At 35.8% G+C, this 72,089-nt stretch overlaps 5 protein-coding genes, 1 long non-coding RNA gene and 3 pseudogenes across 8 annotated transcripts; 6 read left to right on the top strand and 3 right to left on the bottom strand.

The window, feature by feature from the left end:
• Positions 1-1,077: 1,077 nt before the first annotated feature.
• On the top strand, positions 1,078-3,652 carry LOC142534572 (exocyst complex component EXO70I-like). The gene is made up of 2 exons (XM_075641436.1): positions 1,078-2,005; positions 2,198-3,652. Exons 1-2 carry the CDS (start codon positions 1,223-1,225, stop codon positions 3,488-3,490), a joined length of 2,076 nt encoding a protein of 691 aa, XP_075497551.1. The 5' UTR covers positions 1,078-1,222; the 3' UTR covers positions 3,491-3,652.
• A 582-nt stretch (positions 3,653-4,234) lies between these two features.
• On the bottom strand, positions 4,235-5,870 carry LOC142534565 (uncharacterized). Of its 3 annotated transcripts, none has more exons than XR_012817093.1 (4): positions 5,698-5,870; positions 5,280-5,490; positions 5,131-5,181; positions 4,235-4,422 (listed from the first exon to the last, which is right to left on the bottom strand). It is a non-coding gene; the product is annotated as an uncharacterized LOC142534565 (long non-coding RNA). The 3 variants fall into 3 exon arrangements; XR_012817094.1 differs by having other exon boundaries at positions 5,280-5,479; XR_012817092.1 differs by having other exon boundaries at positions 5,280-5,870.
• A 1,106-nt stretch (positions 5,871-6,976) lies between these two features.
• On the top strand, positions 6,977-10,625 carry LOC142534570 (uncharacterized). Its single transcript, XM_075641435.1, has 4 exons — positions 6,977-7,134; positions 8,900-9,005; positions 9,277-9,326; positions 10,366-10,625. Exons 1-3 carry the CDS (start codon positions 7,025-7,027, stop codon positions 9,289-9,291), a joined length of 231 nt encoding a protein of 76 aa, XP_075497550.1. The 5' UTR covers positions 6,977-7,024; the 3' UTR covers positions 9,292-9,326; positions 10,366-10,625.
• A 914-nt stretch (positions 10,626-11,539) lies between these two features.
• LOC142534568 (polyadenylation and cleavage factor homolog 4-like) lies at positions 11,540-17,832 on the top strand (annotated as a pseudogene).
• A 6,607-nt stretch (positions 17,833-24,439) lies between these two features.
• On the top strand, positions 24,440-27,077 carry LOC142534574 (uncharacterized). The gene is made up of 2 exons (XM_075641438.1): positions 24,440-25,558; positions 26,751-27,077. Exons 1-2 carry the CDS (start codon positions 24,584-24,586, stop codon positions 26,817-26,819), a joined length of 1,044 nt encoding a protein of 347 aa, XP_075497553.1. The 5' UTR covers positions 24,440-24,583; the 3' UTR covers positions 26,820-27,077.
• A 348-nt stretch (positions 27,078-27,425) lies between these two features.
• LOC142534573 (flavonoid 3'-monooxygenase-like) lies at positions 27,426-29,979 on the bottom strand. Its single transcript, XM_075641437.1, is given in 4 exon segments — positions 27,426-28,155; positions 28,157-28,231; positions 28,434-28,886; positions 29,473-29,979. Coding segments are annotated over 4 exon segments (1,557 nt in total). The 5' UTR covers positions 29,929-29,979; the 3' UTR covers positions 27,426-27,582.
• An 8,460-nt stretch (positions 29,980-38,439) lies between these two features.
• Positions 38,440-43,571, top strand: LOC142534567 (calcium-transporting ATPase 1-like; annotated as a pseudogene).
• A 4,063-nt stretch (positions 43,572-47,634) lies between these two features.
• Positions 47,635-49,463, top strand: LOC142534569 (NAC domain-containing protein 78-like). The gene is given in 4 exon segments (XM_075641434.1): positions 47,635-47,923; positions 48,522-48,614; positions 48,617-48,798; positions 49,081-49,463. Coding segments are annotated over 4 exon segments (720 nt in total). The 5' UTR covers positions 47,635-47,745; the 3' UTR covers positions 49,348-49,463.
• Positions 49,464-52,648: 3,185 nt separating this feature from the next.
• On the bottom strand, positions 52,649-54,776 carry LOC142534566 (polyadenylate-binding protein 6-like; annotated as a pseudogene).
• Between the last annotated feature and the right edge of the window lie 17,313 nt (positions 54,777-72,089).

Below are 72,089 nucleotides of genomic sequence, written 5' to 3'. Positions count from 1 at the left end.
AAATCAACGTTAGTTTACGAAATAATATTTTTACATTACAGAAACTGATAGATTTAATACAATTTAAATTATTTATTTTCCAACACATACACACGCGTGACACACGTAAATATTTTATCACTCATTTATAAATTACGATATGATATAATCCAATTTCTTGTTTGATTATATTGAATGTAATTCGTTTGGTATATGATGGGATAAATCAATGGGTTTTTTTTTTTTTTTATTTGATTTAAGCTGTAGAAGCTTTAATATATTTTACAAACACATGTATTGAAATACACAGTAGATAGATATCACTGTCGATTAATTTACTGCGTGTTTGTTTAAAAAAATAATCATCCAAAAGTATTGAATATACAAAGTAATCTAATGTCTATTTTTTTTTTTAAAAAAAAAAACAATCATCCCAAATTAATGAAATATACAAATATCTTTATTTTTTTTGACAAAAACACGCACAATAAGGTCTTTTTTTAAAAATAAAAAATACATCATTTTCGAAATCGTTTTCCTTGTTAAATAATAATGACCATGAATATAATTAATATTTGATAGAAACTTCGATAAATTTATTAATGTTAATAATGTATTGTTCCCCGTCAATCTCTATGCATTGGACTAATTCGAAACATATCCAGCCGTCGCATTTGGATTCTTCGAATTCCTTAAATATCCTTTTTAATTCACACAATAATATGCCATATGCTCTTAATTTATATCGAAACCGGAGAATCATAGGAAACATCCTTTCGTCCTCTTCCGATATTCTAAAATCTCCTAATTAGAGTTTGAGGTTAATAGATAATACACTAAATTTATATGAAAACTTGAAGTATTAGATATATATATACACACACACACACACACACACTCTCGTCGCTTATGCCATTACGCTACATATTCTATGTTGATCTTTTATCTTCTTGTTATACGCTGTTCAACACAGTAAATCATTCTCTCTAAAAATTTGCAAATTTGGACGGCAAGTGCAAGTATTTGGTCACATTTCACAAACTTTTTTAAAAATGACTATGTAAAAAATTAAAAAATAGAGTCGATGTAGGCTTTTTCTATGGACTGCATGACTTGCAACCTATTTGTTCAGGGGAAAAAAAACCTATAACTAAGGGTCAAAGACTATAATTTAGCCAAAACTTATATGCCTTCCCTTCCATAAAACCAAATTTTCACACGCATAAACTTGCCCTTCCCATTAATGGATCAAAGAAGCGAAGATGACCCAATTTTAATCAAGCTCCAGACAGCTTGTTCTGATCTTAAAACCCTCCTCAAATCCTCTGCAAATATGGATTCAACTTACCAAAAAATGGATGAAAATTTTGAGTCAATTCTAGAAGACCTAAACATGGCCTCAAGAAGAGTAGCTCCACTCCAATCCCTCTCCATTGCCACCAAAGCACTCAACACCCGCATAAACCGAGCCATTTCTCCAGCCCTGTCGCTCCTAGAGAGCTTCAAACTATTCGAATGCCTCCAACAGAAACTTCTAGAAATAGCCTCTAAACTAATCGCAGAGAAAGAATCCACTGAACGACTAGAGAGACTGATCGAGTATGTGGACTGTGTCAATAAGTTAAACGAATCAATCCACTCCATCAGTCAAGAAAGTGAGTCTGCCATTCAAAAACTTCAAGAAGTTGTTGAATTCTTGAGTAGGACCAAGGCCACGGATCATTACAGGACAATACGGTTAAGGGAGACATTGAACACCCTTAAGGCGCTATATGAAACCGAGGTGGATTCAATGAAGTTCGATGGTTTGCTAGATGAGGCATTGTTGAATTTGCAGGATGAGTGTGAGAGTTTGCTGCAGAAACTTAGGCATCAGAATCTTGGTGAAGGAAATGGCAATGATAAAAGCGAAATAGAGGTGAAGAATACATTGGGGAGTGATTTGGAGATTGCGGTGCTCAGAAAAATTTCTGAGAGTTTGGCTGCAAATGATTGCTTGGATATATGCATCGATATATTTGTAAAGGTTAGAGTAACTTTCTTTCTAGTTCATTTCCTTAATGCTCACTAGGTTGAGGTGAAAGTTGAAGTTTACATAAAAAAATGTCCTCTTAAATCCTGTTATAGATGATAAATGTACTGTTGCGTTTGATTATTATCCAAAATTTTATCATAAAAATCCATTCTAAAACAGCTCTTTTTCCTTGATGTTGCACAGGTAAGATACAGAAGGGCGGCCAAGGCATTAATGAGACTTAGCCCAGATTACCTAAGAACCTACACACCAGAAGAAATTGATCAGATGGAATGGGAGAGTTTAGAAACAGCAATTGCTCTTTGGATCCAACACTTTGAGCTTGCGGTCAAGGTAGTTTTCGTATCTGAGAAGAACCTCTGCAAACGTGTCTTAGGAAACATCATGGGGGGAATGGTGTGGCCAGAATGCTTCATAAAGATTGCAGACAAAATCATGGCAGTCTTCTTCCGATTTGGAGAAGGTGTTGCAAGAAGTAACAAAGAACCCCAGAAGCTGTTTAAGCTATTAGACATGTTTGATTCATTAGAAAAGCTCAAACCTGAATTCTCAGAGATTTTTGAATGTGAATCTGGAGCGGATATATGCTCACGATTTAGAGAACTCGAAAAACTATTAGTTCATGCTTCAACAAGAGTTTTTTGGGAATTTGGGCTTCAGATTGAAGGGAATAGTGATGGTTTACCTCCACCAAAAGATGGATCAGTTCCTAAACTTGTTAGGTATGCCATCAACTACCTCAAGAATCTTGCAACGGATAGTTACAGTGCGCCAATGGCTAAAGCACTCAAGACTGAGCAGTTATGGAAAGTGGGCATACTATCAAATCTAGAAAACGATCAAGATTTGCTCAAAGATGCCATTTCTAATGTCATGGAGGCCATCAAACGAAACATCGAGTCCAAGAAATGCCGTTACAAGGACAAAGTACTTGCTCAGATATTTGCTATGAACACCTATTGGTATATCTACATGAGGACTCGAAATGTGGAGCTTGGGAAGCTATTAGGAGAGCCGTATATGAAGAAAAGATACCGACAAGTTGCTGAAGAATCGGCTTATTTGTATCAAAAGCAAGCATGGGGTTCTTTGATCAAATTTCTGGACATAGAAGAGATGAAGAAAATGAATAACAAAGATGGAATTGGAGCTCTAGTGAGGGATAAAATGGAAGCTTTCCTGGTGGGATTTGAGGAAATGTGTCAAAGGCACAAGAATACTTACAATATCGTTTCTGATGCTGATTTAAGGGATCAGATGAGGCAGGCTTCTGTTAGGTTAATAGTGCCTGCATACAGTGAGTTTTTCGACACTTACTCATCACTTCTGCTGCAGGTCAAGTCTCATCTTTCCCCCGATACGATAGAAGGATTGCTGGTGCAAATTTTTGAAGATGATGATCAAGGAACAGATGGAAAGTCTGAGCTAGCACGTCTGCAATCGAGCAGGTCTGAGCGAAGATTCCCAACTTCCTGAGCTTGATAACAGTTATTTATAAACAGAGTTATTTAAGTATATTATAGCAACCAGCTCTTGAGATATTGTATGTAATCACGATCTCACAACGAGAGACATTTAGATAAGCAATGACGAATATGTACTATGTAATTCGAATGAGGCATAAGGACATGCTTTTGAGTTAATGACTATAAAAATAATAATAATAATAATAATAATAATAGTAATAATAATAAATTTTGTTTGAATCTACTTTTTTTCAGTTGGTATTTTTGAAATAAAGCCATATTTGTAAATAGTTTCTGACAAAATTCTGTTATCTAATTAACTACAACTAGGAAGATTGGAGCCCACGTTGGTGATGTGGTGCCTAGATTATAAATTTTACAAGTGATCAGAAAAGATGACAGAAACTAATTATTTTGTAATTACATCACAGAGTATTATTAATATTTAATTTTATTTAAAAAATAAATACAGAATTAAATTTAAGTTTATCAACTCAATTCTCATACTATGTTTTATTTTTAGAAGCCGAAAACCAAACATAAATCTTTAGTCATCAATTCCACTTCTTAAGCAAAAACCAAGAAACAGTTCCGATTTTAGTTTTCGAGTTGTAATTCTACTTCCGATTCACGGTTCAAGAAAACTGTAGTCGAGTCTAAACAACACAGTTTACCATAATTATCATCTTCTCATGAGCATGTGTGAACCGGAAATTATGAAAAAAAGTATCAATTTCTTTTTTCAAGTTGAACGAAGGAGGTGGAAAATCACATACAAGTTAGAGAGCCAAATGGCTCTTGACTGTAGTGCTGTTTATACCAATATATCATATAATATAATTCAATATCTGAGAATCGATAAGTTATCGAAATTTATGAGTTCTGTCTTCGTTGAGATGATATAAATCTTCTTCGACCAATAGCTAGCCACCACCATTTCCCCTGCTTCATTAAGAAGTCCCCCATACACCTCACCAACATACATTACACATATACCGTTGCCCCTCAATTTGATTCAATCCATTCATAAAACGAAGTAAAAGGAAGAAAAAACATTAATACAAACTAAACCAAGAAAACAGAATCAATTAGCATCCTTTTTCAGATTTTTTTGGATTGGAAGCTTTAGCCATGGTCAAGAAGAAAATGAAAGCTAAGCCAATTCGGTGTTCCACTCCAAAGTGATTAAAAAAAAACGAACACGATCACTTCCAAAAACAGCACAAAAAAGCCGTGTAGATAGAAGTTCATACGAATTTCACGTTCTTTTAGCTTAGTTACGAAACAGAAAACAAGAAATCACTTTTGATTCTTGAATATGATTTGTTGCTAAGTTTTGCATCATTTAGGAATTTTTAGCTTCTATTTACCTGAATAAGACTTGTTAGCTAAATTTTTTAAGTCGATTGTAATTTATTATCACTATCAAGAAACTCTTACCACACAGAAAATAAGGAATGTTAGGTCACAATCAAGCAACTTTTGCACCCAGTGGTGCCTAAAGAAAGTAACTACTCATATGAAATAAATCGTCATATCTATCGAGTGGTTTTAATTGCTATAAAGTAAGTTTTATCCTTAAAAAAAGTAAGCCAATATTCAAAGTTTCCAAGTCCGCCGCTGCATATAAAAACTGTGAGAGTTACTGACCTTTTAGCTTAACCAGGAAAGATTCTGTGACATTTAAATTACTCTTCTTTCCTGCAATCAGAAAGAAGCATGGTGAATTCTTCGCTTGAGTTCAAATACAAAATTTAAGTGTCTCGATTCGAATTGAACAATCATTCTTGACTACCAACCTTGAAGCGTTTTCTCCGCAAATCATCAGAGATAAACCGAGAGGCTTGCGACCCATATCTATATGCTTGATTTCTGTTATTTATTGATCCTGTCACCGGCATCCATCTTTTATCTTCTACTTGGCTTCTTGAATTTTGAAAGAAGCTATTCTTGTCCCAAGTTACTTCGTAATCAACCCTCAAGCGTGATTCTTGCTGCGCTAATGACTAACTTCATATCACAAATAACTTATTTAAATGTCATTAAGTCAGTGTATCTTAATCCTCTAATTGTTTAGATGAGTATATTGCCATATTATACCATTAAACATGCCACCCAAATATCTGGTCTGATTGGAGTTCAGGAAAGGGGAATGACATCAAATAAGTACACCAGAGGTTGAAAATAATAGCTTAAAATCGGAAGATAGTGGGGTACCTTGACTATGGAGCGGCCACATAGAACCATTAAAGCATTATAAAATTCTGTGTGACCTTAATTTGAACCGAACAACAATCTTAGAACTAGGTCCCCACCATCTTCAACCTCATCCTCAGCTCTATCATTGTCCTCAGTAACCTCAAGATTCCTGTAGAAAGAACGGACCACCCCTGCCTTCTTTGGCCTCGGGTCTTACACATGGAGTTAAGCACTATGATAGTCTTGTCTTCTTCATCAATCTTGATAACAATAAAATTATAAATTTTTATACAATTTTTAATCTTATATATGAATATAAGATATTTCAAATGGTTGGATCTTATCTAAAATCTTTTATTATTTTAGTCACCACAATCACGTTGGGTTGCATCTCCATCAGATGTGGTTAAAATTAAAGTCAATGTTGCCGTGATCCTTGATCTTCCTTCTTTTGGTGTGGGTTTTGTTGCACGAGATGGATTTGTTTGCACAGACTCGTTGTTGTTCCATGATATTCTCACCTCATCTTATTGACGTATATGTTGTCCATACGTGTGTTTTAATGGCTTTGTGCTTTCAATGGTAAGCCTGCATTTTGGAACCTGATACTGCCAATGTAGTTCATGCATTGACAAGATCTCACCTCTTGCTTTGGAAGCACCAGTGGTTGCATCAATTAGGCACTTTTTGTCCACTTCATTAGGGGATTATTATTCGACGTTGTCAACGTATAACTAACACAAATAACTCATTTTTTTCATTATTCAAGATCTTCATCGATGACAACATCTGAATTACATCAATGTTTGTCCTATAAAGATTGGTTCTTTTGTCTGTAATGATATGACTTTTGTAAATCTTGGTATTTTGAAATCAAAGGGAAATCTACTTAAAAAAAATATATTATTCTAAACATTAGATTTTTTCACTCGATGGATCGTAGCCCTTCATTTGGTTTGGAACCGTCTCATTTTTTTGGAACCACACACCAATGGTATATGCTACACCGAATGAAACACACCTAACATATAATTTCTTTAACTTTTAAGTGAATTTATTCTAAAAAAATTCGATGAATTTCCAAACTAACTTTGATGGAAAAAATAATAAATGATTATATTGTAATTTTTCATATTTTAAAAAATTTATTAATTTTTCACAATTTATTAATTATTTATGCCTATGTATTGGACCAAATGATTAAATTAATTTTTTTTAAAAAAAAAACAGACTCAGCCCGTCAAAACCCGAATTAAGGACTAACCATTGCAGCATTGCTCCATTTACTCGTTATATTTATAAAAATTATATATAATCAAATGGACAGGAGAAGAGAACTGGAGAGATGGGTTGCTTCGCTTGCTTCGATGGAGGGAGTAAACAAAGGAGAAGGGAAGAAGAGCGTTTGGCCTCTGAAGAAGCCCGCGCTAAAGCCGCTGAAGCTGCTCAGAAAAGGTACACTTTTTATGCTTTTCTTTGCGTTGAACGTTGATTAGTTTACGATTTATTTATTATTGCTGATATCGAATCGGAATACGTTTTCGCGAGGGAAGATGTGAATTGTGCCACAGTTGATCAATACCGTTCGTGTGTCTCAGGGCTCATTTCGGTATTGTCTGGTTTGTGGTTGTATTTGCTGGGTGTAGGTATCAGCTTGTTCTGTTGTTTTTTCATATTTTCTGGGAAACAAGATGGGATTTGCGAGGATTGATATTTTTCTCATGATAAATAAATTGAACTCGTGTAATCGATTCAGCCGTGGCATCTAATTAAAACATTTAAAATTTCATTTCTAATTTTTCGAAAAAGATTTAATTTCTAATTTTCAATTTATTCAAATTTTCTGAGTGTGCATTATTGTTAATTGTTAAGATGTCGCATCGATGATAATGGACTGATACAGTGCGAGGCTATGAGCTATTCTCAAGCTATTGTAAAGGGGATAAGACCTAGGCATAGAGAAATCACCAAGTCTGAGATACTTTTCTCTCCATGCACTTGTGGAGAATCCAATAATCTTCTGAAGTTTGCATGAAATTGTACTTGAGAAATAATAATTTTTTATCTTGGAATTGGTACAAAAAAGGATAATTCAGTTGACATTTCATTGTGGGGGGATAGATTTACTAATTTGAGCTCAAAATCAAATTAGATGTTCTTATTAGATCTTATTCTCTGTAGATCTCACCTAGAAACAAACTTGTGGAACACAATAATTGGTTTGTTTCCTAGGCAAATTCTATATGGAGGGTCGTACTACAATAGGCGAGGATTCTAAATAGTTTTATTTTCATGGTCATGTAAATTCTGCAAACTTACATGAAGGTAAAAATCAGATGCATAATATCCTTACTCGATAAAGTTCAAAAATTCTAATAATCAAACTATCAAAGAGAGAGGTAAGAAACTTGACTTGGAGATACTTATGGAGTTCATAGGTTTATATGTTTTCCTCTCTTAGTACTGGACTGAAAGTTTTGTTTTCCTTGACCACCACCTTCCTTTCTGAAAGGTCTACATGCCATGTGGGCTCGTGTACTTACCTAGGTGGCTGTTTGAGCAACGTCTTGTACGATTAAAGACTTTTACTTATAAGAGCTTATAAAATAGACAGAAAGGAGTATGAATAACCTTTAGGAAGATCCATTTTGATGCATTTTGTGGATTATTTGAGGATTGAAAACAATTGGGTTTTTTGTGGTAACTGAGAAGCATCTGTAATTAAGCAGGACTGTTTTCGGTACGTTATGATGGCAGATAACTCTGTTTGTGCATTGTTTACCTATGTACATATTTCCCAGGCCCCTGTACTTATTAATAAAATTGGAAATTATGCATATGAAGTTTGATGAGATGCATCTGAAGATTTGACACATGTTCTTCTTCTTTAAGCAACTAGAATATCTGGATAATACATGTGTTTCCATATTCATGCTTCTCAGTTGGCTAGCTTAAAGAAGTGAAAAACCTGGCAATCTTGTATCGTCTTTTCCAGTTTCCTTTGTTCATAATTCTCTCCTACGATGTGCTCTTTATATTTCAAATTCATCTATAGTTCTACTGGCTTCTTGACTGTTAAACTAGTTGTGCTTGTAACCAGCTCATCAGCCAGCTATCTGGCACATCTTTATGTTCCTCTCCTGCACAAGCAAGTAATTTGATGTCTACTGTATTCTCTTGTTAACTCGGCATGACATGCTTGTTCCTGCTATGAATGCAGGCAAAAACAATTTGAGCAATCTGCAGCAGGAAGAGCTGCAAAAGCACAGCTAGCAGCTGCTGCAAAACAAAAGGCTAATACTAATCAAGGCGAACCAGTTCTTAAGGTATAAATATATCTGTAAATCTTTTTCTTTTCGCTGTCATAGTTGCACGGATTACATTTTACCATATTCTTATTTTCTCTCAATTTTCTGTTTATGTTGCGTTTGAAATTAATGGTTAAGATGTTCAAACAGTTTTATTTTCCTTTCGATAATTGCTTAAACATTTTCTACTATATTTGCGGAATACTGGACTTCGTCCTTTGGTGTGCACTTGTAAAAGAATGATGATGTTCTGGTAATGATACACCAATTTGATCTTATTCGGTTGCAGTGGCAGATGGGATGAGGTTACTCTTATTACCTGAATTCAAACTGCACAATGTAAGTGTTCTCAGTTTTTATTTTCGCAATGTATTGGACCATCTTCTTGTCTTTTGCAAACTTTAATGACTACTAGTTATTCTGCACACGCGATGCGTGTGTGTACAATTTTTTTTATCATTATCGATGGACTAAAGTGAAATTTGACAAATTGTGGAGGGACTAAATTGATATTTGAATTGTTTAAATAAAAGAAATAAAAATAAAAGTGTGTGTTGAAATTGAAAACAAAAAACAAAAAACAAAAGTGTAATATGGGTAAAATTGGAAGATTGTGTGTTGAAATTGAGAAAAAAAAAAAAACAAAAAACAAAAGTGTAATATTAGTATCATATAAGGGTAAAATTGGAAGAAAAAGTTAGTGTCCTCTTTAGGTAGTTATTATCATGTCCTCACACTTAATAATATAGTATAGAAGTATAGATAATATAGTATAGATAGTATAGATTTTAGTAGAGTATCTATCTTATATCCCACAATGATGTGTAACCACATATTCCATGAAAATACTATAAATCATAATGAAACTTCAATTTACAATAAATAATCTGAAGTGTTCTTGACAGTGGTAATTGAATGCGTAGGCATTCCTTAATTACAACTGAGTCCGAATGTGTCATGTATTAGAAATTTGAGCAAATTATATATAGTACAAATGCCAATTCCACATGATTTTCTCTTGTCAGGAGCCCTTCTGAAAAAGTCGACAAGCAAGCGATCTATCTTGCTATCCTTCTGAAATACTCGACAAACTAGTGATCTTCATTATCTTCAACAAATTTTTTCAAAGAACTCCTAAAATCTTGTAGCCTAACAATATATATGTTTTCTCCAAATTTACAAGCCAACCAAAAACACAATCCGACAGTTTTCTAGATTATCCCTTATGTGTTGTAATGAAGATGTAATTTTTTAAGTTTTGATATTTAAACCAAAATAACATATTTGTCGCTTAACCAAGCAATGCATACGCAGAATTAGTAGTTTAGAATTATACATGGGCTTTTTAGTGTCACAATACCTTAATTTTTTCTTGCAGATTCTGGAGCAAGTGCGCATCAACTGGGGATAATAATCGGCATGAAACGTGTGAAAAGAACTAAAAATAAAACTGAATTGTTTGATTTCCTCATATATGTAAATTATTTTCATAATCACTAACCATTTTACATTCTAGATTACGATCATTAATGAATAATTTAACTTATTATTTGTCTTCGATTGTAAAGTTGTGAGAAAAAGTTTATGTAAATAACCCTACCTTGTGTCGCGATTTACAGCCTTTGTTCTGGATCTCAAGTACAGAAAATTTTTGTCTTTTTTAAAAAATTCTGAACGTTTAGTAGCATTTGATGGAATAATTTAATTTATAATTGAATTTGTTTTTGGTGCATTTGAAATTAATCAACAATCACTAATACATGTGTCATTTTACTAAAAATTAATTTTGGAAAAAAAATTCTGCAAACAGTCAAATTTTAGTTTGTATTAGGGCTAAACTTTTATTTCCAAACCGTTCTTACTTTTGGTTCTCACTCATTTATATATATATATATATATATATATAGTTTTAATATGGTATATAGTTTTAATATGGTGCACACCTACCGTGCACACCTATGTGAGCACCGATGAGATGTCACTCACTCATTGGATGCACAATTTTTCTATATTTCATCACATCCAATTGGTGATTACAATTGCTCTGAATTTTTTAAAATGTAAATTATATATATACATTATAAAAAAATCTCCAAAATATTTAAAAAATTCAGAGCAATTGTAAAATATGATAAATTTTTTAAGATACACATGTCAAATTGTAACTTTAAATTATTAATAAAAATAAGTAGTAGAAAAAAATCTCAAACTTGTTCAAGTTTTGGTTAAAAATCATAAAAGTTGAAGCAAAAGCTTGTATTCACAAACAATCCAAATGATATTTTTTATAGATCGGGTCAGATAAGATATTCGTTTCACAAAATTAATCTGTATAACAATCTCATAAAAAGTTTTTTCAATATTAAATTGTTAAAAATAAGCTACAAACATGTTCATCATTAAATAAAAAATCATATCATGATACCAACATTTGTTAGTACAAGATCATCTTGATATATATATATATTTAATAAATAAGATTAATTCTTGATCCATATCATATATTAAATAAATATTTCTAAAATGAATACACTCGAACACAATGCGAGCGTAGAGTACATTATGTACAATGTATTTATGTGTGTGGCTAATGACGTACAGACCGTTGGCCCGCTCACATCATCCCTCCATAAACCCCCCCGCTCGTCTTCGCCGTCTTTCTAGTAGTGGTGGGTTCGGTACAGATCCCCCGCGCGCTCCGCCGCATTTGCGTCCCCCCTTTGTCCTCCTTTGGTCCTCTTTTCTTCGTCAGCCCTTACGGTACTTGTCTCATATTCGACGACGCCCTAGAGCTCGCCACAGGAAGAAAGTTGCGGACTTTCGTGCGGTGGAATTTCCGGTTGGGTGTCCAATTTTCTATAGCGGAATTTTTTTAATTTTTCCTCTGTTTTTGTTGTTTATATTCGAACGCTGATTCGAAACCCTAATTTTAATTTCCGCGAGGACTAAAACACCTTTTTTCCAATTTACTCGATTTTCTCCTCTTAGCATCTTTGTTAGTTATCCTTCAATGGATAATCTTTCGAGATTTCAGAATCCTGTGCCCATCAGCAACGGAGGTTTTAACAAGCTACCACCAAATCGAAACGAAGCCGTTGGGATGAAACCCTTGCCGCAGATAATTCTGGATCGATTTAGGACAATGGTGAGGGATAGGGAGGAAGAACTTGGTTTTTTTTGGTGGCCTTGGCGAAGAAGCAGTTTCACCTTTAAGTATGGATGAAATTGTACGGTTTTATGAGATCGTTCTGTCAGAGCTTACATTTAATTCGAAGCCCACAATCACTGATCTCACTATAATTGCGGGTGAGCAGAGGGCCCATGCAAAGGGCATTGCTGAAGCTATTTGTTACCGGATTATCGAGGTATAGCATCTAGGGTACCTTTGGAATCCTCGACAGCCTTTTGGAGTTCCTTGTAAATATGTTGATTTGGTAGTCTTCATTGTATTGGTTTGTAGCAAATGGAGTTGTAGAGCATAAAGTGCATGGATTAAAGCTTCTTTTATATTTCTTCCTCTTTTTTCCATTTTATTTTATTTTTAATTATTTCATTTTCGTTTTAGTTCATAAAATATCATGAGCCTGGCAATCTCACAAATGAATGAAATAGAGCAAATAGAAGTGTCTGGTAGCACAGATTTGAAGATTTGGAAAGAATTTCAAATAAGTCTTATTTAACCATGAGGTCACTTCGTATGAGAACCAAACCAAGCTACCAACTTTGACATAACTAAACTAACATGAATTGTCTCATTGCAAGAGCCATACACTTTCAGATCTGCAAATTTTGAGTTGAAATTATGGTTTTAATCTCATTCTGAGTAAGAAATAAAATTTTATTTGATTTAAATAGTGAATTTGAATATGTATGCTACGAGCTCAAGTAGTATAAAACCTACCAATTTTGGTTTCCTTAAGAGGAGTTGACATTATAGAGATTGATCATGTATGTATTCATAGAGTCTCATTTCACTTGAGGAATTGTTGTCCAATGAGTCAATGCCCACGCCCATGCCCACGCCCACGCCCACGATCAAGATTTAGTTTCTATATAGTTAGGACTGTCAATTTCCATCTGTGCCTGTGTCCTGTTATCATGCACTTGTATTATTTGTTTTTACGATGACTCGCTTTTATAAATTTCTTTCTCATCTCAGCGTACTTATTGAAGGTTCATACACTGTGTGGATTAAAAACTTCCGATTCTCTGATGTTTATCTCTTCCAGGTTCCTGTCGATCAAAAGCTGCCTTCCTTGTACCTTTTGGACAGTATTGTGAAGAACATAGGCAAAGAATATATTAAATATTTCTCTGTCCACTTGCCTGAGGTGAGTACAAAAGAATTGAATATTGAATTATATGCCTCACTATTTTGCATGACATGTTGAGCTAATGTTGTTTAATATGCCTGTGTTTTCCTATTTGCGTTTGATTTCGAAAAGGTTTTCTGTGAGGCCTATGCTCAAGTCCACCCCAATATGCACCCTGCAATGCGCCACCTTTTTGGTACATGGTCAGCTGTGTTCCCAGTGTCAGTACTTCGCAAGATTGAGGAACAGTTACAGTTTTCCCCTTCTGTAAGTGGTCAATCTCCTAGATTGAGTTCGTTGAGAACTTCCAAATCTCCTCGACCTACGCATGGAATACACGTGAATCCAAAATATTTGGAAGCACGACGGCAGCTTGGTCATTCAACTGTAGGCCCCGTAAGCTTTAATTGAATTTTCTTGTCTCTTACTTTATTGTCTTTTCTCTTGCTTACAATGATTCCTTGTTACATTGTTAATGCATTTCATTTTTATGATTCAAATGGATTGATCCTTGGTTCACCAGTATTATTATTCTAGGAAAGAGTAAATTGGATTGATTGCAATGATATACTCTCTTTGTTGCATTTTTTGTAATAGTGGAAGCACATGCTTCATTCACTGTAGTAGACGAGTGACTATTTTGAGGCCCAAAAACTATTTTAGTTTATTTTTATGTTGCTGGTAGGTCTTTCCGAAATGTATTTATGGAAATTCATGCTTAGTCTTTCTGCAAGTGAAAGTTGTGTACATCATTTGAGGAACCTCACTCCGTATGCTGGGCTGTCCTTTTCATTGAAATACTATTTGACAAGTGGACATCAAGTATTATCGCTTTATGTTTTTTACAACTCCCCGTTGATGTGGTCAATGTTTCCAAGAATTAATAGAGATACTTTTATTCCAAGTAGCCAATATTACACACAAAAATAGTTTTAATTCTTAAACATAGCAAAAATGTTATACTGCTCATTTGGAGGCTAAATTTTTTGAGCACGGGTTTTAATAGTTTATTGTTTGGCTTTTTGTGCCTTTTGTTTTATATAGTAAGCACTTCATCTATCTCACTTCTTCAGATCATTTTCATTTTTCACTACACATTTTTTGTTAGTTTTCTTCGAGACATTCAGATATTTTTTATTTGTTGTCATAATTTGTGATTGTACTAATGATTCTAAATGCATTTATTGTCAAAGCTTTGGGAATGTAAAACTTATGTTTATTAGCACACTGGGAAAGTTCATATAACTGATGACAGATGGAGGGAACATAATCTGCAACAATAAAGAACATTCATGGAGTACGATGATCATGTTTTTACAATTTTGAGCTATTCAATTTGCAGGTTGGAGTTGAAGGTGCAAGCTCAACTGGTGGTGCAAACAATGCAACTTCCAGTTTTGATGCAATAAAAAAGTCTTTGCCATCAGCTGCCAAGATCATGCGGTCCTCTGCATATAGAGCTGGGAATACTGGGTCATTAGTGCCTTCACTTGATGAGTTTACCGTTGATAGTTCTCCCAGGAGAGTTGCTGTTGGGGCCTCACCATCTAAGTTGGGGATTAATCATGGCCTCAGTCGAATGATAGGCAGAGAGGAGGAAAGCAGTGAATTGCAAACGAGAAATTGGCTGGGAAAATCCAATCACCATCTTAAAACTTCTGCTGCATATAACTATAACAATGAAGTTGATCTTCGAGGTCCTAGAGCTTTGATTAGTGCCTATGGAGTTGATGAGAGAGAGAGAAATTTGACCTCCAAACATCAAACGGTAGAGCAGTTGGACGCCAATGTTATTGACTCGAAGGGGGCTGTTAGAACATGGCAAAACACAGAAGAAGAAGAATTTGATTGGGAAGATATGACCCCGTCAAACACCATTGTTCCATTGGTGGGTGATTTCATAGGAAACTAAGAATAGATGTTTTTCTATTGCTAGTGGCCTGATTTATTTTCTGAGGATGTTTGATCTTTCTTGTATCTGTGTGTGGTTTATAACTAACGACCTAGCAACTTTGAATATTACCCTTTTGTTATGATATGATTTCTATGTTTATGACCTTTTTTGTAATTAGTTATCATGTTTTTGTTGAACTTTTTCTCATAGCTATTTACTTTTTCGATACCAGGCTTTAACCCCACGCTTACTCGGGCACACCAACTGTTACTCTTTCATGGCAACTCTTGGTGATTTTTGAAACATTAACTCATTATATTTTCTTCTCTTTTTCTTTTTTGTAGCTTGGTCATGGAGCTATCAACAAGATTGCTGGAGTCCTGCCGAATGTTGCTGGCCCCCCTACTGATTTGATCGGTCTTATTACCCCTCCTAATTTACCACCACAGCATTCTCAGAGTCGTGTGAATGCTAACGGAGGTGGTTCATTTTTAGAAAATAGAAGCCATTTTACTTCTACTGATAAAAGGCTTCCGATATTAGGTGATTTCCCAATATTGAATGGGATTTCTGGTGTGTCCTCGAGTGTTGTATCCAAGCTTAGTTCTGCTCATGACTCTCCAGCTCCTGAGATTCGACCTGATGCCGCTGCAGCTTTAATTAATTCACGATATCCTGCAAAGTTGTCGAGTTCACACATTCTAACCCCAGTTTCTTCTCTTCCCCCACAATTGCAAAACATGGGCCAATTTGGCTTGAACCAATCTGGCAATATCATTGTTGATCACGGTTCGAATAAAATGGTTCATTCTGGGACACATTCGAGTGGTATGACGAGCATGTCACATTTGAACATGCCTATAATTTCCAGTCAGAGTCCTGGATTAGTTCCTTTAAATCTCCAAGGACATGCACCAGTTTCTTTTCTGCAACCTAATTTTTTACTGTCTCAGGAGTTTAGACCAAATTTGCTCCTGCCTTCTACAGCTTCATCCCCATCACAAGCAAAAGTTCCACGTCCAAACTATGGATACTTACAAGGGCATGGTCCTCCTATTGGGTTGGCCTCTTCTAATCTATTTCCTGGTGGGCATCCACCTTTGTCGTTGAGTGCCACACATATGCCATTTCACATTCCTGGGGCGGCCTTGCCATCAGGGCCTGGGGGTCCTCGTCCTGGCACAACTCCTGCAATACCTAGTCTAAATTTTGGTCAAGGGACTCCTAACTCTGGAACTGTGGGCCCGCTTTCGACTTTATTTAGTTCTTTAGTGGCTCAAGGTTTGATATCATTGACAAACCGGGTATGTGATCGAGTCCTCATTTATATCCTGTTATATCTCATTAGCTAATCGAGCAAAACCTCTCACATCCTTTGTATACAACAAATAGGATTCTGTTGGAGTGGATTTTGATCCAGACAGTCTCAAGATGCGGCATGAATCTGCAATAACTGCTTTATATGGTGATCTTCCCAGGCAATGTACGACTTGTGGTCTTCGATTCAAGAGCCAAGAAGAGCACAGCAAGCATATGGATTGGCATGTTAGCAAGAATAGGACGTTAAAAACCCGTAAAACAAAGCCTTCTCCGAAGTGGTTTGTAAGTGTAAGTATGTGGCTCCATGGTGCGGAGGCATTGGGGACAGAAGCAGTTCCAGGTTTTTTGCCTCCTGAGAACGCCGTGGAAAAGGAGGAGAACGAAGAAATGGCTGTTCCTGCTGACGAGGACCAAAATGCTTGTGCATTATGTGGAGAGCGTTTTGATGATTTTTACAGTGATGAGATGGAAGAATGGATGTATAAGGGGGCTGTATACATGTATGCACCGGCTGGGTCAACAGTAGGAATGGACAGGTCGCAGTTAGGTCCCATAGTGCATGCTAAATGCAAGTCTGACTCTCATGGGATTCCACCTGACGATTTTACAAGAGTTGAAGGGGTATGACTGTTGTAATAAGTTTTATGGCCTTGCTTACTTCACTTTTACAAATTTTCCTCTCTACTCAATGTCACTAACTTCTCAAACATATCGATTTCTCATGAATATCATATTATTGTTATGGTCATCAATGATGCCTATGATTGAGGAAAAATTGTTTCTAAACCTTTTCGAAATCATGATTATGTTACCCCTTAAGTGTAGTCTGCGGTGATAAGACATTTTACTAATTTTATTTGTGATTTGAACTTATGTTCTTTCTTTTGATGTCATTAATTCGTGGTTGTAAGCATGCCACCATAATCAGGGAAGAATTTATAATCCTGCCCCCAAAAATAGTTCTTAGTCTTTTATTGCCCCAAAAGTTTTATAAATGTATCATCTCGCCGATTCTTTGGTTTGGTGGCATGCTTGCGCAAATGAAAAATATTCTATTCTATATCGGCCTTGATAACTTGACTCGTGGATAAATCTGATTAAAGCAATCATTCAGCATTTTTTTTAATCGTGTACTCATGCAGGAATTGGCTGAAGAAGGTGGTCCAAAGAAAAAGCCGAGGGGGTAGCCTTCTTGGGAATGGTCGTATAGGTCTTTTGTAACTTACCAAGGAGTTGTCAAGTTATATTTTTATTTTTCCCTACATTTTGTAGCCTACCAGATTCTTGTACATATATACATAGTTGGTTTATTCACTTATTTACTTTGTCTTGCATTTAAAGGAAAAGTTTAACCCATACTGTTACAACTTTGTTTCTCTTGAGTTATTCACTCTTTCTTCAAAGAATTATTGGGATAGTTTTTAACTTTTATTAGTTCCAACGGCTTAGTGGCTGGGTTGGGGATTGTTTAAGGTTTCAGTCGAAAGTTCTCTCTTCCTCCTGTTTTGCTGGAGGTGGCTTGAAATAGTTTCATGAACAGAAGACCATCATCGTGATAAACACATCTTGGAGGTGACTGCCATATTTCTGGAGAAAGATCATGTTTTGCTGCATATGTCAAGAGCCCGTCATTTATCATTTAATCTTCACGACGGAGTTTCTTCTTTACGGTTTTGCATATAGATACGAAATTGGCTGTTCTGATTATGTTAAAGTTGTTGATGATACTCTTGTTATGTTATAATATTGTTGGGTTGAACCGTGACATCTTAAAAAAATGACTAAATGCATTGCCTAGTTAGTCGTTCCTACGCAGGTTACATTTGCTCAAATATGTTAATCTTCCTGGTTTCTCACTCCTCTTTCAGATTTAAAAAATTACAATGCAGATCCAAAATAGGAATGATTTTTGCAGAAACATGGTGTATATATCAATATATCTGACAATAAACTTCAGTCCACACTGATAAAAAATAATTTGGACATATTATAATTCAGTCATTCTGACAACGATATATAGTATTAAATAACTATAAAATAAAATGACAAGCATACTTTTATTTCATGTTTGTCCATCAAAAATATATAATTTGGAGCTATTGTATGTATACCAGCAGCTATGCGGTATTTATGGCTCGTCAAATATTTAATGTGAATAAATAAATTTTACTGGTATACATTTATTTATAATATGATAGTTGCTATGTTTAATTTTCTATAATTTTTTTATAACCAATAAGATTATTATGAAGTGTGTATGTTTTCTTATATATATAGGTAGATAAATTTATTATTGCCATAAAATACATACAAATATGCTGGGAATACCCAGGTAAGTGATATATTATTTGTGAGATATAAGTTGTGACCGACATAAAAATAGGATGTTGTCCGAACAATAACATCTCACACAACTGTGAACTAATGAGAAGTTGTTTGTCCCTTGCATAGAGAACCGTGATTGATCCATTCACAATTAATTACACACACATATATATATATTATAATAAATTCTGAGGCCAACTATTATTAAGTATATATTTTCATTTTCAATATTAATTTATTTTACTAAAATAATATTTAAAATTATATTATGAATGGTATAAGATCGTATAATTAGGCTGCATTTGGTTGGAGAATAAAATTATGAATGATTAAGAGATAAATGATAAAGAAAATAATTGAAGTAGAAATTTAATATATAATGATAAAATAATATTATGTTTGGTATGATTGTTAAAAATGAGATAATTTAGAATCTTTTGATGAATTGACTAAATTGTCCTTCCACTATTGCGACAGCGGTCGGCCGACTGTGTGATGGCCGGTCGGAGGTGGCGGTGGTCGTCGGCCGGCGGCTACGACGGCGGTCGGCTCTAGGGGTGGTTGGCCGTGGTGGTCGGCCGCGGGGGTGGTCGGCGGAGGCTGCGGTTGTCGTCGGCCTGCGGAGGCGGTGGTTGTCATCGGCCGGCGGCGGTGTCGGTCGGCCGTGGAGGTGGTCGGTGGTGGCGATGGTGGTCGGCTGACGGCGGTCGGCGGCGGCGGAGGGGGGGTGGTCGGCGATCGGTGGTGGAAAGTGGTGGTAAGTTTGGATATAGAACAAGGGTAAAATTGAAAAAAATATGATGTATTAAGAGTTGGATAAATAATTCTAGGGGAAGATAAGTGATTATTTTATCCCGATTAATATAACCTAATCATTTATAAGAGATATTAACTTGGTTAAATAAAAATCCTACCAAAAATAGGATTAGGTTGGTTTAAAAAAACATAAACCCACCTAATGCAAGGTACCAAACGCAGCCTTACATGAATAATGCACGTGGATCTAGAAGTGTCCAGTAGAATGATAACCGTAAATAAAGTGATTTCATCTCTTTAAATCATCTCCAACCACAAAATTTAATTTGCTTCAAATTTTTACACTAAAATAGTGCGATTTCTGCACAAAATACAACATTCATTTTCAACCCATTTATTTCAAATCTTACACCAAAGAGAATATTCTCGAAACATTCTTTTTATTTTACATATATTAATTATTATATTTTATTTAATATATTTTAAATTATGAATAATGTTTTATTATTAATAAATTTAAATAATAATATTTAGGTTTACAACATTCATCTACAACTCATTCTTGAAATGTTTTATTATTTATAAATTTAAATAATAATATTTAAGTTAAATCAAATTAGTCTTTAATTATTAATTATTAACATAAATAAATAAATATTTTAAAAATCAACCATTATTATTTTTAAATTTTTATGATTTAATATCTAATTATTAAAATAAAATTTAAATATTATACTATTATTTAAATAATAATTATAATTTTTATTATATATATTTATAATAAATAAATTAAAAATATTAAAAAAAGGGACCACCTCTGCGTCAAATGCGCACAGAAATGGGTCAACCACAATAGGAAGATTATTTTCTTGCACCTGCAGCTTTGGAGATGGCCTCCGTCTGTATATTAATAAACAAACTCTCACATACCACCCACTCCTATCTCTTCTCACATAACCACTCATAACTTCTATATGTTCTTCCTTTCTCACAGTCCAAGCCCCCGCCACCTCTATCTCATAAAACAACCGTCCATGCTTGGTCTAAACTGTACTAAAAAACCTCAAAATCCTTTTTTTACCTTGGGATAAAGATAACTTATGACCCAAAGATAAATGCGAGAGTGTCTAGTTTCTTAAAAGAAATCCGGAGCCGTTCATGGTGAAATTTGTTCAACTTTCGGAGATAAAATTTCTGGACAAAGAAGGGACAACATTGATGCCAAGGAACTCAAACATGCGGAAAATGAGCACGCAGCGGGAAATGAGCACGCAGCGGGAAATGAGCACGATGAAGAAGCAGATGTATTTGAGAAAAGAAAGATGGGGAAGAAAAAGGAGAGGGAGAAGAGGCTGGACAAAAAATAGAGGTGAGAAACAAGTTCCGATATTTTAATTTTGATCGTCGTTTTTCCTTAGTTTTCATTAGGAGTGTGAACAGTCATGTTATAATTAATTCTCATTTAGCTCCTTGGTTTTAAGTTGGTACCCTTGCCGCTCGACATCATAACTTGTTTTAGTTGGGTAGATCATGTTTTGCTGCATATGTTGAGAGCCCTTCATTTAGTCTTCGTGACGGAGTTTCTTCTTTACGATTTTGCAGTTAAGATACGAAACTTGCTGGTCTAATTATGTTAAAGTTGTTGATGGTACTCATGTTCTGTTATAATAGTGCTGGTTTCGATGCACTAGGGAAAGCGATGTTTTGTGTTTCAAATTTCCTAGGTTTTGTAATCTTTACATACACAGTACTATCTAATGTGACTATTTTATTCAAAGTCCTAGTATTGGTGTAGTAGGAACAATGAATGCTTGTATTTGCGGATAGAGTGAAACAGAAACAATTTGAACACCTTGATAATCGGAGGTGGCGGTGGTCGTCTGCCGACGACGGCGGCGGTGGTTAGGCCATGGGGGAGGTCGGCGGCGGCGACAGCGGTTGTCGGCCATGGGAGTGGTCGACGGAGGCGGCGGTTGTCGTCGGCCGGCGGAGGCGGCGGTCGGTCGGCCGACGGCGGCGTCGGTCGGCCGTGGAAGTGGTCGGCGGCGGCGGCGGCGGAGGGGGGTGGTCGGCGATCGGTGGTCGGAAGTTGTGGTGAGTTTGGATATAGAACAAGGGTAAAATTGGAAAAATAGTATGTATTAAGAGTTGTAAATAATTCTAGGGGAAGAGTAGTGATTATTTTATCCCAATTAATATAACCTAATCATTTATAGGAGATATTAACTTGGTTAAATAAAAATCCTACCAAACATATGATTATGTGGGTTAAAAAAACATAAACCCACCTTATCAAGGGTACAAAACGCAGCCTTACATGAATGATGCACGTGTATCTAGAAGTGTCCAGTAGAATGATAACCATAAATAAAGTGATTTCATCTCTTTAAATCATCTCCAACCACAAAGTTTATTTTGTTTCAAATTTTTACACTAAAATAGTGCGATTTCTGCACCAAATACAACATTCATCTCCAACACATTTATTTCAAATCTTACACCAAAAAGAATATTCTCGAAACATTCTTTTTATTTTACATATATTAAGTATTGTATTTTATTTAATATATTTTAAATTATGACTAATGTTTTATTATTAATAAATTTAAATAATAATATTTAAGTTTACAACATCCATAGCCAACTTATTCTTGAAATGTTTTATTATTTATAAATTTAAATAATAATATTTAAGTTAAATCAAATTAGTCTTTAATTATTAATAATTAACATAAATAAATAAATATTTTAAAAATCAACCATTATTATCTTTTAATTTGTATGATTTAATATATCGACATCATAACTTGTTTTAGTTGGGTAGATCATGTTTTGCTGCATATGTTGAGAGCCCGTCATTTAGTCTTCATGACGGAGTTTCTTCTTTACGATTTTGCAGTTAAGATACGAAACTTACTGGTCCGATTATTTTAAAGTTGTTGATGGTACTAATGTTCTGTTATAATAGTGATGGTTTCGATGCACCAAGGAAAGCGATGTTGTGTGTTTCAAATTTCCTGGGTTTTGGAATCTTTACATACACAGTACTATCTAATGTCACTGTTTTATTCAAAGTCCTGGTATTTGTGTAGTAGGAACAATGAACGCTTGTATTTGCGGAGACGATTCGATTAACGTTCAGGGATATACATTTGAAACTTACCATTATTATTTTTTAATTTTTATGATTTAATATCTAATTATTAAATATCAAATTAAATATTATACTATTATTTAAATAATATTTATAATTTTTATTATATATATTTATAATAAATAAATTAAAAAAATTAAAAAAGGGACCACCACTGCGTCAAATGCGTACAAGAATGGGTCAACCGCAATAGGAAGAATATTGGCTTGCACCTGCAGCTTTGGAGATGGCCTCCGTCTGTATATTAATAAACAAACTCTCACATACCACTCACTCCTATCTCTTCTCACATAACCACTCATGACTTCTATATGTTCTTTCTTTCTCACAGTCCAAGCCCTAGCCCGCCACCTCTACCTCTTAAAACAACCGTCCATGCTTGTTCTAAACTATACTAAAAAAAACGTCAAAAATCCTTTGTTTACCTTGGGATAAAAATAACCTATGACTCAAAGATTAAGGCGAGAGTGCCTACTTTCTTAAAAGAAATCGAGAGCCGTTCATGGTGAAATTTGTTCATCATTCGGAGATAAAATTTATGGACAAAGAACGGGACAATATTGATGCCAATGAACTCAAACATGCGGAAAATGAGCACGATGAAGAATATGATGAAGAATCATATGTTTTTGTGAGTAAAGGAAGATGGGGAAGAAAAAGGAAGAGGGAGAAGAGGCTGAACAAAAAATGGAGGTGAGAAACAAGGTCCGATATTTTAATTTTGACCGTCATTTTTCCTTAGTTTTCGTTAGGAGCGTGAACAGTCATGTTATAATTAATTCTCATTTGGCTCCTTAATTTTAAGTTGGTACCATTGCCGCTCGACATCATAACTTGTTTTAATTGGGTAGATCATGTTTTGCTGCATATGTTGAGAGCCCGTCATTTAGTCTTCATGACGGAGTTTCTTCTTTACGGTTTTGCACTTAAGATACGAAACTTGCTGGTCTGATTATGTTAAAGTTGTTGATGGTACTCATGTTCTATTATAATAGTGCTGGTTTCGATGCACCAAGGAAAGCGATGTTTTGTGTTTCAAATTTCCCGGGTTTTGGAATCTTTACATACACAGTAGTATTTAATGACACTGTTTTATTCAAAGTCCTGGTATTTGTGTAGTAGGAACAATGAACGCTTGTATTTGCGGAGACGATTCGATCAACGTTCAGGGATATACATTTGAAACTTGCCATCTTTCGGTCCTTTCTCTTTCAAGTTCGAATTGAGGCATTTATTTTGCACTACTATAATGTTGCATTTGGATATATAAATTTGATCTGGGTGGATGTCAAGCGTGGATTATAAATAATATTAATCTAAACCGGACAGAACTTAAAATTCTATTGAATCAAAATATAACTTGAAATGATTGACTACAAATGCAATTGGTAAATGATTTATGTATCAGATTTAACTTATTTCGAAAGCGCATCTTACATTGAACAAAAAGTACATGGCCAAAAAAAGGGTGGGCTTCGAGGTACCTGGTACAAGTTATTATTTTATGCAAGTATAACAAAGTTTTTGAAAAGCAATTTGCTGTCGAAAAGCTGAGTCAAACAACTAAAAAAAAGAATTGTTTCTTCTTCTTATGGAACCAAGTTAAAAATGTCATCGCAGGTATGGTTATGCTGGAAGACTTGAGCTTTCCCAATGGGCTGACTTTAAATATTTTGTTTTCTCCGCACGCTTTTAAAGAGAGGAGCAATCTGATATTTGTCGCGCACGTGTCCCTCTTTCCCTGCATCCCCATCCTCTACCTACCTTTCCTCTTGTTTGTTTATATTCTTCCCCGTCGTTTCTTTTCTCCACCGAATTCCTCCGTTACCCGGTGATGGATACTGATTCCGTTCCATCAAGCTTTACCTATTTCGCCGATATCACCCTCGTAAACGACGATTCATCCACCTTCAGCGACTGCAACAGTGACAGATCCAGCGAATTCCCCGCCGCTTCCGGAAAAAGTCGAAGCCTATTCCATGCCTGCGCTTCCGATAACTCCGACGAGATAATCTCACATCTCGTTACCGCCCTGAATTCAAGCAACGTAGATGATCGAAAGCAAGCCGCTATGGAAATTCGTCTCCTTGCCAAAAACAATCCCGAGAACCGCATTAAAATAGCTGAAGCTGGAGCAATTAGACCCCTCATTTCCATAATCTCATCGAACGATGCTCAACTGCAAGAGTACGGTGTCACCGCGATATTGAATCTGTCGCTATGTGACGAAAATAAGGAAGAGATAGCCTCCTCGGGCGCCATTAAACCGTTAGTACGCGCGTTGAAAATTGGCACCTCTACTGCGAGAGAGAACGCTGCTTGTGCACTACTCAGACTGTCACAAATCGAAGATAATATAATCACTATCGGGCTATCCGGCGCGATTCCGCCGCTGGTGAGCATGTTAGAGGGCGGGAGTTTCCGCGGGAAGAAGGACGCATGCACCGCACTGTACTCGCTTTGCTCGTTGAGGGAGAACAAGGTGACAGCTGTGGAGGCCGGAATAATGAAGCCACTGGTGGAGATGATGGCGGATTTGGGTTCAAACATGGTGGATAAAGCGGCGTTCGTGATGATGTTGTTGGTGTCTGTTTCGGAGGCGAGGGCGGCATTGGTGGAGGAAGGTGGAATTCCGGTGGTGGTGGAGATGGTGGAGGTGGGTACTCGGCGGCAGAAGGATATAGCGGTGTCGATATTGTTGCGGTTGTGCGAGGATTGCTCGTCGTGTCGCACAATGGTATCCCGCGAAGGAGCCATTCCTCCCTTGATCGCTTTGTCGCAGACCGGGACAAGTCGCGCCAAACGAAAGGTAAAATTAAGCTCAAAGTCCCAATACCTTGAAACCCGACCGTCAAAATATAAATTTCATTAAAAAATTATGTCTTTCGAGGTGGCTCGTTAATTATATTTCAATTTCAAATATAATTATATTAATTTAATTGGATGTGCATGGTTTAACTCGATATCATTTCCTGGGAAAATCACTACTAAACGTTAGCTTGAAAAGGTGATATGTATGTATATAAAACATTGTGGGTAAAACCATGATTCGCGGTCGCGGAACAGCCGGAACGGACGTTCTGGAACTTCTGGTATTGCGACAAAGTTCTAAGTTCAAATGGTTGTGTGACTATAACGACCGTTTTTTTTTAAATTTTGGTGATTTTTTTGTTATCGTGGAACGGAACGACAATTTTACGGCTGTGCGACTGTCGCGGAACGTTTTTTGTAATTTTTTTTCAAATTATATAATTATTTATAATTTTATTATAAAAGTATTTTGCGATGAAAGCGCGACTGTTTCGCGAAATGTCTATAAAATTAGAACAACAGCTTCACGATAACGATGGTGAACCGGTTAAGACCCATGATGTCAAAGACACGAGTAGCATGAAGTTTAATTTTTGTCAAATAAGTTGGTGATTTTGAGTATTGTGATTGGAATTAAAGTTATGGATGTAAGTTTAATTTTTTGTTGATAAGATCTTGATGATATTCAGTATAAGAAATTGTAAATGATGAAATGGATTGGTTCGATAGATGTATTTTGAATTATTCAATATTATTTTTTAGAGAAAAATAACGAGATGGTTATACCAACCTACCTACCTATATGCCTACTTAGTAGATTGTTAGTTGGATAATAATAGTTGAAAGGTCTTAATTAACAAGAAGTTAGCATTACTTCTAGGGTGATTAATTATTGTGTATAAAATAATGGGAAAGTAATGAATTTGGTTGTTATGTTAATTGATGCATGATTGGAAGAGTTGTCGGCACTTAATTTTTATACACCACAATCAAGGTACGCCGTTGAAGTGTTTGTTATTTGTTTAATACACATTAACTAAGACCTGCTGATTTGAGGTCTCAGTTTAGAAAGAATGATTGGGTTTTAGAAACTGCATCTGAATTATCCTCAAAAATAGTGATTGTGTCTTAGATGCATCATGTTTCTCTGTCTGGGATTGAGATTTTGGCCGTGTTGGTGTTGATTACAGGCAGAGTCACTAATAGAGCTTCTGCGGCGACCAAGCTCCGCCAACGCGGCTGACAAACACATCTGCTGAGTCTTTTCTTCCATTTCGTCCCATATTTCACATGCCGGCCCCCGCTAGAATTCCATTCATTCATGTAGGAAACTTCAATCGTAATAGGTTAAACACACGTGGGAAACGCATTTCTTTCTTTAAGTTTTTCCTTTGAAAATGAAAAACAAAAAGTGGGGCGGAGAATGGACAAGTTATAAAATAGATAACGTTTGTGACAAAGTTTGTAAATTGTTCAGGCCAGTTCAAATTTTTATCTTGTAAATGCTACGTTTTGATATTTTCATGAAATAACTCTTGCTTTTACATTGGGTTTTGCATAATTCGACTTGGGAATTGAAGAGTTTTACAAGTAAATTTTGACAATCACTGCTTTCCCCTTCCTTTTATTGGTGGCGTTTTTTTTTTTTAAAAAAAAAATTATCAATAATATTTTTTGGCGCTTGAATTGTGAGTCTTGTTCTAAATAAACTTGGTTGAATCGAAAAGGTTGTGCCAACTCTATGGACAAGGATAGCTGAGTATCCAAAATCTCCTTTTAGTCCGTCTTTCAATATCGGTTTCACCGAATATAGTCTGGAAAATTTTATATGAAAATTAGAAAGTAAAAAGAAACAAGAAAAGATGTTCAAATCTCATCCAAAAAGAAAAACTTACACCACAATATTTAACTTTTTTTTACTACAATGGGATTTGAACCCACCAGGTTCACAACACAAGGGTGTTGACACTTACCCACAAATTACAATAATAGCTCAAAAGGTTCAAATTTTATAATCATTCATCAAACTTGGGCTTCATAAACATGAGGTGCCATCCTGGGCTTCGGGTATACCACTAAAGGCTCAGCCCGTTGTAATGTCAGCCCATAAGCTTCCTCCATATTAAGGTTTTGGGCCAACTGTCCATTAACCAAATGGAAATCAAACGCATGGATCAACGTGGCGGTCAGCAACTGAACCATGCGTACTCCTAAGCTCATTCCCGCACATATTCTACGACCCGCCCCAAATGGTATCAACCCAAAATCATTCCCTCTAACATCAGCATTGGGCCTCTCCCCACCAGGTAAGAACCGATCGGGACGAAACTCTAGTGGATTGGCCCATACATCTGGATCACGGCCGATAGCCCAGACATTAACAAGAAGTGTGGAATCTTTTGGAATCAAGTAACCGTTGATCTCGCAACTCTCCTGTGCAATTCTTGGCAAAGATAGAGGCGTAGAAGGATGAAGGCGCAAGGTTTCTTTCACCGTGGCCTGTAGAAAAGTCAAATGAGCTAGGTCACCCTCGCACACGAGTCTATCCTTACCAACAACCGAGTCGAGTTCTTCCTGCGCTTGGGCCAAATTTTTTTGGATGGCGAAGCATCTCCGCTATGGCCCATTCTACCGTACTAGATGTCGTGTCTGTCCCGGCGGCAAATAAATTCTGCAATAATTTTATATTCTAAGCTCGATCTAAATAAAGGAAATGCAATGTGGTGAGAGCCATTAGATGTATGAATCCCACGTAAAAGTTATGTGGGATCATGTACATCGGGGCAAAAATTAGCATAGTCTGGGACTCTTACAAAATCATTGTTATAACTGCCTTGAAACATTTGGAGATACCATACAATTATTGTACTTACCAAAAGCAAAGCTTTGATTTCTGTATCCGTCAACCTGTTCCCTTTGCTATCATCAACATCCTTCAAAGACATCAACGTGGTCAATAAGTCCACGTATCCCTCATTTGTACGATAACCGTCGATCTTGTGTTCTTCAACGATGGCACTCAAGAAAGCATCAAAACGTGAGTGGAGCCTCTTCATCTTCTTGACCACCCCTTGAAGGTCCAAACTCTCAAGCTGTGGGATGAAATCGCCGATGTTGAAGACACCTGCCAGAGCCATCAATTCCACCACCATCGCCTTGAACTCCTCCGCTTTGGCATCCCCGCCGCCCTGCCCGTGCCCGACCACGCGCCGCCCTAGCATCACTCTTGATATCGCGTTGGTAGCGCACACGTTGACCATTTGGCCAAGGTGCGAGGGCGTTTCACTCGAATGCGCTAGAGCGCGAGTGAGCACTCTCACTTCTTCCTGCGTACCAACCATTAATTAATTATGGCAATCAATTCATTGGATAAAATCGTCTTGCCCCAAAGTAGTATATTGATGATGGTCTATATAACTGAATATTAAGTGTGCATCAATTACAATCTATACTCCTGATTTACATTAGAAATCCTTTGAAATCTTTATGGTATAAAAAAATATTTGTATTCTTAATATGTGGTTAGTATTGCAATTAAACTTGACGAAATGTGAAGATAAAAATTAAGGTAGGCCGGCGTGATTTGGTTTGCTCTATAAGTTCCACCTATGTAAATGAATAAATGATGACACGTGTCTTTATCATTTGATAAATGATCTCTTAGACAACCCTCTACTCCGAAGATAATAGTCGTGGCCGGTTCTGTCATCCCAAAACATAAATAAATGAAGACACAAAAGATTGAGAGAAGATCAACTCCTCCTTTATGGCCCTTACCTCGACTTCAAAATACATCTGATAGTTTTTAAAACATAATAATTCAAATCCGGCCATACCTGAATTTTACTCTATAGAAATAATTATATTCAGTTAACTTAGATTTAATTTGGAACTGATAGATGATCAAGTAACCTGTCTAACGTGCACGAAATCATCCAAAGCCTTGGCGGAGAAGAGATGAACGGAGCATATTTTCCTCAGCAAGCGCCACCGTGGCCCGTACGGCGCAAAAACCAAATCTTGATAATTATATGCAACATATTTGGCTCCTGAATTGGGTGGCCGGCTCGAAAAGTTTGCGTCATGTATCTTAAGAAACTGCTCCGCCACGCTTGCGGAGGCCGCCACTACCACATGCACGAATCCCATCTTCAGATGCATCAAGGGCCCGTGCACCCGAGATAGCTCCGCCATCGACTGGTGGGGTTTCGGCCCTAGATGCGGTAGGTTTCCAACAACTGGCCATGGCCTTGGACCAGGAGGCAGTGGCCGGGGATGCGCCGCCGCACGCCTCCGGTTATGCAGGATGAAATATATAAGGCAACCCACAACGGAAGTGCATGTGAGCAAGATCAAGGTCGCACTCATACTGACCTGTTACACTTGATACAAATGTGTTTTATCGTGAAATATTAGACACGCATATATCTCTTGTAGTTGAGAGCTAGTTAATGATATATATATATATATATATATATATATATATATATAATGTTAATTTTTATGTACACTGTTGAGCCTCACCGTCATTGTAAAATTTAATATTGATATATTTAATAAATTTGTAAAAATTTATGTGTGTAGCAGTATAGCTGATTCAACAAGCGTTTTGCAATTCTATGCATCTTGTAATTCTTCAGCACAAGCAGGGATGGTAGTAGGTGTCAGGCAATAGGTGGCAGACTATGTTTATTAATCAAAAACATTTATAAAATGTGGGTTGTCATAACTTATAATTCAAAAGACGAAAGACGGACAAGAGATTCTATAAATATAGCTATTCTTTTCATTTTGAAATTATCTATTTTTCGAGTTTTCTCTCATCTTATAGCATTTGAGTGCTTAGTTCTATAATATTTGTGAGGTATTTGTTCTCCTGCATTAAGAGAGCGTGTGTTCTATTTGGAAACACATGAGTGGGTTGTATATCAAAAAATATTATAGTGAAAATTTTTTCATCATGCCCGTGGTTTTTACCCTAATAATTTTTAGGAGTTTTTCACGTAAATCTCGGTGTTCAGTTTATTCTTTATTTTCATATTTATTATCTCAAATTACAACAAGTGGGACCAACAAATGGTATCAGAGTCTTGGTTTAAAATTTCTTAAAATTCTGAACATGCTATGTAGTTGTAGTCTAGACTGATATTCTACACCAAAAAAGATTTTTTGAGATTTTTATTAAGGCGGGATTATTTTGTTCAGTCTACTGAATTGTTGTAGACATAATGGCGGGCATGTACGAAATAGCAAAGTTCAACGGAAGCAATTTTATTGCTGTGAAAAATAAAGATACAAACAGTTTTAAGAAAGGAGTATTGCTTGGCGGCTATTGAGATAGATCGGTGGAAATTACGGATGATGGAAAATGGAATGAGATGAATGATAATGCTGCCACCAATTTACACTTGGCTATAGCAAACGAAGTACTGTCAAGTATCTCTGAGATAAGAACATCAAAAGTTATTTGGGATACTTTGAAAAAGATGTACGAGGTCAAGTCACTACACAACATGATTTCCTAAAGAGAAGGCTTTATACTTTTCGGATGGCGGAATCCTCATCGATGACCGACCATATCAATACACTAAATACTTTATTTACTCAACTCACTTTCATGAGGCATAAAATAGAGGAAAATGAACGTGCGGAACTTCTACTTCAAAGTCTACCAGATTCATAAGATCAACTTATCATCAATGTAACCAACAATATTCTTATGGGCTCTCTAAAATTCGACGATGTCTTAACTGCAGTTCTCGGATAAGAAATCTGGCGCAAGAATAAGGAAGATATGTTGGCAACTTCGAAGCTGGCAGAGGCTTTACCGATGATAAGAGGAAGATTTATGGACCGTGACTCCAGTGGGAGCCAAAGACGAGGTGGATCAAAGTCGAGAAGTAAGAAGAAAAATATTTACTGCTTTAAATGTGGCGGTAAAGGACACTTCAAGAAAGAGTGTGTGAGTATCAACAAGAGTTCTCAAGGAAATGTGGAGTATTTCAGGCGGTGGTGAAATATTATTCAGCGAAGCAGCAACAGTTACAGAAGGCATGCACAAATTTTGTGACACATGGATTGTAGATTCGGGAGCGACGTGGCACATGACGTCTTAGAGATAATGGTTCGATCATTATGAACCAGTCTCAGGATGGTCTGTATTCATGGGAAATGATCATGCATAGGAAATCGCTGAGGTCGGTATTATTAAAATTAAAATTTTTGATGGCACCATTCGCACCAAACATGAGGTATGACATATGAAGAGACTGGCGAAAAATCTTTTGTCTTTGAGACAATTGGATGACATCGGGTGCAAAACCCGTATCGAGAATGAGATCGTGAAAATTGTGAAGAGAGCGTTTGTGGTTATAGAGACAGAAAAAGTTGCTGCAAATCTGTATGTACTTTTGGGAGAAACACACAAAGAGGCGGAACTAGCTGTTGCATCAATTGGTTCATGAGAAGAATTAACAGAGTTATGTCATAAAATGCTCGGGCATATGTCAGAACGAGGGTTGAAAATTCTCTCAGAACACAAGCTGATGTCGAGACTTACAAAAGTGTCACTACCCTTTTGTGAGCATTGTGTTACCAGTAAACAACACAGATTAAAGTTTGCCACTTCTACTGCCAAAAGCAAAAGCATATTGGAGCTGATTCATCGGATGTTTGGCAAGTACCGGTTGTATCCCTAGGAGGAGCGAGATACTTTGTCTCGTTCATCGATGATTTCTCTAGGAGATGTTGGGTGTATCCAATCAAGAAGAAATAAGATGTTTTTCAGATTTTCAAAGATTTCAAAGCGCGAGTTGAACTTGATTCTGAAAAAAAAATCAAGTGTCTGAGGACTGACAATGAATGAGAATATACCAGTGACGAATTTGATGCATATTGTCAACATGACGGCATCAAAAGACAATTCACAATGGCTTACACACCTCAACAGAATGGAGTGGCGGAGCGGATGAACAGAACCTTGTTGGACACACAAGAGCCATGTTGAGGACTGGGTTCTAGACAAGTCATTTTGGACGGAAGCAGTCAAAACTGATTGTTATATTATCAATCGTTCTCTTTCAGTGGCGACTGATCTGAAGACTCGGATGGAGATGTGGACTGGGAAGCCGACAGATTATTCTCATTTGAATACATTTGGAAGTTCTGTGTACGTTTTGTACAATGAGCAAGAAATATCGAAGTTAGATTCGAAATCCGGAAAATGTATCTTCTTGGATTATGCTGATGGAGTAAAGGAGTTTCACTTGTGGGATCCTACTGTTACAAGCTTGTCATCAGCAGAGATGTTATCTTGGAGGAAGATAAAGTAAAGGGATACAAAATCACACTGAATTCAGAAACTAATATATTTAAAGTAGAAAAAAAAGACGGATGAAAGTCAAAATTCTTGTAAAGCAGTAACAAAGCACGAAGAACAAGAAGATGTTGAGTCTGAGGTTTCCAATGTAAGACAGTCAACTCGAGACAGAAGACCACCAGGTTGACTTTCAGATTATGTCACTGAAAGTAATATTGCATATAGTCTATTATTAGATGATGGTGAGTCATTGAGTTTCTACGAGGCTACTCAAAGCTCGAATGTATCTTTGTGGATGATAGCAATGCAAGAAGAGTTGGATGCATTAGAATTGAATAAACTTGAGATCTTGTTACACTACCACAAGGGAGGAAATCTTTTGGAAACAGATGGGCTATAAGATCAAGCGTGATGACAATAACCAAGTGGAGCGGTATCGTGCTAGATTGGTGGTAAAAGGGTATGCTCAGAAAGAAGGCATTGACTTCAATGAGATATTTTCTCAAATGGTTCGGCTTACAACAGTCATAGTATTTCGGACATTATGTGCGGTGTTTGACCTACATCTAGAACAGCTAGATGTGAAAACGGCATTTCTTCATGAAGATCTTGAGGAAGAAATCTATATGCTCCAGCCAGAAGGTTTTGCGGAAAAAGACAAAGAGAACTTGATTTGTAGAATGAACAAATCTCTGTACGGTCTCAAACATGCGCCGAGGTGTTGGTACAAGGAATTTGATTTCTATATCATGAGCATTGGATACAACAGACTGATTGCAGACCCTTGTACGTATTTCAAGAGATCTAGTGATGATTATATTATTTTGCTGTTGTATGTGGAGACACGTTGGTAGCATGCCCCAACAAAGATCAAGTCCAAGGATTGAAGGCACAGTTGGCTAGGGAATTTGATATGAAGGATTTGGGACCAGCAAACAAGATTCTAGGGATGCAAGTTCACCGAGACAGAAGTAACAGAAAAATTTGGCTTTCCCAGAAAAATTATTTGAAGAAAATTTTGCAACGCTTCAACATGCAAGATAGCAAGCCAATATCGACCCCTCTTCCTGTTAACTTCAAGTTATCCTCCAAGATGTGTCCTAGCAGTGAAGCGGAGAGAATGAAGATGTCTCGAGTACGATATGCATTAGCAGTGGGAAGTTTGATGTTCGCTATGATCTGTACAAGATCGGATATTGCTCAAGCAGTGGAAGAAGTTAGTCGGTATATGGCGAATCCTGGACGAGAGCATCGGAGCACTGTCAAGAGGATCCTTAGATACATTAAGGGTACCTCAAATGCTGCATTATGTTATGGATGATCAGATTTTATACTCAGGGGCTATGTTGATTCAGATTATGCAGGTGATCCTGATAATAGGAAATCTACTACTGGATATGTGTTTACACTTGCAGAGGGAGCTGTAAGCTGAGTTTCAAAACTGCAAACAGTTGTTGTGTTATCTACAATAGAGACAGAATACATGGCAGCTACTCAAGTGTGCAAGGAGGCAATATGAATTAAAAGGTTATTGGAGGAAATCGGACACAAACAAGAGAATATCCCTTTGTTTTGTGACAGTCAGAGTGCCTTGCGCATCGCAAGGAATCCAGCCTTTCATTCCAGGACTAAACACATTGGAATACAATTTCACTTTGTACGGGAAGTGGCAGAAGAATGAAGTGTGGATATGCAGAAGATCCATAAAAAAGATAACATAGCTGATTTTCTGACCAAGCCCGTGAACACTGATAAGTTTGAGTGGTGTAGATCCTCAAGTGGCCTAACAGAAACGTAAGCACCAGGTAATGGCAAGATTGAAAGGATGTGTGGAGATGTGTTTGATTTTCAATCAAATCTCCAAGTGAGAGAAATGTCGGCAATAGGTGGGGCAATAAGTGGCAGACTATATTTATTAATCTTGGTAGAAAAAACGTTTATAAAACATTGGTTGGCATATTTGACTTATAATTCAGAAGGGGGAAGATTGTAAAACGCGTCTTCACACGGACAATGGGCTCTATAAATTGAGCTCCCCTTTTTATTCTGAAATCATCCATTCTTCGAGTTTTCTCTCATTTGATAGCATTTGAGTGCTTAATTCTATAATATTTGTGAGGTGTTTGTTCTCCTGTATTAAGAAAGTGTGTGTTCTTTTTGGAAACACAGTGAGTTGGTTGTACATCATAAAATATTATAATGGAAATCTTTTCATCTTGTCCGTGGTTTTTATCCTAATAATTTTTAGGGGTTTTCCACGTAAATCTCGGTGTCCAGTTTATTTTTTATTTTCATATTTATTATATCAAATTACCGCAAGTGAGACCAACAGTAATAAAGGTTTAAACCTAGCCAAATAGGTTGTGGCTTGGGTCTAAAGCCTTTCAATGCAAGGTCTAGAACGGGTTTGAAGAGGGTACGAATTTTAATAACCTGTCTCATCATATATTATTATTATATATAAATAATGAGTGTCTTAATATTTAGCAATAATTTATAATATTATCGTCCACTGTTGCTAACTTGTCATTAAGTTATGGGTTAGATATAATTTTGAATAAAGTATTAAGTTTTAGATCTTTTTATTAGGTATTTACTAGAATTAAAACACACTAATAGTTAACGTGTTTGCTGATCTAACATGGATTGGAACTTTCGAGTTTGGTTAAACTCATTCCAAACTCGTAAAATTGTCATTCATCCCTATGCACAAAGCACAAGCGCAGTTGCATCTTTAACTAGATCAACTCTTTGACGTAGTTTTACAGTAGATATATATCTTGCAAATTAAATTTTTTGTTGATACATTATAAATATTGAGTTCATTCCAAATATAGATATCCTGTGGGATTGAACAAAAAATCCTCTAGAATTTTTCTTGGTTGTCTGATCACATCGTGGCGACCTGATCTTGCCAAGCCACTTTCTGTGTAGTAATGAAGTTCAATATTTTGTTGAAAGCGTTTTATATCTATTCAACTTCATATGAACATAATGTTCTCGTAATTTCCATATTTTGTTGGAATCGGTGATTTTTTGGAATTTGTTATTGATAAATTATTGCAAAATTTGTCATTTTAGTTTTTTTTTTTTCATTTTTATAATCAAATTTTTATCTTCTTTAATTTTGTTATTGTTTTTTTTTTAGAATAATTGATTTATATTCTTTATTTTTTATTTTACTGATATTTCGAATTATTTTGCTCCCTTTCCAAAAAATATCTAGTTCTATTGTTGTGGTGTACCATTTATTTATTTATTTATTTTGGTTTTATTCAAAGATTTTAACTGTTGTCTTTTAATGTCATACATCATATGGATGGCTGGCTTGGTTGGATATGAAAAGTTCGGTACGTATTATGTAGCGTGGCTAACCGGTTGTTGGTTAAAATATATGGCTGAAGATTGAACTATTGACCGCCGTCAAGGGAGGGTGGAGAATGTTAGGTGACGAACTCGGAATGCTAGATAGCCAATAATTATTTATTTATTTTCATCATCGTTAGCATTTATAAAAATAACATATATTTTATTTCATTTCATTGAAAAAAGTCTGATATCAAAACCAAATAAAATTGACAAAAACTTCCGTGAGACATTTATAATAATAACATATATTTTATTTCATTTCATTGAAAAAAGTCTGATATCAAAACCAAATAAAAATTGACAAAAACTTACGTGAGACGGTCTCACGGATCGTATTTTTTAGACGGATCGCTTATTTGAGTCATCCATGAAAAAATATTACTTTAATGATAAGAGTATTAATTTTATTATGAATATCGAAATCTAATTCTCGAAAACATAAATTTGTAAAAAGTAAAATAAAATTATATCTTGTTCCCAAAAGGATATAAAACAATATTCAATAGAAATATAGAGATTTGATGTCGGCCGATAAATATTAATTCGAATATTGTTTCTTTTGGTTGGTAATATAACAAGAATAACCGACCGGTATGAATTTTGACTTTCGGGTGACTAAATGATATTTTAAATGTTTTACAACGAATCCCACTAAATATTATCATTGGAGTAATGTCAGGACACCTAACGATGATATTTTAAATGTTGTTATTTATTATATAACATGAATTACATTACGGAATATAATATGTAATTTGTTTTAAATATAATTTAATTATTCTAGCGTATTCTAAAGTTGTATTTTTAAAAATATCTTTGTTTGCTAAATAATATAGCCTTGCATAATTATAAAATCTTAAATCGCCCTTTTTCTACCCTTCTCTCAATCTAAATACAATATTACTACTTGTGAAATTTAATATCTCTGTTGCTTTTCATGTCGTATCAGACCAAGCAAAAGGGACCAAACGAGGGCTCCCTGGCAGGATGGAGGGCTTCTTCCGCTAATAGACTTTTAGACTAAGAAGAATATGGTTTCAAAATATAAATTTTTTGAATTTAAATATGATTGAGTTTTATATTACCATTTCAAAGACAAGTCAGTTCCGTCGACTATGATGGCGCATCTGAAGAACCATATAGAAGGGCGGACTAAAGTGTGTTCGCTTAGCGTCGAAGGCACCTCCCCCATCTCTCCACCACCAAATTTGTTGGCGCAAGCGGTTCGCCAGTCGTTGTCGTAGTGATTCATGCTTGAGTAGATCAAAAAGTATAATAATGAGTGGGTAGAATTTAAATAAAAAAAATCTAACTATATTATAAAAACATTAAACAATAGGGAAATATACAGTTTTTTTAAAAAAATCGTATCAATTACATACTTTTGGTGATTACTGGACCAACAAGATATAGTGTTTCTAATATAAATTTTGAAGAAATCAAATTGGTCAACAACTCTTGAGAATTAGAGCACGCTGGTAACAAAATGGGCCAAGGCCTCGAAAGTTTTATACCAACTCCTTGTCTGCAATTTTTTAAAGACCAAAATCACAAACTATTTGTGGTTCTGTCTGGGCAGTGGGGTTATATTAATATACCTAGAGGCCCATAATAGCCTTAAATCAGGCCCAATATAGGATTGGGTTATATAACTTATTAACAATCAAAATACGTTTTATTCAAAATTTTAAATTTATAATTATTTGTTTATATATTTATAAATTCTGATTTAGAAAAATATTCATGCCCGACAACCCTCGAATATGTTCTTAACCAGTTAATTTAAAGGCTTGTATCACAAAAAGCTATTAAAAAGCAAGAACGAAGGAGAAAGGCTCAGAAAGCAAACAAGAAAGAAAGAAAGAAAGAAAGAAAAGAAAAAGTCGTAATAAGGACAATAATAATGAAAAGAATTGGAAATTTCGTGGGGGCAAACATTTTAAATTTTAGTGCGGATATATTGGTGGAGGATAAAATATTAATTAATTTTAGGACTGCCAATGAAACAAGTTCTTATTATACTTTTTTCTTGGGGTGCCAAAAAAGTCGAAACGAAAACAGAACATATATTTAATTTTATTGAAAACTATATTTTTTTAGAGAATTTATCAGCTATAACTATCCAGAGAGGAAATCAATTTTTTTTCCCAATTTGACCTTAGTCTATATACGTGTACGGAGTAACTAGTGTGTATGGTTGGAAGGAGTAGTTGAATGTTCCTCGACGCTGCTTCCACTCCGCCTCCATCATTATTTCCTTGGGAATAAAAATATCGCATTCATCCAACAACTTGCTTATATTTTACTCCTTTGAATCTACTTTTCTACTGGTAAAACTGATTAAAAATCGGTTCATGTTCAGCTTCGTCAGCTGCTCTCTTCCAGAAGCTGTATTGTAGTGTTAGAATAGGTGACATTTACTGCCATTTTGTGTGATCTGTAAGTGTGGCCTGCGATTTGTGGATCGGTATAGATAGGAAGAATTAGGACTAGAATGGGGAGTTTTATGAAGGATTTTTCGGGAAGTGAAGGCGAAGAATTCATCGGAGGAAGCGTTGCAGAGATGGAGGAAAGCGTGTTGGCTGGTGAAGAACCGTAAGAGGAGGTTTAGATTCACTGCTAATCTGTCGAAACGTTTCGAAGTTCGTGAGAATCCAGAAGTCTAACCAGGTTTTGAATTGTTCAAATCTTTCTTTCTCTGGTTACCTCAAAAATATCTTTGCTTTCTCTCTTTTGAGTCGTCGTTGACTTTTTGTCCGATGTTTACTTTTTTCCTTTGTTTTTCTGTTATTTGTTTATTTTTTATTATCTCTTGTTCCCACCCTAACGAAGTACTCTATTTTTGGGGAATTAATTTATTCTTGTTATGAGATTGAATTCAAATCAACTATATCGTTGACCAGCAGGCACAACATCTTGGTCGATTGGTTTAACGTGATTTGTGGATTCCATCGCACGTAATATACTCGTTTATTTAGCAATTTTTATCACAAACTGAGCTTTTTGACCATTTCTTTTGCTTATCTAGCAGGTGGAATTTCTCGACTCGTGTATCTTAATCCATGCGGAAACTCTGAAAACAACGTTCAGTCAATAATGGAACGGTTTTAAAAAAATATGGTTTGTTCATTTCATTCATTCGGGTTTTATGAAAGGATGTGCGGTAAACATACTCTTGGAAAAGATGGCGCCGTGTGTGAATTATACAGTTTATGCATATCATTTAGGATAATATGATTATTAAGATGTTTGTACTATGGAAGTTACTTGATTTTAGGAAGTGTTTCATGGTGGAAAACCTTGTGGAATTTTAATGTAGCAATGTGAAATTGAGTCTTCAGCTTGCGCAATATTCTTCCCTTATCTGTCGGAAGAATCATTATTGTTCTGTTCGATGGAAACTAACTGTGATTATTGCTATCGCATTGCAGGAAAAACTTAGGGTAGCCGTATAGTTTCCCAAGCGCTCTGAGCTTTATTCAAGGTCAGATTTCAAAACTTGTGCAACTGCAACCTGAGATTAACATTTGTTGTTACTTTATACTGATCGTCCACTCAATACCTCAGGTATAAGTTATACAGCGCCAGAGGCAGTCAAGGAGGCAGGTTTTGAATTTGTGCTGATGATTAGGATCAATTGTTGAAGGCATAATTTGAGGAAGTTGAAAGTTCATTCTGGCGTGGAGGGTATTGCTGGCAAGCTTTGACTTGTCTCACCAATGGGGATAGTATGCAGACGAGTCACTTGACCACAGAAGGAAGTTTATGGAATTAATAAGTTCGCAGAGAGCCCTGCAAAGGGCTTTGGCTTTTTGTATGGGAAGCCTTTCAAGATACTTACCCTCATGATACTTGCTTTTTGTGCTCTTGTACATTAGTTGTGGCATTGCAACTGAAGGATGGCCCAGGGGAGCTCATGATGGACTTGGGATTGTTGCTAGTATCCTTCTTGTAGTCTTTGTCACTGCTACAAGTGACTATAAGCAGTCATTGCACCATCAAGGATTTGGACAAGGAAAGAAAAAAATTACAGTAAGGTTACTAGAAAATGGTACAGACAAAAAATTTCGATATTTGATTTGCTCTCGGGTGACATTGTTCCATCTTTCTATTGGGGATCAGGTCCCAGCTGATGGACTCTTTGTTTCAGGTTATTCTTTGTTAATAAATGAATCTAGTTTGAACCGGGGAGAGGTGAACCCATAAATGTGACATCCACAAATCCTTTCCTCTTATCTGGAACTAAAGTGCAAGATGGATCCTGCAAAATGCTAGTTACTACTGTTGGGATGAGAACTCAGGGGGTAATTGATGGCTACTCTTAGTGAAGTGCGGTGTGACGATGAAACCCCTTTGCAGGTCAAACTGAATGGGAGTCGCAACCATTATGGAAAAAATAGGTCTCTTTTTTGCTGTTATTACCTTCGCTGTTCTGGTGCAAGGGCTTTTTACCCGCAAAATGAATCAAGGTTCCTACTGGAGCTGGTCTGGAGATGAAGCCTTGGAAATGCTGGAATACTTTGCTATTGCCGTTACAATTGTTGTGGTTGCCGTTCCTGAAGGGTTGCCTTTAGCTGTTACTTTGAGCCTTGCTTTTGCAATGAAGAAGATGATGAATGACAGGGCACTTGTCCGCCATTTGGCAGCTTGTGAGACTATGGGATCAGCCACAACTATTTGTAGTGACAAGACTGGGACGCTAACCACTAACCACATGACGGTTGTGAAAGCATGCATTTGCGGAAAGAGAAAAGAAGTTAGTGGCTCTATGAAAAGTTCAGATTTCTGCTCCAATATTCCTGATTCTGTGGTGAAAATGCTTCAAAAATCTATATTCAACAACACTGGAGGAGATATTGTCATCAATACAGATGAGAAAATTGAAATACTTGGTACGCCAACTGAGACTGCACTTCTTGAATTTGGCCTCTTTCTTGGAGGAGATTTCCTAGCAGAGCGACGAGTGTCAAAGATTATCAAAGTCGAGCCATTCAATTCTACGAAGAAGCGCATGGGTGTAGTATTGGAGTTACCTGGAGAAGGTTTCCAAGCACACTGCAAAGGAGCATCTGAGATTATTTTAGATGCCTGTGATAGGTTTCTGAACTCAAATGGTGAGGTTGTTCCTCTGGATGAGTCAACCATCACTTATATGAAGGATACAATTGATGAATTTGCCTGTGAAGCTCTTCGAACCCTGTGCCTCGCATAGGGATATTGGAAGTGATTTCTGTTGAAAACCCTATCCCATTTGAGGGTTATACTTTAATAGGAATTGTTGGGATAAAAGATCCAGTTCGCCCTGGAGTCAAGGAGTCTGTTGCTATTTGTAAGTCAGCTGGCATTATGGTGCGAATGGTGACAGGAGACAACATAAACACGGCTAAGGCAATAGCTAGAGAATGTGGCATACTAACTGATGATGGTATTGCAATTGAAGGACCAGAATTTCGGATGAAGAACGAGGAAGAGTTGCAGGAGCTTATTCCAAAACTTCAGGTATTCGTATGCTAGATGCATGTTTACCATGATCAATTCTGTGTTTTCTTCCCATTGCCACTTGAGCATTAAAATTAATTTTCAACCACTTTCAAAATCAACTCTGAAAAATATATGCTTTGTTAACAGCACACTAGTTCCAGTAAATGTTTAACTCTAAATCAATTTCCAATTTTAAATTCTCACGCTCGGATTCAAAAACTGAATTACACACTTTCTGATAAAATTATTCAAAGATACTTTCAAAAACTGACTTTAAAAATCTTGATTCTTGAGTTTGAAATAACAGGAAGCCCGATTAAATGCCACCAAAATCTTTCATTTGGTTGTTGGCTTGCCATTAAGCTGGTGCCTGAAAAAAGTACATTGTGTAGTATTTATTTATGCATGTGGTTTAATATGACTATTCTATATTGATGTCTGATATATTCCTTTGCAAGGTGATGGCTCGTTCTTCACCAATGGATAAACATACCCTCGTGAAACATCTGCGGTCGACATTTGAGGAGGTTGTTGCAGTAACTGGAGATGGAACAAACGATGCTCCTGCGCTTCATGAGGCTGATATTGGTCTAGCAATGGGGATTGCTGGGACTGAGGTGATAATTCTGTTAGTTAATAGACTATTTTATCATAGTGGCAAGTTTTTTCATATTTTCTACTTCTGTGTGCATTTTGTAAACCAGTGTCGTGAATGTAAAAGAAACTTACTCTGTGGTTTACAATTTTCCAGGTGGCAAAAGAAAGTGCTGATGTTATAATTCTAGATGATAATTTCTCCACCATTGTTACAGTGGCGAAATGGGGTCGTTCGGTTTATGTTAACATTCAAAAATTTGTTCAATTCCAGCTAACTGTCAATGTGGTTGCTCTTATTGTCAATTTCTCATCAGCCTGCTTGACAGGTAACATGTGTTTAATGCGTACGCAAACTTGGATTGAAAATAGTACTCACATTTGGTAGCACGCTTTCAGGCAGTGCCCCCCTCACCGCTGTTCAGCTTCTTTGGGTCAACATGATCATGGATACACTTGGAGCACTTGCACTAGCCACTGAACCGCCAAATAATGACTTAATGAGGAGACAACCCGGAAGGGAACACAGCAGTGTCATGTGGTGGTAAGGCGGAAGCTTTCTGGGAGTGTTCAAGCTATTACATGACAATCATCCCGCAGGTACACCCAATAAAAGTGCAAGTGTCATACGATCGCACTGGCACAATACCATCCAAAAAAAGTATATCGCTTCAATGCAAATTACAATAGTATTTATAGTGCATATCGTAGCGGCCACAGTGATGAGGATATACTACGACTTGCATATGAAAAATATCGTGCGGAAAATAACGCCATCGCATTTAATCTTGAGCATGTGTGGAGGATCGTAAAAGACCGTCCAATGTTTACTCCACAGTCCGTTGATCACCATGTTAGCACGAAGAAGGCAAGGACCTCGGAGTCGGGAGCAAGCAACACCTCATCCAACCAAGATGCGAGTCTACATGTAGACCTAATTGAAGAAGAAAATCGTCCAATGGGTCAGAAGGCAGCAAAAAGAAAGGAAAAAGGTAAAACAAGATCGGACATGGAGTGTATGACAACAAACTTGGACAATATGTTTGCAAAGTTTACTGAATATACAAGCATGAAAAAAGTTGAAGTTGAAATGAAACAAAAACAACTCGAAGTAGAGGAGATGAAAGCAAAAGATGCTATGACCAAAGTTCAACTAAAGAAATATGCAATCCTTTCGAAGGATACTTCGCAAATGACATATGAGCAACTTATCATCCACGAACGTCTATGTCAAGAGATTAGGGGGTGATGGAATATTTAATTTGCAGTTATTGTAATTTTCGATTATTGCAATTTTCATTTGTTTAATTTTCATTCATTGTAATTTTCATTTTGTTAACGTAACTCTCCGATCAATTAGTATTTTACATCTTCTTTTAAGTTTAATTTATTTTTAATATTTTTATGCAAGTGTTATTTATTATTATAGTTGTACCGTTTTATTTTAGGTTTATAATAAATTTTTAATTTTAATTAAATGACACTCATAAAATTAAATTATTTTACGTACTGAATATAAAAACAAATTATTATTAATATAAAATAATAATAATTTAAATTTCTTAAAAAATCTGAAATTGAATTTATTTAATGTAAAATAAGAGTAAGATGAATGAGTGGACAGCGGGACCTACAAATAATGAGTGTGAATGTTAAAATGAATGTGGGAGAATAGATGTGTTAATGTAATGTGTATATGGCATATGGACCCCACGATTTTTGATGAGGTGCGGGTGCCCTTATATTTTTGGTGGTGAATCATTGGATCCGGATCAGTTGCTTCAACAAACAACTCAAGATCCATTTATAATTTCACAAAATATATATATATATATATATATATATATATATATATATGAGACTGTCTCGTATAATATATATTCATTTAATTTTATAGCCAATACGATGGCACATGTAGCAAGTCATCCGAGCTTAACGTGTGAAATGTTCTATTATATTATATCATACTATTTAATTAGCGTTGAGACCATATACTAATTAATTTTTAATTAGTTTAGTGAATTTTTATTTACGATTGCTATTATACATTTATTTATCTATACTTTTTAAATTCAACCATATCTTTATCTATATTTTCACATTTTTAGATAGTTTATCACTCCTAATAAAAAAAATAGAAAACATTAATTTGAAATAAAAAATTATTATATTTAAATAAATATTTTAATTGTATAAATAGTGTGTGTATATATATACATCTTTCTTTATTTTCCATGAAACTAAACCAACACATAATTAAATATAAGCAAAAGAGTTTTTTAGAAATTAAAATGATTAAAACCTTTTTTGAAGATAGATTATAAAAATAAATATTTTTTTCCAAAAAATATAGTTTATCGATTCACCACAATTTTGAAAATGACAAAAAATTCAAGGCAAAAACTTGTGTGAGACGGTCTCGCGGGTCATATTCTGTGAATAGATATCTTATTTGGGTCGTCCATGAAAAAATTATTTTTCATGTTAAGAGTATTACTTTTTATTGTGAATATCGGTAAAGTTGACATGTCTCACATATAAAGATTCGTGAACCGTCTCACAAGAAACCTACTCAAAATTCAATGAGACGGCTTATGAATTAGTTTTTGTGATACGGTTATCGGGCTGGAACCAATCTTGAAAAACTATTATTTTTTATATTAAATTATTTTCATGTAGGTATGGACCTTTTCGACCAGTCTTACCGATAAAAACTTATAATATTGTCTCATTTTTTAAAATATTTGTGTTAAATCAAGCGCTTACCACTAGGTCAAAAGCTATAGGTATTAACCAACACGTAACTTTATTTCTTATACATATAGCAAGGCAAAGTGCACCTAATTGCGCTAATGGGTCGGACTGTTAGACCCATTAGTACGGAAAGATGCGTGTCTATCTGCTGGCGCTGTCTCATATCTCTTAGAGACCAATCTTATCTTTTCCATACCTTTAATCATGTCCCCTAGAGAGATTGTATTACCCGTTAAGATATGATGTCACTCTTTTATGGCACACTTATCCAACCAGATCAAGCGGTGTAACGTAAGCAGTTTGACGCATGAGAACTTCCCAGAAAGTCACATCTCAATATCAACTCATCCATGCACGCTTAACCTAACAATTCGTCTTACAAATGAGCAAACTCAGCTTGTTTAGTATGTGACATCAAATCTAAATTTATTAAATAAATAAACATGACATTAAGTTAAAAATTATATTTTTAGAAAAATTAAGGCTGTAACGGACATCAGACTCTGTAAATTTAAGTGTAACGTCCGCTATTGATGATGACATTTTGCAGTACTTGCATTACTTTTGGAAAAAAAAAAATATTTTTCAATTATTATTAAAAAAACCCTAGAAATTTCAGAAGTTTTGTTTTATTTTTATATGATATTCAATGCAACTGGTAAAAAAGCATAACTATGTGAATCTTACAATTAACACGTAGATAATATCGTATTATTTAAAAGTAATATCTTTTCCAAATCCAAGAGTTCTCAGGGAAATCAAAACCATAATTTATAAATGATGTATTACTAATATTTCATAAAAGAATAAATATAATTTTTTTTTAAAATTATTGCTGAAAAATGCATAGATTTTGAAAGAAGGAATACAACATCTATGTGACTAACATACACAAATTACAATTCATATATTAATTATGACATAGTTAAATTCTACGACGTCAATTTATTAACATTTTACGCATCGGTATCGCGATGTGCTCAGGTGTGTTCAATCAAGTCGGCTCAAAGCTGACAATGCACTTGATGGTCACATAACTTGCTATTTCATGTGTATTTATAGACAAAAAAAAATGACTAGTTTAATTAAAAATTATATTTTACAGCGATTAGCTCAGATAATTTTAAGCAAAATCAACAGAAAATCAAACACATGCAATGGCCACAAGTTAAAAAAATATAAAAAATTTCAAATATTGAAAATTTAATTAAAAATAACGATGAACTGTTCGTAATTTCGGAACTTATTGAATTTATTTGTTACTTGTCATTTGTCATAAACTTAGGATGATAAATGTAATATTTAAATATGATTGTAATTTTTGCTTTTAATATGAAAAATTTCAAAAGAAGGATATATAAAATTATTGTTATCTAATCGTTTGGTTCTTCGTACGAGATAAATAATATAAAGATAAGTAATATTTTTTAATAACAAAATATATAAAAATGATAATTAATATAATGTTTGATTAATTTAATTAAATTTGAGATAATGTGATATTAGTGTTTTGTTTTTTGAAAATATTAATAAAATATTTATAATATTATTTATTAAAGATAATATTATAATTTCAATTCAATGATTGATTGATGTATGATAAATAATTGATAGATAGATAAATAATTGATAGATGCATCAAATATGATATTAGATTGAATAAAAATATAATAATAAAATAAAAAATAATATAACGAATCGAACGATACCTTTAAATACTAAAAAAAAAACTTACTAAGAAGGAAAAATAAATTTAAAATATTGGCAATTTACATAGAAAATAGAGTATCTAGAATCTTCTTCAACCCAATACTAGAATATTGGCGACGGTCAAAGCCAAACCACACCGCATACCTGGTGATGACGAAGGCACTTCCGTCACCGCAAATTACTTGTACTCGACTCTCGTAGATGCAGCGAAATTCTTATTTTGCCTTTTTTAATAAATATTTTCACTTATTAATTAATTAATATTGAAAATTCCTTAGAATTATTCAATGCGCGTTTTGTGATTTTAAAAATAATATAATTTTGTACTGTATATTGTTACGTGGAATTGGTTCAACCCCAAAATATTACCCAAAGATAAGGTTAACAATAAGTCTATGATCTTATGTTTATTATACGAGTAGATTTTTGTGAGACGGTTTCATGAATCTTTATTTGTGAAACGGGTTAACACTACGATATTTATAATAAAAAGTAATATTCTTAACATAAAAAATAATATTTTTCATGGATGATCAAAATAAGATATATGTATCACAAAATATCCGTGAGACCGTCTCACACAAATTTTTGCTAAGATTATTTATGTAACGAATTAATCTGATCCCTCGTTAAAATAAAAATTAATGTTTTTGACATAAATTTTTTTTAATAATAATTAGATTTATCTTATAAAATAACTCGAAAAACAATATGAGAAGAGTTTTTACCATATCTTAAAGCATATATTTTATAAAATTAACATAATGCAAATAAAATAATATAATCCGGAATTTATGTTCTCGTTGCACGACCGTGACAGGCGCGTGAACGAAGCACCGTTCTGTAGTGTATTTATTCAACCTAACAAGGCATCTCCACTCTTCGAATATGGCAGCTGTCTTCTAAAATTCTTCTGAACTCGTCTTTATCATTTTGTTTGTGTGTGGAAAATAGAATCAATGGGCAAGAAAAAGTCTCCCGCACCCACGAATATGCTGGCGCCGGGCTTCCGATTCCATCCGACGGACGAGGAATTGGTGCGGTATTATCTCAGGCGGAAAGTCTGCGGGAAATCGTTTCAGTTGGACGCTATCGCTGAGATCGATATCTACAAGACCGAGCCTTGGGATCTTCCAAGTACTGCCCTTTTGAAATCCTTGTTTGTTTATGTGGATGGGCTGATTTTCGTTTGCGATGTTTTGCTTTTGGGGTGGAGGGAACTTGGTCGATTGTGAACATTTCTTTCTTTATTTAGACGATTCGATGAAGTAAGGGTGTTTTTCTGTGGATTTGTTGACCACCAATTTTTGGACTTTAATGGTTTTAATGCAGTGACCATAGATTATCCAGTTTTATTATAGTAGCAAGCATGGATCTTTCCTCAATTTCTGTTATATAATGTTTGACCACGAAATGTTATAGTGATGGAATTTTTCATTTAGGTTCACAGGGATTTCGCAGTTTTATAGAAATTTTTGGGTTTATTCCCCAAGGTTTTGTTTGTGTTCACGTTTAAGTATGATTTGACGTGAAGCTGCACAAATTTTATTCAATGCTGTAAACTATTTTCTGGGTAAGGTTTTATCTGTTTCACCTCATGGAATAAAGAAAATGATTTTTTACATCGATGGAGTATGGATTGTTTTGTTTGTCTTGCGTAAGTTTGGTATTTTTGTTTTTCTATAACATACAAATTTGAAATGAACGTGACTGTAGCTATTGGCCTGGTTTTTAGGCATGTCAAGGCTGAAGAGTAGAGATCTGGAGTGGTATTTCTTCAGTGTGCTGGATAGGAAATATGGCAATGGAGCAAGGACAAACAGGGCAACTGAAAAGGGTATTGGAAAACGACTGGAAAGGACAGGGAAGTTTACCATAGAAAACAGATTGTGGGCATGAAGAAAACTCTGGTTTATCATAATGGACGTGCTCCAAAGGGTCAGAGGAGCAACTGGGTTATGCATGAGTACAGGCTTGTTGACTTAGAACTGGAGGGAGCTGGAATATCTCAGGTGGGATAGCTTGATTTTGTTTAAAATTTATTTACTATTCCTAAGGACAGTTTTTTTGTTCGACTGAATCTATATGTTATATATACCTGGAAACTTAAAGAATCATAACTTGGTACTGGACTCGGGAAAGATAATTGATAAGGAAAACGAAGCGGAACTATTAATATAAAATTGGGAAGAAGTATTCTTTTTTTAAATAGAGTTTGGATCTTTTTTGAAAAATTCATGATTGTTATGGATAATGCTTACAAGTTATTGACCTGTTCACTTTCTTGTTTAAAGGATGCATTTGTGCTCTGCCGAGTCTTTCAGAAAAGCGGTTCGGGGCCCAAGAACGGTGAACAGTATGGGGCACCATTTTTGGAGGAGGAATGGGAGAGTGATGAGTTGGAATCAGTTCCCAAAGTGGAGGCTTTAGTGGAAGAGGACTTTGGTGATGATGCCTATCTGGACGGGAATTACCTTGAGCAGGTTTGTGCTTGTACTTTGATTGTGTTTTCTCAGATTAAACTGGTTAATTATGCCTATCTGGGTGGGAATTATGTCTGAGATTCAGATACAATGTCTACAATCTTTCTCTAGTTTGTAGCTTTGGAAAGGAAAACTACTGTTTTTGCTATTTTACTGATGTTGGAGGTTCACAAGGTTCTCCCAGAACTTGAAAATAAAGTGATAACTAGCATTTTTCAAAGACGCGTGACAATAGATTTTCCCCCAATTTGTAGCCAAGATTTTCGGGATGGGTTTTTTAATGACGGTTTTCAAATCTATGAATAAAATGTATTTTTGTTATTTTAGATAAACAAAACCATGAACTTCAAATTCATCAATGTATGCATGTTTATATAGTCTTTCATGTTAATCAGGATATAATACAAATTCAATGAATAACAGTGTCATTTGAAATACATTCTACATTGTGTAACTAATGTATATTAAGTAAAACGTGAATTTAATATTGGATCTATTGTTTCATTGTTTACAACAAAACTATAATCAAAATCCATGAATTTCAAATTCATCCTCCAAAATGCACCCTTAGTTAATGTTATATATATATATATATATAATATTTGCCTTCAATCTATAAATGATATTATGTTCTAAATAAATATTTGGGGATAAGAAGTACTTCATAAAATTATCAAGTGGAAACCATGAATTTGTAACAATTATAATTACTTCTACTTTTTTTTTTTTTTTCCCAATTACTTATGCTTTCAAGTTTCAACTACAAGTTTATGACATGAATGTCAAAAGACTCAAAACAATGAGTCAATACTAATTGTGAAGATAAAAATGAAAGACACTTTATTCTCAAAACTACAAAAAGACACTTTTGATTAGTTTCTCATAAAAAAAAATCGAGAATTACACTATGATAAACAAATAAAAATAATATTTATGAAATATAGGACGAAAAGGTCGATAATGTTGACAACGATGCGACATCGGTGCACATTTTGTTTAGTATCACTGCCGATATAAATTCAATTCTCTCATTTTATTGATAAGTGATAAGATAATTTGACGACAAAATCAAAATAGGATAGTCTATTCCTGAAAATGTAGTATTCATAAAACATATTAATCATGAGTGTATTAATTCGTGAAAATAAAGAAATAAATCGAGTATCCTTACATTTCAGTACTATGCAAAATCATTAAATCCATTTTTATTTTCAAAGAATTTTCTTAAAAAATACTTCATCTTACATATATATACATATATATATATATAATTCTTTGAAAAAATAAAAATGGATACACATGCACGCTAGACTTGGAATTTATCACCAGTTGTAGATTGATCGATTGCTGCTTTATCAAAAGATAAAATTGGTGGTAATTGTGTAACGTAAAATTTTTAAACTGCAAAATAGGACAAGCACCATGTTTCGAATATCGCTCTCACTAATTGCACTTCTTACGATCAATTAAAATCGAACATGTGACATTGACTTTAATACTAATGACAGAATCGAACACTTGTCGTTTTAAACCAAAAGTTGCAGTTGATGGTAATAGTATAACTCAAATATTTTAAAATGTACATCAACACGTACACTATATTTTGATTGATCAATTATTGCAATCTGACACACTGATCATATATTCTGATTTTTTTGTTGGGGTTTTTTTATTTTTATTTTATGAGAGTCCGGTCAAGAGGAGATTTTCAAATAAAAAATGATTACGTTATATGATACGTGTGTATCTATATATATATCTATATCTATTAGTCAAAAAAGGGAGCAGTTATATCTTAATGCAAGAACAGAAAGTCATGTAGTTCACATAGTAGACAAAGAATATAATCGAGAAATAGATGTACAGGGAAATTAATTATTTATATTTTAATTTAAAATTTATATATTTTCTTAGCTTAAACATATTTTATATTTTTTCCCGTTTAAGATAACAGTAAAACATATATAAAATCGACGTATCAAATAAGTTCAAAGAACCAAAAATCTATTCTACGACTGTGTGCCTTTTTTCAATCTTTTTTTTCCCATTTACTTAAAATCTTGAACGAAATATGACTTAACTTTTCAAATATATCATCTCACACGTAACGAATTCAATGCTTCGATTTTCAAACTTCAAAGTTCAAACTTAGGTAGCTTAGATGGATGCATTGAAGTACAAATTTTTTTCCTATAAATACAACTCTAATTTGGGCAATTATCAGAATCATATAGAATAATAATAACAATTATCCATGGCAAGTAACACTTCGATATTCGCTGTTGTCACGTTATTATTTCTTGCTGCCTTTGCTGTTATGCCAAGTTGTGATGCATCTCGAGTTAATCTTTTTCAGGGTACGTACATTTGCATCTCCAATTCTATAACCCGACTTGTCGATTTTATCGAAATTTAAATATTTTATCTACTCATCAAGATCGTGTTGTAATGTACATACCTATACAAATATCAGTTTCATTAGTAAATTTTATGTCATTTTCAATAATATGTTGATCGATTTGTCATTTTATTGTGTTTGCAGAGGAGTTGACGGGGCCAATTTGCCCAGCTTGTGTGTGCTGTGAGCCTCCACCGCCAGGCAAATGTTTGCGCCCAATGTTGCGCTTATCCTTACACTCCGCTTGCAGTTCAGCCGGAAAACGGTTCCCCATAACCCCGTCCTTTCGTCAATGTTCTTAGTCCCAAATAAATAAATTTAACAGTCAAAAAATTGACTGTTTGCTGAATAAATGAGGGGACTTTGTTTGTGTCTATAATTTTTTTTTAAGTATCTATATTAATGTTTTATGTTATGTCGCTTCTTGATAAAGCTCAGACTTGCAACAAACCTTGCATGAAACTGAATCATAGCTACACTCTGAAAATAAAAATGGCACAGCATAGCACACAAAATATCACACCAGCAAACAAAATCCTCTGCCAAGTCTCATCAATTTGGATACATCGCCCAAGAGATTAACACGATTTTGTTCGTTAGAATACGAAAAACATCATACTAGTTATTAAACTGGAGAAGAAAGTGGTTCCCAGAAAATAGTAGAAGTGCAAGCTGCAGAAAGAACTAGTAATCACAAATCATCTGAAACAATTTGAATCTGCTTCTTGAGCCTGTAATGCCAAGGACTGCATTGAATCCAGCAGCATTTAGTCTGTCAGCGTTTTTTTCCATCTTCACCAACATATAGTGAAAATTAGTTATCTCCAATCAGCAACAATCGGTCTTCAAATTGTACGTACTCATGGACCTAAAAGTTTTGAACAAGAGGGTGAGGTACGAAACCAGACCTTTTTTCATGCATAACAGGATATGATCTAGCAAAATGTAGGGAGAATGCATAAGATCCAGGCCATCTCTTGTTCATCTCTCTGGCATCATGGGGCTACATCCTTTCCATGCTTTTTTGGTATCTCCATCTAGTGGTCTTTGTGTACCATTCTCCTCTCTGGTATTTGATCCTTTCTTGTTCCAAGATCCTGATTGTTCTTTACTCCCACCAGAGGTTGAAATTTGCACAGGCTACACAAAAAGAGAGGAAAAAAGAAGATTATGGACGAGCAAAGTCAATGGAAATTTTGTGTCATACTGTCATCCCACTTACATATGGCGAAAGATCTGTTGAAGTTCATAGCTTCAAAATGATAAAACGATCTAAAAGCAGGTGGAACAAAGTTTTGGTACAATACAGGATGGAATGGACTCAGTTTTGGGACAGGAATCGAAGAATAAGAGTTTGGGAGGTTGCAATGTCGTGGATGTCTTTGGTTTGCAAGGACATTCCCAGTCTGCGGTGTAAAGTGTCGGGCCGGCTCGAGTTTGCTGTTCTCTTGGTCGAGCCTGGTCACGTAAAGTGTCTGTCCTGCTACACAAGTCCCTATATGATAACCAAATTAATCAAATCACACTATGAAAACATATTTACAATATAGGAAACAATTGAGAAAAACAGATATGAGATTCTTTTAACCGTTTAATGAACGTAAAAGCCTTATTTGCGTCCTCCAGATTTGAGTAGCATACAATCCAAATCCTTTGCTAGTTCCATCCCCGTGTCGGATCACTTTTGCTGAGATTACTCTTCCATGAGCCCAAAAGATTTTGTTTTCAACTTTTTGTCGTCAACAGACACATCAAGATTCTTTATGTACAGATTTGAATTCTTAGAGAATTCCCTATGGGAAATTGTGTACTTTTCTCCATATATGTGTCTTAAAGTTTCTGCCCTTTCATCTTTCTTCTGAGCTCTTCCCACAAACAGATTCTTTGATCCTGATCAATCACAGAAAGTATTGCATTTTTTCATTTTTCCCCAAATAAACATGCCTTTTACTTGGAACAAAAAGGATCTTTACCAAACAGTTCACCATTCAGAGCCTCCATTGCTTCTTGGCCTCTTCATGCGAACCGAAATTGACAAATCCGAACCCTTTCGATTTCCCCCTCTCATCCTTCATTACAACCGCACTACAGATGTTACCAAAAGCCGAAAACTTGTTCTCGAGGAGATCATTTGTGATGTCTTCATCTAGATTTTTCACATAAAGATTAGTGAAAACTGGTTCTGCGTTGTTTCTCTCACTCTTTCTGACGAATTTGGAAACACATCTGATGCAAACATTACAAATTCAAACATGTAATAGATACATATAAAAGAAAACAGTAACATTACAAATTCAAACAAACTAACAACTTCTTGCCATCTTGCATTGTTCCATGGACAGCATCCAGAGCTGCCATGGCCGAATCCTCCGAACCAAAACTGAACAAAACCATAGCCGTTGCTCTTCCCATTTTCCTCAGCAACCTTGCAAGAAATCACGGTCCCATACTCGGAGAAAATTTCCTGCAGTCGAGCACTGGTGATCGAAGCGTCAAGATTCTTGACGAAGAGGTTCCCGATACCCGTCTTCCTCGAAATCGGTTCTCTTTCACACACACATATTCTCATAGGTCTACCCCTCAATTCAGTGTAGTTTAGGCGGTTTAGAGCTCTACGAGCTGTTGAAATATGCACAGAAAAGATTAAAAAAACAGTTCAAAGTTGAACGGGAACATGCAATCGCATTGAATCAATATCAAGAACATCAAACCAGAAACAGCCAAATAAGAAGAAAATAACTTAATCTCTGCCCACATTTCAAAGAAACAAATATCCCAATTGATTGAATACTCACACAAATAAATTATCTTAAATCAAATCAACCCATCATACAAGAAAACATATGTTGAAGAAAGCAAGAACCCACTTAAATCTGAAAATGAGCACAAAAAAGTGAGTCCGTGAGTAGATACTATACCATCAATATGAAAGCAGAAGTTAACGAAAGCATAGCATAGGGATCTGTGAGATATCTTGTCGCGGCAGAGACGGACCGAGACCAGTTGGCCGGCAGCTCCAAAAGTTTCTTCGAGCTCCTTTTCTGAAACGTCCGGGTGCAGACCCGCCCACGTACAGCGACGCCCTCTGCGGTGAATCGGCTTCCACCATTGTTCTTGAAGTGAGAATCGGATCGTCAATTCCCGAAATGTGAGACTCTTTGTGGTTGTATATTTTCCCAAGACTTGGTTATAACTGTAAACTATCCGTTCATGTTTGTTTGGCGGTTGAGAAATTTACCATTTTTTTCCAAATAATTGTTTTTTTCACCAATTTTTTTTCCATAAAACTTTAAAATCTTAAGTTTAATTAAATAAGAATATATAAGCACAATAAATAAGATATTATTTTTATCTCGGGGATAGTATTTTGGATCTCGAGTGAAAGGCAAGATGATTCTTCTTGTGCAAACTATGGTGTAAATGAATGTAATTTAGCCGAATATGAATAAAAATTTAAAGCTCGAGTTAGGTATATTCAAGCTTGTTAAGATCAGAAATTGATTTAGAGGGGATGAATAAATATTCTCCACAAATTTTAGAAATATTTTCGATTAGGTTATCGACACTAAAATATAATTATTGTCGGTTAGGTATTCAATAAGCCAACAATTACTCGTTACGCTGCCTCACTGAAGTTCTTAGTGTATCATACAAACTTAACAAAATGAGCAGTAAGAATACTTATTCTCAATCACAAAGATATTTTAAAAAAAATTCTAAGCACAAAACTCTTAATTATTAGAAGTAACAATTTTACGTGTGCTTGCTATGATTAATTGGGCTCTCAAAAATTATTTTAAACTCAAATAGCTTTTCTTAGACAGATAGAAATATTGAAGCGATTTCTGTTAGCGAATTTTTATATCAGTTTAGACTTCTAACAGCTACCTTTTTGTCATTGATTAATCCACTAACAGTTTCGCTTAATCATTCAGTAGGGCTCTGATTAACTGTTTTGCTTCGGAAACATAATGTACACATGAATAATCAATTTCCTTTTTGAATTCAATTTGGCTAGAATTTGTAATTATCTATTAGATCAACAGCCTTGTTAAACCAAAATGCAAATATTCTAACAAAGCTCAAGTTCAATCCGAAGGTCAAAAATTTAATTTTTTTATCGAATTCGGTTCGAATCAAGGCTCGAGTTAGAATTTAGTTTGAAATATTCGAACATATTCCGAGCTACTCGAACATAAAAGCTTGAAATATATTTATTTAATATATAACTATATTAATAAAATATTAAAGTTTGTGAATTATCAAATTAAATAATTTGGGTTCGAGTCAGACGCGAAAAAAGTTAAACATGCTTGGGTTCGCTGAACCGGCTCGATTCATTTACACCCTAATGCATACATGGTCTTAGTCATTTTAATTGAGTTATAACTGGGAGCTTAGGATATGTCGGTATAATAATTAGTAGTTTTATTATTATTATTGAAAATTAGTAAGTTACTAATAAATTGTTTTATACATTGGTTTACCACAATCCCATGAATTCACACCACTAATGGAGTGTTAGTAATGTCGAAAGTATTAGAGATTTTTCCTAACATAACTATCAAAATCTTTTGAATTATTAAACTTATTTATTTATTTGTATCTATATTTTAGATTTTTATTAATGACTATAATAAACTAACAGAAAAATATGAAAAAAATTATTAAATAGAAAACAACAAAATTATCATAATCTATTCTATCTATCTATCTATCTATTTTCTATCTTCTATATTATAAAGTTTGAGAAAATAATAAAAATCGTTTTTGTACAACAAATTAGATCTTTTCATTTTTACCTAAAACAATTTATTATGTAAATTTAGTTGTTGGGTTAATAGTAATATTAAGGATATTTTCTTAAATAAATTTCATACAAGTACTATAATCAATTTTAGTCTTCAGTTAAATTAATTTACCAAAATATTCTTTTTATCATATCAAATTACATAGATATCCCCTATCATTTAAACTTTATTCACAATCAATTTTTTTTATCTCAAACTCTTTATTTGATTTTCGCAATCTCTCGAATAATCTTATAAATTCCATGCATTTGGACATAGAGTGGTGATAATGTGAGATAATTCTTTTGTCGAGTATCATTTTTATGTATTTTATTTTTTGAAGATTTGTTGTGCATACTCATAAACTGTTAGCATGAAATAAATTAGAGATTTAATTGAGACCATCAGATTTTTTGTTTATATTTGTATAAACTCAGATTGACGTAATTATTACGTTTCATAATCATGATGATTGGTGATTTTATTTATATTATTTTAGATGAGCAACAATCGTAATTAAAATATTATAACTTTGGTGGTTTCGTATGCACTAATTCAAACTAACAATTCATAATTTTTTTAAAATATGTTTATTGATATAAGTAAGTAATATTAAAAAAATTAATATATTATAAATTAAATAAAACAGAACAAATGTTAAATCAACTCTTAAAGAGAAATAATAGATAATTAAACAAATGAATAACGAAAATGGAATATGTGTTTTAATAGAGAAAAGGGTATTTTAGGATTTTTTAATTAAATAAGACATAATACAAAATTTGTAATAAAGAAGACCATTTTGAAATTATGACTTTGAAATAGACTATAATAATCAATTTCCCTAATATTAACAACTATAGTGGCTTCTCTCACCTTATAACTGTAATGCCCGAGATTTTGATTCTGTTAATCTGAAATTATTGAGTTTGAATTGATATGATTATAGCCGGGCCATTCCGAGATCAGATTTGGGCAAAGCATATGAAAAGCATAAATTTTGGGACCGAAGGTTTGGCGCCCGGGCGGAAGTTTTTGACCGCCCGAGCGCCATTGAATAATGCAAGAAACCCGAACACCCCGCGCCCGGCGGTAAGTTATATCCGCCCGAGCGCGATTGTATTATATGCGAGGGCCGAACGTTCCGCGCCCGAGCGAAAATTAATGACCGCCCGAGCGCGAGACGTGCAACTTGAAGAAGTGGCCACTTGGCCTTGGACATGCAACATATATATATCAAGAACGATTTTGTCTTTCAGAATGCAAGGAAAAGAAACGGAGGGCCAGAGAATGTCTAAATTCCTTCGAAGAATTTAACTCAATTGTGAGAGATCCGGCCGTCTGATTTTGAATCCGGACACAGCACCGAGTTCTTAGCGACGACAGCTACAACAGGACGTAAGTTTTATTAAATTCTGATATCGTTTGAAATTATGATATTGGAGGAATTGTGATGTGACTGATATTATGTGTTCTGGGTATACTGATCAGTATATAATTGAAGTCAGATCGAAGAACGGACTGTGTATGTAATTGTTATGATTTTTCAGAACTGATATGATTGAGATAGTACAGATTTGAGATTATAATCCGTTACTATTAAAGATTATGATTCGTATTGATATCGATTATGAGTTGTGGTAGTATATCTGTGATGTTGAGATTGACGGAGTTATCAAGACTGTATTATTATGCCGTCGAAACATCAGTAGATTGATTGTGATCAGATTCAGTATTGATTGAGATGGTATCATGATATCGTTGATATGGATCAGATTATGTTTGATTTGAGTATTGATCAGAACATGTTTTGAATTGAGTTATACATTGATACAGTATATTCGATATTGTCATTTCAGATTTGATATGGACAGATTTGACTTCGACACTTCGACTTCGTCAGACCGAGAAGAAAAAGGTATAAATTAATGTGGATGCGGGATTGCACAACTCGAGTTCGATTCGACTTGAGTTTCCCAAAATCACATACTTCATCTTATTGCACTGATATTTGCAATTGATGTGATTGATATTTTTGATCTATTGAGTTATGTCTTGAGTCATAGGCGGATACGCCTAGTCGTAGACGATTGATCTCGTGACAGGGGTGTCCTGATAGTGATGGAATCGTCACTGGGCACATTGTACATTGTCACAGAGGTTTGGCAGGATATGCCAGGATTGATATTCCTAGATGATTGGCTGATATGCCAGGGCAGGATGTGCCTAGTCTGTGACGGATAGGTCAAGACACCGGACGTTTGGTTATATCGAAGTGGATAGAATTGGAGTTTCTTCTATTACTGATGTTCGATATGGAAAGAGCCAAAGTCCGTGAATAAGAACGTGCCACCACCCCGATCGGGAGTGTACGTGGGTGTATGTTCTTATTCAGATCGGGATCCCTAGATTAGGAATGAGTCGAGTCTGAGTCTAAGAGTCACAGAGTGTGATTCAATGTTTGATACCGATTCATGTTCCTGATTTTGGTACATGTTCAGAGTATGATTTTCAGTTTGATATATATTCATGTTCTGATTGCGATACATGTTATGAATATCTATTTCATGCTTTTATATCTGTTACATGATTGCATGTATATATGATTTATACTGGGAATGTAATTCTCACCGGAGTTATCCGGCTGTTGTCTTGTTTGTATGTGTGCATGACAACAGGTGTGACATGATCAGGATCAGAAACAGGATGAGAGATGATAGTTAGCGTGAGATCCGGGCCCAAAAGCAGAATAAGATTCAGCACTTGATATATAGATGTTGAACCTAGTTGAGATAGAGACATGTAGTACATGACTTGTACTTTTATATGGACATGTATATTAGATAGATTATTATTACGTTTCCGCATTTATATTTAAAAAGAAAAAAATTTAGTCCCACTTTTCTTAATTGTTATATTTGATATTAATAATGATTAAGACATGAATTAGAGTCCGGGTCCCCACAATAACTAACCACATTTTCTGCAAAAATGTAGATATGTTTAACGGATAAGTTCGACCTGGAATCAAAACCGAAATTGACCAGTTAAACCCAGAACGGGGACTGGTTTGGTCATACTGGTTCTTTAACCTCCCCAAATCTATTAATAAATAGATTGTGAACGGTTTTGTTTAAATAAACCAAAATTAACCGGTTCCGCTTCTGTTTCCGGGTTGGATCCGAGTAAAATAATTAAATAAATAAAAATAATTATGGCTTTTGGGCCAACGCCATTGCATAGATTTGAAATAATAAAGAGTATAGATTCTCTTTCATTAATTTTTTTGTTTGAATTTGTGTTTGGGTCGGGCATGAGTAAGATTCTTTAAGACACACCTCTATCACTATACCCAAAAATCTACATACTTGATTATCCATTTATTTAATCGAGTAAAAATCAACTTCATACCCTCTTCCATTCGTGTTAATTATCGGATTATCTGTCGAGTTTGGAAGAAATTATCACCCTACTCAAAACCTGTTTTCACGAGTTCGTCTATCAGCATGTCGAGACGATATCTTGGTTCCATGATCAATATAACTATATATGTATATTATATATTTTTTAAATGAAAACTATATTTATTGTTCTATTTTTATTTTTACAGAAATAGAAAAACAATGTCTTCGTACATTTACATTTATTTTTTTACAATATTTTATTTACATTCTAGATTTTGAGTAATCGTTTTATCAAGCTGTCTTCAAAAGTTTATATTTCAATTTTCTCAATTACTTTTTACATCGTGTATTTCATGTTAATAATATAGTATAGATAAACAAAATTTGGTAATATGTGATATTTCGATTTACTATTGTATAGGCTTGTATATTCATTACTAATAAATATACTCACTTTGTTTATATATGTCTATTGTTTCTAGTTAGCATGTGAAATTTTATTAATTGCTTAATGAAAATTATTATTTTTAAAAGTGATTGATGCACAAATATGTGCAAATGGTAAAGAAGAATGATACAATTTGCCAGAATGAAGAATATATTACTTCTCATTACACGAGACAACGAATACATGCAACTACAATAATAATTAACTAAAGAGAGTGAGTGATTCTCTGTCACTATTCAAGCTATAATAAAAGTAAGTGATTGATTGTCTCATACTAGAACATATAATTATGTTGAATATTTACAACTAAATATTACATACTATATAATTTATCCAACATTGATGATTTCCTTGACTCAAAGTTTCTCGAGACGTTGTTGAGAGAATGCCTTAGTGAGTCAATCTTGCAGTGATCATCAAAGAGACACGGGAAACTCGAGTCTGCTGATTGTATTTTTTCTGGAACAAAATGAAAATCAATAGCCATGTTTCACTCGAGAACGAAAGACTGGATTTGCACATAAGTCATGTAGCACCAATATTATCACAATAAACTGTCAGAGTGGTAGAAATATGAAGCCCTAGTTCATGTGATGTCGACTGTATCCAAGTGATTTCAACATTGAAAGAGATCGCAGCTCGATATTCAGCTCAGTAGAAGAGTGGGTGACAATGTGTTGCTTCTTCAAGCTCCATGAAATAACATTATGACAAGAAACACAACATAACATTTAACGAGGTGCGATCATTGGTGTTACCGGCCCAATCATGATTTTCTGCTAAATGCATCAGCAACTATGTTGGCCTTTCTCTGATGGTAATTGATACTACAGTCATAGTATATCACTAACTCCAACCAGCGCCCTGTCACATTTTCAGTTCCTTCTGCATGAAGAAATACTTGAGGCTATTGTGATAATTATAAACCTCACATATTTTTACCAAACATATAATTCATCCATATTTTAGATCAAACACAACAACTTCCAGCTCCAAATTGTTGGTAGGATAATTCTTCTCGTGAATTTTCAATTGCTGGAGGCATAGGCTATCCCTCTATCGTTCTCCATTAATACGGTGCCCATCAGTATATAGAACATATCCTCATTGCCCTACTGACATCATTAATAACGAGGACTTCATCAATGCTTGCTTAAATCCATCATAACCTTTCTGGCACTCGGGATTCCAAACACACTAAAACATTTCTTTGTTAGAGAAGTCAATGGTAGTGCCATCTTAGAAAATACCTGGGAGAATCTTACGTGTGCCTTGTGAGACATAAAAAACTACGGATCTCGATGACACTTTTAGGCACAAGCCAATCACTAACTGCTTCCCACATTTTCTGGGCCCACCTCTACACCTTCATTCAAAACAACATGCCCAAAAATCCCACATTCTTCAGCCAAAATTCACATATACTGAATTTAAAATACAACTATTTACTTTTCAGGATCTGCAACACTGCTGGGGACAGGTCCGGTGGATAGGAAAGGGTAATAATGATCTCTAAAGGATATGAGATACTACCAACATATAGACAAGCAACTCTTTGGACCTGACGCCTAGCACCCAAGTAGGTGCACTCTGAGCTACCACTGATATAAAAATAAAGTCGCATCCTTGCTAACAGCTGTATCTTTTAGCCTAGTGGTAAGCACTTGATCCTAACACTTTATATCAGAGTGAGGTCATGAGTTCAAGTATCCAAGAATCATATTTCTATACTTTTAGAGGGGGAATGTTGAGTTAAGCTTGCATTAGTAATAGTAGTACTTGGGATGGGTGGCCTTTGGAAAATTCTCATGTATCAAGTTGCTGACACTTGCGCCGCTTGATCTGGGTTTCTAGTGAGTAGTAAAAGAGTGACGCTAGATCTTAACGGGTAATACTGTTTCTGCTGGGGATAGAGTTGGCGGTAGAGAAAGTGTAAGAAAATCATACTTTATAATTTTAGAGGGGGGATGTTGAGTTAATCTTGCATGAGTGAGAGTAGTACTCGGATGGATGACGTCTTAGAAAGTTGTCGTGCGTCAAGCTGCTGACATTGCAACCGCTTAAAGAAGGGAAGCTTCTGATCAGCCGACCTAGCTATGAATCGGGCTAAGACGGCTATCCTTCTAGCCAATCTTTGGAATTCTTGCAGATTGCGAGGAGAGCCCATAGTGGCCAGGCCTGGACTTTTTGGGGGTTGGCTTCAATCCCTCGCCTTGTGACCATATAGCCAAGAATTTTCCGGTCCAACCTTCTAGTGTGCATTTGCTGGGGTTGAGCTTGAGTCTGTAAGCGCGAAGTGTCCAAAAGGTCTACTCTAGGTCGGCTATAAAGTGCTTGGCTACATTTGTTTTAATGAGGATGTTGTCCACATATACTTCAATATTTTTCCCGATTTGTTTTCTGAACACTCGTCCATGAGCCTTTGATAAGTAGCCCCATCATTTTTAAGGTCGAATGGCATAACAATATAGAAATTAGTTCTTGTGGATGTGACAAAACTCACTTTGTTTTGGTCTTCCATCGCTAGTGGAATTTGATGGTATGCATGATAGGCGTCCAAGAATCTCAGCAATTCATGACTTGCTGTGGAGTTTACTAATTGATCTATCATGGGCAGGGGATAGCATTCCTTAGGGACACTTTGTTCAGATCACAAAAGTCGATGCACATCTGTCATTTCCCGAGGACTCAACCAGGAAGGAAAATGTACTTCTTGGATGTGCCCAGCTCTTAACAGATCTTCCACTTGTTCCCGAATGATTACATCTTGTTCGGCCCGAAATTGCGTTTCTTTTGGATGACGGGTCAGAATTCATTTGAGATGTTTAATTTATGCTCCATTACATCTCTTCAGACCTCTGTGAGATCGACCACGGACCAAGCAAAGACATCTTTGTTTTTCTGCAAGCACGTTATCACCTGACTCCTTAGGGGTTCTTCCAGTGTTTTTCCTATTTTAACCGCTCCTGTCGGGGGGAGGGGGAGATAATAATTTCTTTGCACTCCTCTCCCGAGGACATCTGGACGGTGTCTTCTATTAAGTTCAAATGGACGTGCTCCCGGGGCCCTGGTCAGCTTGGGTGCTCGGTTTTAGTGACCTTTTATTCAACCTCTACCTCTTCCATACAACACTTCCGTGCTACTTTCTGATCCCTTCTCACTTCTCCGACTTCATTGCCGACCGGGAACTTGATTTTTTGATGTAGAGCTGAGGCGACCGTTAAGAAAGCGGTCATAGCTGGTCGGCCTAGGACGACATTATACGCCGATGGTGCATCCACTATTACGAAACTGATAATCCTTGTTTTCCTAGTGTCAACTTCCCCCAGTGTGAGGGGCAAATTTATCATGTCTATCGGTCGAATGGCATGTCCTGTAAGTCCAGACAGGGAAGTTAACACCGGCTCGACTTTGTATTCTCCCAAGTCCATCTAATCCATAATTTCTTGAAAGAGCACGTAGACTGAGCTTCGAGAGTCGACGAATATCCGAGCCACTTTATAATTGGCCAACATGGCTTGGATGACCAATACGTCGTTGTGAGGGTCGAACAAGCTAGCCAGCTCCTTTGGTCCGAACGATATAAGAGGCCCCGTCCGGACTTTTGTCCCAGTGATTTTCATATTTGTCAATCTTTTGCTATTTGTCTTTCTGGCTCGGTTGGAGTCCCCGTCGGTGGGTCCCCCTGATATCATATTTATGACTCCCGAGTGGGAGGACGGTGTCTTTGGCTAGGCCCGAGCTGATTAGTCTTTGGGGGAGGGTGTTGTTCCCGAGGCTCGCTTCCTCTTCTTCAGTTTCTGGGTTCAAGGTCTTTCCGAGCCATTTTTGGAGGTCGATAATCCGAGCCTTTATGGGTAAGAATTTCTTTCATTTGGGCGTTCTGTTGAACGATGTGTTCTATCTCATGGCTATGGTTTTTGCATTCGTCGATGGTGTGCCCATAATCTTTGTGGAAGTAACAATATATGTCTGACCTAGGTCTCCAAGGCCCTTGATCACTTCACTCGGGACTCTGTATAAGGTGTTTGTTCTCACAGACAGTGCCGATTGATGATATCAAAATTTTACCCCGGTTTCGGTCTGGAGAGCGGATCTTCAAATCTTCAAAGCTGATCGGGTCGGGTCGGAAGCTTGGGCTCTGAACATATAGAAATAGGGTTAGTAGGTGCCGAAGAGTTTTCTGACGTGACCCTTCCGATGCTTAAGTCAGTCTGGAGAGAAAGTTAAGGAGGAGAAAAGTATATTAATGTGAAGGAGGCAAGAGAATGTGAGAGTGTAAGTAATCAAACCGTAGGCCAATACCTGGTATTTATAAGGAGGAGGATGAACTTTCAGTGTAAGGTCAGGACCCCTATCAAGATAGAGCCTTACATGAGATAAGAGATTTCAAACATTATAACTTTAGTCTGTGGCGGCGGGACTCTTGCCTTATCCTGATTAGATTTACCCTGAATCCCGGATTTATCAGGGCCCTAATCTATCCGTTAGCATATTTCTATATCCTTTAAAAAGGTCGGAGCTCAAGACTCCCGACTCTTTTGAGGGAAATAGAATAAAAATATACTACATAAAAATAACCAAGAAATTGAATAGAATAAAGAAAAACAAAACAAATCACAAAAAAATATACTACATAAAAATAACCAAGAAATCGAGAACTAACAAACCACTCAAATCTTTCTATAAGCACAAAGAGATGAGAGACATGAAAGCAGTACGAACATGCAAACGAAAAGCTAATAAAAAAATCATAGACCATTGACATGCAATCAAATCGATGTGAATAATATCAAACCAAAAAACATGCTACTAATTAAGAAGCAAATAGAAAAACCTAAATCCCTCACTACATTTATATACACTAAATAGTGTCGTACCATCAATATGAAAGCGAAATTGATGACAACGCAGAAGAGCGATTCTCGATGGGCCTCGTAGTGACGGATACTGACGAAAACCAGTGGGCCTACTGCTCCAAAAGTTTCTTCCAGTTCTTCTTCTTCAATTTTCGAGTGCAGATTATCCATGTAGAGTGAGGTCCTCTTCGGAAAATCACCAATTGTTCTTCCTTCTCTGAAGAATCAAGAAAAAATATACCAATTCATACACATAAACAAATACATTATTATACTACATAAAAATTAACTAAGAAATAACTCTCAAATTAACATAAAAACACATGCAAATATTACGAGTGCGTAAGTAAATATAGATACTCTAGTGACTCTCATTCAGTCATTTCCGATGGATCCTCAAAGATGTCGTGGACTCCATCAGAGGAGTCGCATCCCCTTTCACTAGAGCTCCAAAGATCCAAATAATACTTTTAATGGGGAAAGCCACAACTCTTGTCGAAAAATCAGTGAGGATGGCTCCTTGAATATATTTAGACAAATCAACTCGATAAAAGATTATATCAATGACTTTTCTCTAGAGATTCAGTTTAATACCTCTTGTCTCACATAGTAAAATTTAAAGATTTAAAATGAGTTTAGAATGAGCTACAATGGACTTCAATAGCAACTTTGGTTAATCATTTTCGTACAGCGAGGACAAATACGAAGTAGTTGCTATAGGGGCCCATTGTGTAGTCACATAGGCGCGGGCCCGGGATCGGGGCGTGACAGAATGCTATCAGAGACGGTCATACGCAAGAAACACCGGAAAATTAATGTCATGCGGGGAAAGGTGCTACGTGCATGGGAGGCAACTCTTGAACCTGTGGGGAAAAGTGCTACATGATCGGAGCAACCTCTTGAACTGTAGGATCCACCTCAAGGTTCTCAGCGCTGGTGGATCGAGGGGTCAAGCCGCGACGAAGACGTTGCGTTCTGAAGGATGGGTGATTGTGATACCTCTTGTATTACATGGTAAAAATTAATTATTTAAAATGAGTTTATAATGGGCTACAATGGAGCTCTATAGCAACTTGAATTAATCATTTTCATAAAGCGAGGACGAATAAGAAGTAGTTGCTACAGAGGCCCGTTGTGCAGTCATGCAAACGCGAGCCCGGGCTCGGAGCGTGACATTCAGCCTCATCAGGATGCTCAAAACATTGGAAAAAACAAATTGGTAAAATATGCAGAAGCTTTGAAAAATTCACACATGAAATCATCATTTGATCGTAGATCAGTACTTTTATTTAATTCCTTTCAAAATTCTATGGACCATGAGAACATCGGTGTATGGCTTTCTTGTGTCAAGAAATGTTGGTGTATTGGCAGAAAGTTTGTCAGTTTCAAATTTATAGTAACATCTGTACATATACATGTGATTACTCTATTTTTTCATGTTTGTTTTGAATATTTTTGGCTGATACAGTACTTTTAAAATCCTTCACAGATGATATCTTTTCCAGCATTATCGACAGCCTCGGCACATTGTTCCGCAGTTGTCGGCTGCTGATAGTATCCAAAAAGCAGCACTTTTTCGGCCATCTTTACTGCACAACCACGAGCATCTCCCTCCATGCTCACACATAACAGAAAACCATCTGGCCATTTTTTGTCACTCTGTATCTCTGGCCTCCGAGTGATAGTCCACTTACAAGATATGAAGGGTCATTAATGACTCTATTTATCCCACGAAACTCATCATTTGTCAGCTGTTATCACACATTGATTACAACAAAAAAAGAAAGAAATAATTGAGCAAATTAAGAATCAAATCAAAACAAGAGATATACTATCAGGAACCAGCCTCTATCCTCCACATCACGCCACCATCTAGCACGTAGATAGCGGCGGCGACGATACCCTTGACCATGAGGTCGTTCAAAAAGCCATCCCCATTGAAATCAGCAAGTTGGTCAGGACCAAATTGTATCAGATTTTTCATCTTTAGTATAATCGTAGTCATTCTGAGGATCCTTATAACCTTCTTATGAACCTTCGTGCTCTGCTGAACTTTCTTCCTCCTCATAACCTTCTTCCTCATCTTAACATTCTCCCTCCTCATAATTAACATGATCATAATTTACTTCATCATCTTCCCACAATATTCTAATCGGTTTACCCCTCAGTTCGGTTCGGTTGAGGCTCTCTAGAGCTGCACAAGATTTTGAAATGTGAATAGAATAAAGAAAAACAAAACAAATCACAAAAAATTATACTACATAGAAATAACCAATAAATCGATGTGAATGACATGAAAGCAGTACGAACATGCAAACAGAAGCTAATAAAAAGAAAATCATAGACCATTGACATGCAATCAAATCGATGTGAATAATATCAAACCAAAGAACATGCTACTAATTAAGAAGTAAATAGAAAAACCTAAATCCCTCACTACATTTATAAACACTAAATAGTGTCGTACCATCAATATGAAAGCGAAACTTGACGACAACGTAGAAGAGCGATTCCCGATGGCCCTCGTAGTGACGGAGACTGACGAAAACCAGTGGGCCTACTGCTCCAAATGTTTCTTCCAATTCTTCTTCTTCAACTTTCGGGTACAGATTATCCATGTAGAGTGAGGTCTTCTTCGGAGAATCACTCATTATTCTTCCTTCTCTGAAGAATCAAGAAAAAATATACCAATTCATACACATAAACAAATACAATATTATACTATATAAAAATTAACCAAGAAATAACTCTCAAATTTACATAGAAACACATGCAAATATTACGAGCGCGTAAGAAAATATAGATACTCTAGTGACTCTGATTCAGTCATTTCCGATGGATCCTCAAAGATGTCGTGGACTCCATCAGAGTAGTCGCATCGCCTTTCACTAGAGCTCCAAAGATCCAAATAATACTTTTACTGAGGAAAGCCACAACTCTTGTCGAAAAATCAGTGAGGATGGCTCCTTGAATATATTTAGACAAATCAACTCGATAAAAGATTATATCAATGGCTTTTCTCTAGAGATTCAGTTTGATACCTCTTGTCTCACATAGTAAAATTTAAAGATTTAAAATGAGTTTAGAATGAGCTACAATGGACTTCAATAGCAACTTTGGTTAATCATTTTCGTACAGCGAGGACAAATACGAAGTAGTTGCTATAGGGGCCCATTGTGTAGTCACATAGGCGCGGACCCGGGATCGGGGCGTGACAGAATGCTATCAGAGACGGTCACAAGCAAGAAACACCGGAAAATGATTGTCATGCGGGGCAAGGTGCTACGTGCATGGGAGGCACCTCTTGAACCTGCGGGGCAAAGTGCCACATGATCGGAGCCTCCTCTTGAACTGTAGGATCCACCTCTAGGTTCTCAGCGCTGGTGGATCGAGGGGTCAAGCCGCGACGAAGACGTCGCGTTATGAAGGATGGGTGATTGTGATACCTCTTATATTACATGGTAAAAATTAATTATTTAAAATGAGTTTATAATGGGCTACAATGGAGTTCTATAGCAACTTGAATTAATCATTTTCGTAAAGCGGGGGCGAATAAGAAGTAGTTGCTACAGAGGCCCGTTGTGCAGTCACGCAAACGCGAGCCCAGGCTCGGAGCGTGACATTCAGCTTCATCAGGATGCTCAAAACATTGGAAAAAACAAATTGGTAAAATATGCAGAAGTTTTGAAAAATTCACACATGAAATCATCATTTGATCGTGGATCAGTACTTTTATTTAATTCCTTTCAAAATTCTATGGACCATGAGAACATCGGTGTATGGCTTTCTTGTGTCAAGAAATGTTGGTGTATTGGCAGAAAGTTTGTCAGTTTCAAATTTATAGTAACATCTGTACATATACATGTGATTACTCTATTTTTTCATGTTGGTTTTGAATATTTTTGGCTGATACAATACTTTTAAAATCCTGCACAGAAGATATCTTTTCCAGCATTATCGACAGCCTCGGCACATTGTTCCGCAGTTGTCGACTGCTGATAGTATCCAAAAAGCAGCACTTTGTCGGCCATCTTTACTGCACAACCACGAGCATCTCCCTCCATGCTCACACATAATAGAAAACCATCTGGCCATTTTTTGTCACTCTGTATCTCTGGCCTCCGAGTGATAGTCCACTTACAAGATATGAAGGGTCATTAATGACCCTATTTATCCCACGAAACTCATCATTCGTCAGCTGTTATCGCACATTGATTATAACAAAAAAAGAAAGAAATAATTGAGCAAATTAAGAATCAAATCAAAACAAGAGATATACTATCGGAAACCAGCCTCTATCGTCCCACATCATGCCACCATCAAGCACGTGGATAGCAGCGGCGACGAGACCCTTGACCATGAGGTCGTTCAAAAAGCCATCCCCATTGAAATCAGCAAGTTGGTCAGGACCAAATTGTATCAGATTTTCATCTTTAGTATAATCGTAGTCATTCTGAGGATCCTTATAACCTTCTTATGAACCTTCGTACTCTGCTGAACTTTCTTCCTCCTCATAACCTTCTTCCTCATCTTAACATTCTCCCTCTTCATAATTAACATGATCATAATTTACTTCATCATATTCCCACAATATTCTAATCGGTTTACCTCTCAGTTCGGTTCGGTTGAGGCTCTCTAGAGCTGCACAAAATGTTGAAATGTGAATATTATAAAGAAAAACAAAACAAATCACAAAAAAATATACTACATAAAAAAATAACCAAAATTCGATGTGAATAATATGAGAGCAATACGAACACGCAAACGAAAAGCTAATAAAAAGAAAATCATAGACCATTGACATGCAATCAAATCGATGTGAATAATATCAAACCAAAGAACATGCTACTAATTAAGAAGCAAATAGAAAAACCTAAATCCCTCACTACATTTATATACACTAAATAGTGTCGTACCATCAATATGAAAGCGAAACTTGACGACAACGCAGAAGAGCGATTCCCGATGGCCCTCGTAGTGACGGAGACTGACGGAAACCAGTGGGCCTCCTGCTCCAAATGTTTCTTCCAATTCTTCTTATTCAACTTTCGGGTACAGATTATCCATGTAGAGTGAGGTCTTCTTCGGAGAATCACTCATTATTCTTCCTTCTCAGAAGAATCAAGAAAAAATATACCAATTCATACACATAAACAAATACTTTATTATACTATATAAAAATTAACCAAGAAATAACTCTCAAATTTACATAGAAACACATGCAAATATTACGAGCGCGTAAGAAAATATAGATACTCTAGTGACTCTGATTCAGTCATTTCCGATGGATCCTCAAAGATGTCGTGGACTCCATCAGAGTAGTCGCATCGCCTTTCACTAGAGCTCCAAGATCCAAATAATACTTTTACTGAGGAAAGCCACAAACTCTTGTCGAAAAATCAGTGAGGATGGCTCCTTGAATATATTTAGACAAATCAACTCGATAAAAGATTATATCAATGGCTTTTCTCTAGAGATTCATTTGATACCTCTTGTCTCACATAGTAAAATTTAAAGATTTAAAATGAGTTTAGAATGAGCTACAATGGACTTCAATAGCAACTTTGGGTTAATCATTTTCCGTACAGCGAGGACAAATACGAAGTATTGCTATAGGGGCCCATTGTGTATCACATAGGCGCGGACCCGGGATCGGGGCGTGACAGAATGCTATCAGAGACGGTCACAAGCAAGAAAACCCCGGAAAATGAATGTCATGCGGGGCAAGGTGCTACGTGCATGGGAGGCACCTCTTGAACCTGCGGGGCAAAGTGCCACATGATCGGAGCCTCCTCTTGAACTGTAGGATCCACCTCTAGGTTCTCAGCGCTGGTGGATCGAGGGGTCAAGCCGCGACGAAGACGTCGCGTTCTGAAGGATGGGTGATTGTGATACCTCTTATATTACATGGTAAAAATTATTATTTAAAAATGAGTTTATAATGGGCTACAATGGAGTTCTATAGGCAACTTGAATTAATCATTTTCGTAAAGCGGGGCGAATAAGAAGTAGTTGCTACAGAGGCCCTTGTGCAGTCACGCAAACGCGAGCCCAGGCTCGGAGCGTGACATTCAGCTTCATCAGGATTGCTCAAAACATGGGAAAAAACAATTGGTAAAATATGCAGAAGTTTTGAAAAAATTCACACATGAAATCATCATTTGATCGGGATCAGTACTTTTATTAATTCCTTTCAAAATTCTATGGACCATGAGAACATCGGTGTATGGCTTTCTTGTGTCAAGAAATGTTGGTGTATTGGCAGAAAGTTTGTCAGTTTCAAATTTATAGTAACATCTGTACATATACATGTGATTACTCTATTTTTTCATGTTGGTTTTGAATATTTTTGGCTGATACAATACTTTTAAAATCCTGCACAGAAGAGATCTTTTCCAGCATTATCGACAGCCTCGGCACATGTGTTCCGCAGTTGTCGACTGCTGATAGTATCCAAAAAAGCAGCACTTTGTCGGCCATCTTTACTGCACAACCACGAGCATCTCCCTCCATGCTCACACATAATAGAAAACCATCTGGCCATTTTTTGTCACTCTGTATCTCTGGCCTCCGAGTGGATAGTCCACTTACAAATATGTAAGGGGCATTAATGACCCTATTTATCCCACGAAACTCATCCTTCGTCAAGTGTTATCACACATTGATTACATCAAAAAGAAAGAAATAATTGAGCAAATTAAGAATCAAATCAAAACAAGATATATGCCATCGAGAACGCGCATCTAACGTCCCATAGCATGCCACAATCTAGCACGTAGATAGCGTCGGCAACAAGACCCTTGCGCATGAGGTCGTTCAAAAAGCCATCCACATTGAAATCAGGAAGTTGACCATGACCAAATTGTATTAGATTTTTATCTTTAGTATAATCGTAGTCATTCTGAGGATCCTCATAACCTT

This window comes from Primulina tabacum, unplaced genomic scaffold, assembly GCF_025594145.1.
Source record: "Primulina tabacum isolate GXHZ01 unplaced genomic scaffold, ASM2559414v2 Contig600, whole genome shotgun sequence".
NCBI classification, from domain to species: Eukaryota; Viridiplantae; Streptophyta; class Magnoliopsida; order Lamiales; family Gesneriaceae; genus Primulina; species Primulina tabacum.
This window is presented reverse-complemented; position numbering and strand designations above follow the sequence as displayed.

Coding starts and splice junctions, on each gene's coding strand:
- LOC142534572 (XM_075641436.1), top strand. CDS start 1,223: ATGGATCAAAGAAGCGAAGATGACCCAATTTTAATCAAGCTCCAGACA. Junction 2,006..2,197: donor GCATCGATATATTTGTAAAG/GTTAGAGTAACT, acceptor GATGTTGCACAG/GTAAGATACAGAAGGGCGGC.
- LOC142534570 (XM_075641435.1), top strand. CDS start 7,025: ATGGGTTGCTTCGCTTGCTTCGATGGAGGGAGTAAACAAAGGAGAAGG. Junction 7,135..8,899: donor GCTGAAGCTGCTCAGAAAAG/GTACACTTTTTA, acceptor CTATGAATGCAG/GCAAAAACAATTTGAGCAAT.
- LOC142534574 (XM_075641438.1), top strand. CDS start 24,584: ATGGATACTGATTCCGTTCCATCAAGCTTTACCTATTTCGCCGATATC. Junction 25,559..26,750: donor CAAGTCGCGCCAAACGAAAG/GTAAAATTAAGC, acceptor TGTTGATTACAG/GCAGAGTCACTAATAGAGCT.